This window comes from Lactuca saligna, chromosome 4, assembly GCF_052625555.1.
Source record: "Lactuca saligna cultivar CGN05327 chromosome 4, ASM5262555v1, whole genome shotgun sequence".
NCBI lineage: Eukaryota > Viridiplantae > Streptophyta > Magnoliopsida > Asterales > Asteraceae > Lactuca > Lactuca saligna.
The window spans coordinates 173,694,293-173,766,381 of record NC_136420.1 but is presented as its reverse complement, the minus strand read 5'-3'; the positions used below and the strand labels follow the sequence as shown (position 1 = coordinate 173,766,381).

At 36.3% G+C, this 72,089-nt stretch overlaps 1 long non-coding RNA gene and 1 other non-coding gene across 2 annotated transcripts; both read left to right on the top strand.

Moving 5' to 3' along the window:
• The first annotated feature begins 42,825 nt into the window (after positions 1 to 42,825).
• On the top strand, positions 42,826 to 43,853 carry LOC145038930 (uncharacterized). Its single transcript, XR_013679643.1, has 2 exons — positions 42,826 to 43,176; positions 43,531 to 43,853. It is a non-coding gene; the product is annotated as an uncharacterized LOC145038930 (long non-coding RNA).
• A 25,872-nt stretch (positions 43,854 to 69,725) lies between these two features.
• On the top strand, positions 69,726 to 69,832 carry LOC145044517 (small nucleolar RNA R71). Its single transcript, XR_013681464.1, has one exon. It is a non-coding gene; the product is annotated as a small nucleolar RNA R71 (small nucleolar RNA).
• Positions 69,833 to 72,089: the final 2,257 nt, after the last annotated feature.

Below are 72,089 nucleotides of genomic sequence, written 5' to 3'. Positions count from 1 at the left end.
TCAAACCCAAAAACTAACTGAGAATCGATCAATGACAGGAAAGGCTTCAATCGCCACCCTCGCACTGCCTAACGATGTTTTTGCCGAGATCTTAGGTAACTTCGTCGGGGCCTCGCCGGGAACCTCTATAGTTTTTTTTCTTCTTCCTACATAACGATTGCAGCAACTCCTCAAATAGGGCATCAGTTTCACTAGGTGGGTCACCGGTAGTTCGATCGTACGAATAAATCAGCCAGTTACACTCGTATTTGAAGTGGAACGAAAGATGAGTCCGATTACATTCATGTTGGGCTTTTAATGTACAAGTTACGGATCTAGTCCCTAGAATTTGATCCACATTCCCTAACAGTCCCTGCACCTTTTTCTTTAAGGGTTTTAGCTTCTAGAATTTCTAAAATGTACGCCTATGTTTCACAAATTTTAATTTCCTTCGTTTCATTTTAATTAGTTAACTTATATTTTTGTTTTCTTTTTGACGTTTAACACCTTAGAATTATTTATACTTTACTTGATTATATTTATATAGAAATTTCATAGCTCAATTTAATTGAATCTTTACAATTTAATTTTTAGTTAATCTTTTCAAACATCATTTAAATTATTTCATTATATAATCGTGAAACCAAAATTATCCTATGAAAATAAATATTTGTTTGACGGAAGATAACATCATTGATGGAAACAAATTCGGATCGTTACAGAGCCGATGGAGGCTAAGGGTGTACAAACCCTAGCCTCCTACTTCTCTTAAATAGGGAGCAAAAAAAGGGATTAAGGGTTTGCCTAATCTCACTCTGTGAGACTCTAACTCTCATGTCGTGAGCCTTAAAATAGCCACGTGTTTCAGACGAAAGTCACTTCATGAGACCCTGTCTCTCACGTCGTGACCTTCGAATTTTGCGTTTTTACATTCTTATTTAGCTAAAAACATTGAAAGATCGAGTACTTGCATTAGATGTTACATCCCACATGAACAAAACTCTCAAAAAGTAAGAGTCCGTGCTCCCGTATCCCATAGTATAAAAAATATAAGTACGGAAAGATCTCATACGCTCATCCAGCAACTCCATGATCCCCTCCTTGTTGGTACCAAATATCACATGAGTCACATTCAAAATACCGCGAGTGATCTCTAACATAATGAACTTGCATATCCTTTCGTCAATAAACTCAACATCAGAGCCTGAACAAGAACCTCCTCCTCGAGTGCTCATCACCACACCTAAAGGAGAACATATAAATTACCAGATCATACACAAGGGATCTTTCATATTACAAGCTCCTTAGGATCTCCGCTACTTTCCTTGGTTCGAGTACGGATCATGTGCTTTCAATAGTACGGGCCAATAATACTTTCTGTACATATCCGTAATTTTCTCAAGAATCAACTTGAATCCTCTAAGTTGCTCCATTATGGCAACTCACATGAGCCCAATACTAAACAACATACATATCTCACTACAGCAATGATAAGGCTCTCCTAGGAATCCTCATCTCACTTGCTTCTGCGAGACTAGTAACCTCTACCAACACTACTGGTATCCTTATGCATGAAAATTATACACAATACAAGATCAAATAGACTATACCGAATAAATGATTCTACCCTAAGCCTACAACCAGACAAGAAATAAGAAATAAGGCTAAATCAACCATTCTAAGGCAATGTGATCCTAATCATATATAATTATTAAACACACACTTAGCAATTAACTATGCCAATATAGACTGCAAGTAATACATAACATCCAATTCCATCTAGGCTAAAAGGCATCACAGAAATCATGCAATTCTATAATGCAATTCCTGAGGGGTATTTTAGGTATGACTTACTTGAGCTCGACTGATTGCACGCATCACACCCATTTCTTTGTAAAGATCTTTTTTTAATTTCTTATAAAAAGATTTATCAATTCCTCAGTTTTAGTACAGACATACCTAAGGGTGTGCTTGAATCCTTTAAACTAAGGCTCTGATACCAACATATAACATCCTAAAATCGCTAGTAAAATTTTCATTTCCAAACAAAAAAAGCATGCAATCATTTGTTCAAATGCTAATCAAAGTTTAAATGTATTCCCAAATATCATAGGACATCAAACCAAATAATGCTGAAATAAACTATAGGGGATGCAGTGCAATCACGTTGGGCCCTCCCTTTGGAACCAAAAGTACCTGAAATGTTTAAACCACACGTCGGGCCCTTATTTTTGGAACCAGAAGTACATGTGTCACACCCCAAAACCGAGAACGGCAGAAACGTTCTGGGGCGGAGGACGTCATGTAATGTATCACAATAATGTAAAGTAATAAACAAGAAACAACATCATCCATTGCATTAATAGTATAATTTTAATTACAAGTGTGTTCTTTCATAGTATAAGACAACATAATGAATAATCAAAATAAAAGAGGAGTTTGGATTGCTCCGTCTTCACAAAACCTGGTCGTCGTACCTATCTATTTGTGACATAAGAATACAAGTTATTTGAAAGCGAGTATCAGCAATAAAGCTGATGAATTCATAAGTATTAATATGTCTTTGATTTGTAAAACTGTGAACTAAAGACTTGAAACATTTGGAGAAAAGTTTGTATAAGTATGAAAATGTTTGTAAGTAATTGTAATCGTTTGAAAACCCTAGAAAATCCCTATGATTCCTACTAGTATAAAAGTAGTCTTCTACCAAGAACTAACTATTTTGAAAGTAGCCTTCTACCAAAATCCGACTGTTTTGAAAGTAGCCTTCTACCAAGACCCGACTGTACGACCATTATTATTATTATGTAATCTACCTCATCGACTATGTGAATATGACACATGGTAAAGGTATTAATAATTTATTAACTAGAGTTTTATCCTTTTGTAATTGTCGTATAAGTACTGTAGTATTTGTAATAAGTGACTACTTTTGTACTAATTTGCCTTAATTGAGGGTTAAGGCATAATGTGATGGCTAGATCCCATACTAAACACTCCTTGTCAAGAGATTTTGGGAACCAAACGCGACTCCTGATGATTGCAAGCCGTGAACATCCACATTACTATCATCATGTATACCCAATATAACTATCACAAAGTATTAGTGATTCGTTGGTATAGTTAGATCCTGAACTTATTCCATGCTACAGTACCTTGTTATGTCTGTTCTGTTATCGAGTATTGTAAGTGTATTTATGTAAGCGTATCTATGTAAACGTATTTATGTAAGCGTATCTATGTAAACGTATTCATGTAAGCATATTCATGTAACATGTAATGTATTAGTATAGACTCACGAATGAACTGACTCTTGTGTGATTCCTTATCCTAGGAATGGTAAGTAGTATCTCCTAATTATGCCTATTATAGTTACTAGTAATGTACGAGTATAACCGGAAGTATACCTTTGCTAACCAAAGGTACTGAACTGACTAAAGGTACCTTTATACCTATATATGTATACATGATATATAACTAATATTTAGACGACATTTGGACGAGCAACCGATGCCCTAAAACCACATCCCAACGAGGAAAAGGAAATAAAGCGAGCTAGTCGTCCTATGTCCTTTAAACATTATTTATATAACTATACATATCTAGGCATGCATTTTACAATATAAAAGCATAAAAGAAGTTTTGTAAAACCTTTGAAAAGTTTAATACTAAGAAATGATGACTTGATGTCAGTTTATAAAACGATTTGAAAGTATTTTGTTTGATAAGACAGTTTAATTATAAGGAAAACCTTTGTTTGAAAACACATTTGTAACAGAGTTTGAAAGGAAACTTACAATATGTAAGACAATTTGATAAATAGTTTTAAACATGTAAAAATGTTTAAGAAAGTCATTTGAATAAATCTGTTTGGTAAAACCGTTAACATATAGTAAATCCATTTGCATGCTAGTTATTAATCACATGTGATTGATATAATAACTAAACATGATTCAACATGTATCCCCCCCCCCCATAAAGCATTTATAAACATTTAGAAACATTTAAAAGGTTAATTAAGGGGTATGAACTCACCTGCAGTGAGTGGTTTGTTCGGAAGTGTCAGACAAGGTGCTAGATGTCAAGTGAGGACTTGAACACACACAATGGTCCTAGTTATCATATAATAAACATATATGTAATATAATTAGTCAATTAATAACTAATTAATCAAGTTAAGACATCCTAGGTCATGGAAACACTTTGATTCAAGTGCTATAGGTACCAAAGGGTTGTATGACATGGCATTGGAGTTTATGGCCCATGAACCACCCCTTTATGGAGTTTACAGCCCATGATCATTTCCCCATGATTTTAGGGCCTTAAACTCATGGTACTAAGTGCCAAATTGTGTTTTGAGGTCTTATAAGTCATGATTGGGCATCAAATGATCAAGTCCAAGCCGTAGGAAAGCATTAAGGGCATAATAAGACCACTTTGTGGAGTTTACGGCAAAATGGCCATATTCTTATGTGTTCACGGCTGTAAACTCTCTTAGGGACATGTTTTGATTGTTGTTTAAGGTCTTAAACACTTCTAGGAAGGTTCAAGGTTGGCATCCAAGGCTTTGGAAGGGACTAATGTCCATTTTACCACTTAAAAAAGGGTTTACGGCCCAAGAACATCCTTGGCTGTAAAATCCATTTTTCTTGTGTTATTTGATGATTTTCAAGTGTTATCAAGTTCATATTAAGCACACAAGAAGCTAGGGAAAGTGTACTTACAAGATAGAAGTTTGATTTGGTGTTTAAGGTCCTAAAACACTAGTGTGTGTTCTTGGTGTTTTGAAGATCTAAGTAAAAGACAAAATTGAATGGATGAAATGATGTATAAACACTAGGTGTTCTGTTATACCAACAAATCAAGTCGAGAAACACTTACATTTTCGGGAGATCGGGTGAAATACGGGATGATAGTTGAGAGAGAATGGGGAGTAAACTTGAGGGTGGAAGTTGGAAATGGAGAGTTTGGGGAGTAAAATCCTATTTAAGCCAATGAGATTTCAATCCTAAGGGAGTTCACGGCCCAAACTCACTTAGTTTGGCCGTGAACACTAATCCAAGGCGTTGATTATTCCATTGTTACCCCGATGTCCTAGAATTTAATTCCTTTATAACCGTTCGTTTCGAGAATAATTATTAAAAATACTCAAACGGACTTTTAAATTGGCTAACAATTATTAGAAGGGTAATTGAATTTTAATTAAAGTGATTGACTGAACTTGATGGAAAATTTTGGGTTGTCACAACATGAAATGTTTAAAACATAAAAACGTAAGCATAAAGCTTAACGAGTTCCCCAAAACTCCACATAGCATACATAACATCGGGCCCCACCCATACATTTGTTCCCTCCCACTTAACATGACCAAGCTAATGCAACGAGCCCCATCCTAACATACAAACGAGCCCTACTCAACACACAATGCAAGTTCCACAAAGACAACTAGCATGCTACATAGTATAGTGAGAAACTCACCTCTCTCATGAAGTCAGATAAACCATATCTCAACATCATAAAATAGATGCTACAACCCACCTATCAAATCACACAAAGTTACAACTTAGTTTACACTTTAAAACTAGCAATTTGAAAAAAAGTCAACAAGATCAAAAGTCAATGGTCAAAGTCAACTCTAGATAGCCTCCACATTATGGCAAACTAATGGCCACAATGTGTCTGCCCAATTCGGTCAAAACCAGAAACTATCTCCACGATATGTCAGACTGGATGTCATGATGTGGAAACATCCAGATGAAGTGATCATGAAATCCCACCCTTCTACAACATGTTATCCAACTGGCTACATGGTGGTTATTAAACTTGGACAACTTAATACATTAAGCTCTTAAATATCAATGCTTTATGCTCAAACTCTTCATAGAGCTACTTAAGGTCTGATACGACATAAAGGTTGATGATTTTCTATCTTTCATGTCCAATGCAAGTCTAGCATAAAAAATAGGTCAAAAGTGGAGAAGTAATAATAGGATCTTATGCATGGTGCTCATTACATCAACAAACTTTAGATTTGAAACATATATCCACCACAGGACCTCAATAATCCATTAAGTTGCTAACTTTATGGAATCCATACTCTCCACGCAACCCAACATGGAGAAAATTGATTGGGAACCTAGTTCTAGCATGACACCATGAGAAAGGTGAAGAGTTTATAACTCTAAAAGATCAGAAACAAAGTGAAGATGCAAGATCTAAGTTAGAACCAAGCATATAACCACCAAGATGATCTCTTTCTTCCTTCAACCTTTACAAAGATGGTTTCACACACTTAAAAACCACATATAGTGGTTGGGGTTTGGATGGAATAAGATTTAAGAGGGTGGAGGCTGCCAAATGACACAACCCTAAGAGTTAGTCCCCTTAAATATGGCACTAATTCTAAAAATTGGACCCAAAAGTTCCTTTTTCGTGGCCTAGCTGAATTTGTAAAGAATAGACAACTTAACTCTAGTGAAGAATACCATAGGAATGGATTTTACAATGGAAAAAAAGGTAAACATGGTGTTTGAGAAGAATATGTCATGTACAGATTCAGACTTGGAGTCTAAGGAGTAAAAAAAGATAGAAGTGACAATAGTGCATAAGCACTAAGATATTATGAGAAAAGAGTTGTACCTTAATCCAAGAAGTTTAGAATGAAAGTGAAGTAAGTAAATGTAATACTTCATTAAGAATTTGGAAATGAATTATAAATATGGTGGGTAGTCACCTATTCTAGAGTGAGAATGACACGGTGGAGGTACCTAGAAAATGGTAAGTTACCTAAAAGTAGATGGCTAATAATTGTATTGGTACACTTGTGAGAGAAAGAATGAAAGATGGTAAGTTTATGCACATGGTTGTGAAAAATGGCAGAAAAAGATGAGAAATCATGATAAATATGCAATGTAGTTGCATAAGAGTAGATAGGGTAGTAGATGCCCCTTAACAACAATTTAGAATAAAGAAATGAAGAGTGTTTGGCCATTACATTGAAAATGCAAAGAAAAGGAAAGTAGATAGCTATTTCGGGTTATGAGGTTAAAGAAGAGAATAACCTTAGAAATGGATCATCAAGTAAGAAAATAACCAAGAGAGTAAGAAAAAGTTCTGAGGGTGAAATATCTTTAAGGGGGTAGACTGTAAGAACCTAAAATTTCGAGAGAGTTGACTTTTAGTCAAATATTGTCCTAAATGGAAAATGGTTAATTATGAGAAAAATAAGAGAATATGAAGTTATTACTTCATGAAAATGGAAAATATAAGTTCAAAAATACCTATAAGAGGTTAGATAAGTATGTTTAAGAGAAAGAATGCATGGGACCATGCGCTTTCGGTCAAAAGGATAAGATGGGAATTTTATGCTTTTTGGGAAAATTTTCTGATTTAATAGATTGCGAAACATATATAAGTTAGTGAGAAATGACTGAACATAGTTGTAGAGTATGTTCCAACCTTTACATTGATATGAAGATAATAGAAAACGGGTTAGAAGCGAATAAGTTATGCGCGTTAAAAGTGTTGGGTTTTTATTCAAAACTAGTTTTATTCCCACCAAAAGATCTACTTGAGAAACTCACCTCTCTCATGAAGTCAGATAAACCATATCTCAACGTCACAAAATAGATGCTATAACCTACCTATCAAATCACACAAAGTTAAAACTTAGTATACACTTTAAAACTAACAATTTGAAAAAAAAAAGTCAACAAGATCAAAAGTCAATGGTCAAAGTCAACTCTAGATGACCTCCACATTATGGCAAACTAATGGCCACAATGTGTCTGCCCGATTCGGTCAAAACCAGAAACTGTCTCCACGATATGGCAGGTCGGATGTCATGATGTGGAAACGTCCAGATGAAGTGATCATGAAATCCCACCCTTCCACACCATGTCATCCAACTGGCCAAATGGTGGTTATACAAGGTGAAAGGACTAACACATGGAGAATTGACGTGTCGATTAACCACACGAGCTCCATCAACAAGTTATAAAGAGAATGTGCAACTTTTATGGATAACATAACATTCAATTTAAATATATTGTGAATTAACCATGCAAAATCACATCGTCCCCGACTCAAACTACACTTGAGATTCACGAGGTCTGCATCATTCTGAACTATACTCTAAATTGATGTGTCTGTTAACCATATGATTTCCATCAACAAAATATAAAGAGAATGTGCAATTTTCATGGATAATATAAGATTCACATTCCATTAATAAAACATGAATTTGTTTTATACTTCTATTTAGAATACTTTTAGATTGACCATTATCACTATCAAACACCTTTCGGTAACTCCATTCTCAAAATGAAATAAGGTGGTGAGGGTGGTAAGCGCACAGCGTATTAATAACCGATCTAATTAGGAATCATAGAGACCTCCTTAAACCCTTATATCAAAATGGATGAGCCTAGTCATGGAAAGAGTGACAATGTCAATATTTAAAACATACGAAGAACGTGTCGTAACATTCTTATACATATATTAGACACAATTCTATTATATAATGGTTAAATTTAAAACTCTTCAATTTAGTTGTTTATTATTAATTCTAATTAACTGTGAGGACGCAGTGTAATGGTTAATAAATCACGAGGGGTTAATATTCAAATATATAAATCTTTATTATAAATAATATTAAATATTTAAATTTACTATTTAAATAATAAATAAATATTGAAATTTAAATAATCATATTCAAATAATATATATCAATTTTCTATATTTAAAACATTATAAATTTTGTATTTATCCATATTAAATAAATCTTCAAATTTGAAAAATAAAAGGAAATAGGAAACTTTAAAATCGGCAGCCCCACGTCGTGGGCATAGACTCTCACACCGTGGTCTGCGATTAAAAGGTTTTAACAATTATGAATTTTTCAGTCATTCTTCTTTCATTTGATTTTGAACAATCATTTATAGAAAATATGGATCTAGGGTGAATGTAATCATCAACCAATGACTCTGATACCCCTATTAGGTTTTTAACGCATCAAATACACTGTAACTAGGTAGCAAAAAAATCGAAACTACGATATACCAAAGTTTACATACAACCTATTGATCTATGGTTTCATGTTAATTATATCTACCCTAGAAAACATAAAAACAAAGAAGAAAAACTTACTTTTTATTTAGCCCCTGATGTCCATTCTTGAGATCCTGTCCTCCTTGATGTTGTTTGAATGAAATGACCCAAACCAAAATCCCTATAATGGTATCACACCCAATTACACCAAAGAGTGGAATAAAAATAACTTTGAAAATGGTTAGTTTCACAAACCCTAAAAGAGTAAGAAATCGTCCCTAATAGGGGGAGGAAGAATGGTTGGCGAAACTTCAAGTCAAGGTGCAAGGAGGAATGGAATCTCTAAGGCCCTATTTATAGCATTGAATCCCTTCCTAGGTTTTGTACTCTATCCCATATGGGATGAGAAGTCTAGAAAGAAATTCCCTCTTATCTAAGAGCAATTATGTCTAAAACCTAATCCAATAAGCGTTTTAAAGCATTCCTAATTAATCAACTATTGATTAATGAATATTCAACCCTTTAATTAATTAAACTGTTTAATTAATTCCCAAAATTTATTTCCAATTAGTTTCTAATTAATTAATAATCATAATAATTAATAAACGAATTTTACCGTTATTTATTCTACTCAATTTGGATCTCGCGGGCAACCTAGAAGGACCTTGTTATTATTAGAAATATTACCAATAGTTAACGACCTTGGATACTCTTCCAACACTTATCACTCCGAAAAGTTATATGTAAGTTCTAACATCGTAATTAAACGTTAAGAAACCCGAAAATATAAAATTTCCTAATTCTAGGTCGACAATAGACCTTAGATCTAATCATATAATAGCATTTTCAATAGGCAACCTAAGGCATGCTATAATTCAAACTATTGAGCACATAAAAGCAAATTAGGCATCTTATCCTAAAGTAAGCTAGTGCTTGTGTCAATTCATGTGTACTACCTAAAATATAATAGATGATCATCTCATGATCATCGCTTATCATTCTAAGTTTAAGTCTAGAAGTAAATCCTTACTCCTAGTTCGCTTAAACTAATGCTCTGATACCAACTATCACACCCTTATTTTTACGGCCGGAAAAGACCGATTTGTTTATGCTTATTAAATCAAAGTATTCTTTAAAAATATTATTTATGTTGAATTTGTCCCCAAAACCATGATAATAATTTTATTAAAGCATTTTTGAAGAAATATGTTTATCTATAAAACTTGGGATGTCATCATCAATACATAAACATAAGCATAAATGGAGAGTTACAATGTCTCGTTATACTAAAGATCTACGTTTCATTGAATCTCTCAGTAGAATGTATATTTTATATTGCTACATCTGATACAGTAAACTGAGTGGTGGGATTGGGAAACCTGGTGAGTACATAGGGCTTTCAACACATAATAATAATTATAATATTTCATGTCAAATAGTTAATGCGATTACCCATCCCCGTTTTCTTATTTATTCCTTCCTAAGGAATTATCCCAAGGTTCATCACCTACATCGCATTTACCTATCATCGCCTACATCGCATATCCTTATATAGTTGTTTCTAAGGACTTTTACTAAGGTTCATCGCCTACATCGCATAGACAATATTATTTTGTGGATTACTCCCCTAATATGTCCCCAATAAGGGTTAGAGTAACATCACATCAATACATATTTACTATTTCACTTGAACCTGTAATTCATCACCTTTAGGTTATGAGTCTGCCGGTGTTTTCACATGACGTATTTAGATTATTTAGTGGTTTCCATCTACACTATCGTAGATGAATACATCGAAACATCTTAAGTCAAGGTCAGGGTAACTCCTAGTCATCTCCTATTTATCATCTCCTATCTAACATCCCCTATCCTAACCTATACATATTTATGAGTGTAAAATATTTATATGATTAAATCAATCTAAATGTCATGTTATATTATTTTATATGACACATAATATTTTCGGCACAGATAATAAGCACATAAAGAATTTATTTAGATACTTCATATCTATGCGTAAGATGAAGGTAACTAACTAACTATGCACTCACTTGATGAAAATGAGTGACTGTCAATTTTGGCAGTGCTTTGCTTCGTACGTAGAAAAGACCTAGTTGCATAAAGTACAAAGACTTAGTCTAGTTTTGTACTCTTGGTGACTATAATTCTTATAGTCTAGATTCCTCCCTAATCCTAATGTCTACATCAAGATCTATCCAGTAATGACCAGTAAGGCATGATAATTGGGAGGCAGGATCATTTTGGCATAATAGCTTTTCAGAAATCCAACAACCAATCAAATGTGACAAATCTCCCGTAAGTATATCAATCAATATAAAGACATAGAGTTATTAATAAATCTTATTTATAGGTTCATAACAACGGCTTATGACTATAAATATAAATTATACTAAGATAACGTTGAGTGTAATTTAACTTATAGATATTTCCTAGACAGAAGTTTGGAAGTTGAATTGGTGGAACTTCGGCCTTCTAGCTACTAGATGTCGGGATCACAGGTACCTCAAGGCTTTGCCAAATACTTAAAACTAAGGGAAATTTGGGATAAATATAGAGGGATTCAAGGGATAGAGTGAGAGACTGTTTGGAGAGTGAATGAACTTTTGGGAGCTATTTGTAGGCGTTTTGGGGTGCACGATGTGCCTTTGGGGTGCATGTCATGCATTTTAAGGCTTTTTCTCCCCAACCATTTTTTCTATGTGTCAGGTTCTCCGTGGTCCGCATTTTGACCTTCTAAAAGCACATATCGCGGCGCACCGTAAGGGGCGCAAAATACAGATTTTCTAAATTCCATAACCACTTCATACAGACTCAGTTTTTTATGTTATTATATCATCGGAAAGCTCTCGATGAGATCTACAACCTTCCTTTAGACTCCTTCAGCAAATTTTGATTTATTTTTCATCCCCATTTTTATAAGATTAAATGATTTTGCTAAAATTATAACTCTCTCGTACGAACTTCGTTTTTAGCATTATTATTTTTTTCAAAATTCCTATCCTAAAGATTACTACAATTGTCCTTTTGGTCATTTTAGTTAAAAGTCAACGATTCTCTTTATAGCTTTTAACGTTACACATTCCTTGTGCGCGGCTAACTTTATATCTTATAAAAATCATATATAATTCATACGGAGTCAGATTTGTACGAAATTTGTATTTTCGGGATTGGGACGACGTGTACTTTCTAAGTATTATATATATATATATATATATATATATATATATATGTGTGTGTGTGTGTGTGTGTGTTAGCGCTCATATTTTTTCGATTTAAGGATGATTTGACTTATATAATATAGTCTGCAGTGCACACGATTGCAAATTATCCTATTCAAGGATTTCTGTAACACCCATAATCAAAAAGACCAAGAAAGTAAAGAAAAACCCTAAGTCAAAGGGGTCAACTCGTCGAGTCGAGGGTGGAACTCGACGAGTCCGAGCGAGATCTGGGTCGAAGAGTAAGTGAGCGACTCGACGATTCGGAGAGTGAACTATATAATCATCTCATTCTCTCCCTTAGGGTTCTCTATAGCCTCTATTATCCAGAACACAAAACCCTAAGTCTCCATTTTTACACATTCAAGCTTTTTTGCCATTTTGGGTGATTTGAAGGAAGAAGGAGGAAGGGAACCATTGGTGATTCAAGGATTGGCTTTGGATCCAAAGTTGATGTGACTTTTCAGATCCCTTGAGGTAATAAGCTAACCCTATTGCATTTAGATATATCTTATGGTTGAGTTTTGGGCATTTTTGAGTATGGAGGAGGTTTATTCTGAGTTTGGAGTAGATCTGCAGTTACTACCTCAGATCTAGGCTATTAAGGATCCAGAAGACCATAAAGTTTATGCCAATAAGTTGTTGGTGAAGCCCCTTGGTCACAAAACCTAGCCCTAGAGTGTTTTAAGCCCATATCTCTTTGGTTTCACGTAAAGTTTGCAACTTTACGTGAGGAATAGACTTAGGAAGGGTGGATATATGAGTTGGAGCCCCTGCATGGCTCGAAAAGCCATTGTATGGATTAAGAACTGAAGCGACTCAGCGACTCACATGGGTGAACTTGGCGAGTTGGATGAAAATTGGCATGGACTCGACGAGTTGGAAGAACAACTCGGCGAGTCTGTTGAAGATTGTCATGGACTCGGCGAGTCTGTTCTTGGACTCGGCGAGTCAGGTCGCGAAGCACTAACCTCTTCTGGTTAAGGCTTAGATCGGTGAGTTGAGTGGTGACTTAATGAGTTGGGCAGAAAGGGACTCAGAGACCGTTGAACTCGACAAGTCTTGGGGTGACTCGACGCGTTGAGTCGTTTCATGGGAGTTTCTGAATGCATGGACTCGACGAGTCTTGGGGAGACTTGGTGAGTAGAGTCAGTCAAGAAGGTTGACTTTGACCAGGAAATTGACTTTGGCAAGAGTGGACTTAGACGGCTTCTAAGAGTTCAGTTTGGGACTAAGTGTTATATGATATTGATATTAATAGCTAGTGGAGCAACGGTTTTTCTTTTCTTTTTTAAATGAAGACAATAAGTAACACTATTTTGCAGAATATTATCTACGCATGGTTTTATACGTTGAATCATTAACCACTTCCATTAGAAGAAAATTTACGAGAGTAGGTAGGTGCGTGTAATACATCATGATACATAATATACCCATCGACATAGATTTTTCGAGTTCTCATCAGTGTCTGGCATTTGACACTTAATCATACAGCTCTTAAAAAGAATTTAGGGGCAAGAAGGGATTCGTGTGTGTGATAGCCTACGGTACATAGACTAACCATCGACATAGAGTTTCAAACTTTCATCAGTATGTGGTATATCACAATGAATCGTTAAGTCCTATAAAGAAGAATTATAGGAAAGAAGTAGGATGTCTAAGTCACGTTGAGGTGAAATCAACATGAATCATTGACAGTGATAACCCATCAAGAAGAAGTCGTTTAATCCTTGCATCATAGGGTTAGTTGCAGTCTAGAATCAAAGATTCACCGTTAATTCATTTAATGGTACCATGTCATACCTCAGTCTAGGAGGTTAATGATGTGATAAAAAGATTGGCTAAGATAGGGGATAACATCCTTGCTATATAAGAATATTCATTTGTGCCCACGACAATATCTCTAAGTGAAGAATAGACGATGCTATCAGGTTCAATACAAGAGATGGATAGCTCATTTAGTCTTAACAGATAGGAACATGACCTATTAGGTTAAAAATTTCTGAAGTGAAATCTCAATAGGTCATTAGCTGCTAGAAGACATGACACTTAAGGCATATGGGGAAACATTTGTTGCAGGGACATTGATTTGTCAAAAGTTACATACTTGGCTTATGAAATGACACCGTTAAAACAAAAAAGGTACAATGATTTTGGCAGAAGAGATCAAACCAAGTGAAACAAATCTCTTAGCTACAAAAACTATTTCTACCTATTTGTCAATTTTTTTTTCTCATTTGCCTTTGTCGGACCTGAATGGTCCACCTAAAACTATGCTTCAAATGTTTGAGACACTTTGTAAACATGGTGTATGACCATCATGAAATTTATCAACAATTCCATTAAAGTGATGCAATGAATTATCAGATCATGAACCACATCTGTATTGACACATTAGGTAGACTATCACCAAGACCCACTTGAAACTATCTAAAAACTTCACATGATCAAGCATCCATGTTATCTCTTATTTAACTTCAAATCAGTGCCTGAAACCAAAGAACTTTAAACAGATAAAAAGATACAACTGGTAGGGCTTTAGGGGGTAAATAAGTTTTAATGTTCATAGATAATTTGAACATCAGACACAACATTAAATTTGTCCCCCGGAGTTGAATTATTGACTCCATTTTGATACTTGAGTGCATTCTCTCCTTTATATTTCTATCAAACTGATAAAATACATACACTTGAAACATTTTTTCAAAAAGACTTGCACAATATTTGTTTTTAGATTTATAGTATAACCAGAAAAATGAAATAAGTATAAAAGATAATACTGAAATGAACCAAAAAGAAATAAATTTAACACTTAGAAATGAAAATAAACAATTTAACCTAAAAGGAAAGACTAATCAGCTAAAACTAAATAAAATCAAAAAGAGTTTAACAATTAACTAATTATTGGAAAACTGATTTATTATATATGTTTTTTAATTAATTAACTAAAAGAATAATAAATAAAAAGTTTGAAAAAACTATACTTTTTTATAAGAATTGAAAAGGAAAATTAATTAAAACAAACAAAATAAACATTTTTTTTATCAACTTTATATGTATTTACTTATTATTATTATTATTATTTTTTTAACTCTTCAGCAAAACAAAAACCATTTGACAATAGCTTTCTTCATGTTCTATTTTGACTTTGTCTTAGTCTCAAATTCTTGCCTTTCAAATGCATTCTTGAGAACATAAAAGTTACTGTCATATATACCACATTTAATCCCATTTTGTTTTAAAATGCATAACCACAACCTATGTTTCTTTTTTGCTTTTTTTATTAATTAAAATTTTTTCCATATTATCTCTTATTTAACTTCAAATCATTATCTGAAACCAAAGAACTTTAAACAAATATAACATTTAGAAACGAAAATAAACAATTTAACCTAAAAGGAAAGACTAATCAGCTAAAACTATATGAAATCAAAAAGAGTGTAACAATTAACTAATAATTGGAAAACCGATCTACTATATATGTTTTTTTTTGTTTTTTGTTAATTAACTAAAAGAAAACTAATTAAAAAGTTGGGAAAATTACACTTTTTTATATGAAATGAAAATGAAAATTAATTAAAACAATCAAAACAAACATTTTTTTTATCAATTTTATATGTATTTACTTATTATTTTTAATTTTATTTAATTTTATTTTTTTTAACTCTTCAGCAAAACAAGAACCCTTTGATAATAGCTTTCTTCCTGTAGCTTATATTTTGACTTGTCTTAGTCTGCCATTCTTGCCTTTCAAACGCTTCTCGAAAACATATAAATTCCATTCATATAAACCACATTTAGTCTCATTTTGTTTTAAAAATGCTTAACGATAGCCTCTGTTTCTTTTTTCTTTTTTTATTAATTACTTTTTGTTCATGTTATGTTTTCTTAACTTCAAATCAGTGTCTGAAAACAAAGAACTTTAAACAAACAAAAAAATACAAGTGTTAGGACTTTAGGGGGTAAATAAGTTCTAATGTTCATAGATAATTTGAACATTAGACACAATGTTAAATTTGTCCTCCGGAGTTGAATTATTGACTCAATTTCGATACTTGAATGCATTCTCCCTTTTATATTTCTATCAAATTGATAGAATATATACATTTGAAACATTTTGGCAAAAAGACTTGCACAACACTTGTTTTGAGATTCAAAGTATAACCAGAAAAACGAAATAAATATAAAAGATAAAACTGAAATGAACCAAGAAGAAATAAATTTGACACTTAGAAATGAAAATAAACAATTTAACGTGAAAGGAAAGAGTAATAGCTAAAACTAAAAAAAATCAAAAAGAGTTTAACAATTAACTAATAATTGGAAAACCAAATTATTATATATGTTTCTTTGTTTTTTATTAATTAACTAAAAGAAAAGTAGAAAACTAATTAAAAATCTATAATTTTTTATATGAAATGAAAAGGAAAATTAATTAAAACAAAGAAAAGATACATTTTTTTTATCAATTTTATATGTATTTACTTATTATTTTTATTTTTATCTTTATTATGTTTTTTTAATTCTTCATCAAAACAAGAACCCTTTGACAATAGCTTTCTTCCTGTAGCTTGTGTTTTGACTTGTCTTGGTGTGCCATTCTTGCCTTTTAAATGCTTTCTTGAAAACAAAAAAAAAAAGAATTCTAGTCATATAAACCACATTCAATCCCATTTTGTTTTAAAAATGCCTAACCACATCCTATGTTTCTTTTTTGTTTTTTTTTTATTAATTAACTTTTGTCCATGTTATCTCTTTTTAACTTCCAATTAGTGCCTGAAACTAAAAAACCTTAAACAAATAAAAAACGCAACTGTTAGGACTTTAGGATGTAAATAAGTTCTAATATTCATACGTAATTTGAACATCAAATACAACTTAAAAATTTTCCCCTAGAGTTGAATTATTAACTCCATTTCGATAATTGAGTGTATTCTCCCTCTTATATTTCTATAAAGCTGATAGAATATATACAGTTTAAGCATTTTGCCAAAAAGATTTACACAACACTTGTTTTTATATTTAAAGTACAACCAGAAAAACGGAATAAGAATAAAAGATAAATTTGAAATGAACCAAGAAAAAATAAATTTAACACTTAGAAACGAAAATAAACTATTTAACCTAAAAGGAAAGAGTAATCAACTAAAACTAAAAAAATCAAAATCAAAAAGAGTTGAACAATTGATTAATAATTAGAAAACCGAATTATTATATATGTTTCTTTGTTTTTTTTATTAAGTAACTAAAAGAAAACTAATTAAAAAGTTTGGAAAAACTATACTTTTTTATATGAACTGAAAAGGAAAATTAATTAAAACAAACAAAACAAACATTTTTTTATATAAGTCTTTAAAAACTTGCACAACCATGAAGGAAAAAGAAACATAGGCTGTGGTTATGCATTTTTAAAACAAAATGGGACTGAATGTGCTTTATAAATTATATGACTGGAATTTTTATGTTCTCTAGAAAGAATTTGAAAGGCAAGAATGGTAGACAAAGACAAGTCAAAAAAAATTAATAAAAATACTAAGTAAATACACCAAGCGAACTTTTGTACTTTTGCAGGAAAAATGCATTTTGATCTTCAAAGATTATCTTTAACTCATGCTGAACGTCCATTTCCAGCACCTTTGACTTTATATACCCATTCTGGAAAAAAAAAAATGCCCTTCAGAACCAACATTATCCTCAAATGTGACAAAGAAATCCACCATTGTAGAGTAAGTACTTTCCTTGATTGAAAGATTTCAACCTTTCTAATAGAGAGTGAATTGTTGATGGTTTCTCCAATCACTTAATCCCATGTTCTTATCATTTTTTCTTATTGGATTACTCTCAAATCAAGGTTTCTAATGCTTCTTCCTCTTCCTTGTGCTTACCTCTTGAATGTAATTTTGAAGGCCTTCATGAAATCCTCGCACTATTTTTCACAACGGTGCTTATATAATTGATAGAGTAATCAATTTACATATTAATCGACACTCTCCTTCTCAGATTTGTCTCATTTGATGCTTCCACGTGACTTATCTTATTTCTCCAATTGGATGGTCCCACATTTGAGACTGTCATAGCAGGTGAAAGAGACGTTGACTTTGAACATGTATTGTCTCTTTCTTTAACACAGAATGGCACATACTAACCTAAAAGTCATGGACTTTGTACTGCTGCCTTAATGAGAATCAAATTAGAACCACTTGAAAGGAATTCCAACAGGGTAAGTCCAAAAAAAAAGTCCTAGTTCATGCTTTTCGAGTGTTTGTTGTTCATCATAAAAAAAAAAAAAAAAAAAAAAACAATTTTAGTTTTGAGTGTTAGCACAAAGTGTTAGTGATTAGGGTTTAGGGTTTATGTGACATCTCTAATTTTACGGTCAGAAAAAACCGATTTAGTTTATGCTTTTCTAATAAAGTCAAAGTAATCCTTTGATTAAAAGTGTTGCAGATTTTTGTTTCCAAAATAAAAATATGATAAAGATTTATCAAAGCATTTCCGTAAAAATGTATTTCATTAAAAAGACTCGGAATGTCATGTTCGATACAGATCAAAAGCATAAACAGTGCATTATAATCCTTACAATAGTTATTTACAACTACTGACCTGTAATCCAAAAATCCCTCATCATCATCCAAATTATCCTTTGGGTCCATTACCTGTGAAACAGAAAGTTGAGTGGGTCAAGCTTGGGAGTCTGGTGAGCATATAGGATTTTCAACCCACAAATAATAATAAATTTATTAATTTCATCGACCAACAATAAAATTATTAATTTCATCAACCAACAATAATCTTGATTACCCATTCCCGTTATCCGCACTTTACGTCCCTAAACACCTATACAATGGACCTAGTCTATGGATTTTTATCATCGAGATGGACTTTGCTGCTAAGGGGATTCCTCAGCCATATATCTCTGTAAGGCAACCATGAGGGGGATGGAGTACACCAGTGAACATTAAGCACATAAACACCTACAGGTTGTGAGCCTGCCAACATTCTACTGGACTATCTAGAAGATTCTATGGTGGTCATCCATACTCCGCTAGATGACTGGAATACCAACAACATCGAGTCCTCTCATTATTTTATCACACACCAACTATTTCATCTACCCATGTTATACCCAACATATTTTTAGATATATATATATATATATATATATATATATATATATATACAGTTTAAAACTTGTATAAAACATCCATTCAACATCCATCTCAAATAAACAAACAATATATATACACATAGCACGTATTTTATAGAAAATACTTCATATTTATGTGTAAAATGAAAGTGACTATACACTCACTTGATAAAACGATAATGGGGCAGCACTTCGTTTCTTAAAATGATCGTTTCTGATAAAATCGGGGGTTTAAATAAAATATCGGGCTCTGCAAGGTTGGAGCTTCAAAACCAAAAAGATAAATTTTTCGGGTCTTCGAGTACTTCGGGGCATGTCTCGGGTGTTGGAAATGATACCGGGGTTTCGGGGGAGATCAAAATGATAAAAATATTGATAAAGGGGTGAATAATGGCAATTTTCCAAAGTTACTCGGGAAGGCTCGCAGCCTTCTATTTATAGGAGGAGAGATCCGGAGATTCGGCCGAGAAAGGACGTGCGGCAGCGAAGAGGCGAAGCGCGTGGCAGCAGCGGGGGCAGGTGGCAGCAAGTGTGAAGGCCACGCGGCAGCTGCGAGGCTCGGAGGTGGCTCGGATGCGAAGGGCGCGTCGGAAGCTTGTAGGCAAGACGTGGCTCGCTTCGGACACCTCCATGTATGTGACACGCGTCGAACTTCTACCGGACAATGCTTCGGACGAATCAGTAGAGGACATGGGGAGACACAGGGTGGTCTCGCATGCGAGGCGACGTGGCCGGACCTGCACCATGCGAATTTTCCCGATTCTCAAGGATTTTCTCGATTTTTGTGTCCCAACTTCTAAAATCCATAACTTTCACATACAGCCTCCGTTTTTGACGTTCTTTATATGCACGTGTAGGTGAAGTTATGCTCTACAACTTTTGTATAGATACCGTCGGCTAATTTTGACTTTATTTTTTAATATTATTATTTTTAACAGTCTGTGACAGGAAAATCCATTAAAAATTTATAACTTCTTCATCCGAAGTCCGTTTTCATGAGTCTTTTTACCGTTGTACTACTATTGACAAGACCTTCGATTCTCGTTTAGGTTGTGTTGGCTGAAAATCCCTCGATCTAAAATTTGAGTTTTTTAGCTGTCAACTGCTAAGTTGAAACTTAGAAAAATCATAACTTCCTCACACAAAGTCAGATTTGGGCGTTCTTTTTACAGGCGCTCTCGGTTTAACGAACACTACGACTTTCATTTATATTGCTAAGGCTAAAAAGCACTTTACCATAAATTCACTTTTTACGCGTCCTGGTGTCGTGCATGTTCCGTCGCGAAACTTCAATATGTCATAACTTCTTCGTTATAACTCGGATTTCGGCCGGATTTCAGCGTTCTTTATATCTCCGGAATCCTTGTTTCGGCCACTACAATTTTCTTAAAATGTATCGGCTTTATCTAATATTTATTTTCAACGCTTATTTTTATTATTAATGAATTAAATCATAATAATTAAGCAAATAAGCACATAATTCACATAATATTCACATAATTCCTCTTTATTACTTCAAAATGAGTTACAAAGGTGGACCTAGACTATTACACCATCATTAATGCTTTAGCCCAAAAACACGGGCGTTACAATTCCCCCCCCCCCTAGGATGATTCCTTCCCCGGAATCACACATCAGCAAACAATTGCGGATAGCGACTCATCATGTCACTCTTCGTTTCCCAAATGAGATTTGGCCCATTCGTATGTTTCCATTGCACAAGAACTAAATCGGTCATCTTGTGTCGCAACTTTTTAGTCTTACGGTTAACGATTTCCTCTGGTTCTTCGATTAACCTCTTGCTTTCATCCAGTCTTAACTCAGAAATTGGAATTATGTCGGGAGCATCTCCCGTGAACTTCCTCAAATAACACACATGGAAAGTGTTATGATTACTATCTAGTTCTTCTGGTAGTTCTAGCTTGTTAGCTTGATTCCCAATCCTCTGAAGAACTTTAAACGGTCCAATAAACCTTGGACTCAACTTTCCCCTTTTACCAAATCTTATAAGTTCCTTCCATGGTGAGACTTTAAGCAAAACCGAATCACCAACTTCGAATGTTATCGGTTTTCTTTTCTTGTTAACATAGCTATTTTGATGATCCTGAGCCGCTAGCATCCTTTCCCTAATCACTTTCAACTTTTCAGCAGTCTGATGGACTATCTCAGGTCCCATAAACTGATTTTCTCCAGCTTCAAGCCAACATGACGGTGTTCGACACTTCTGTCCATATAAAGCGTGATAAGGTGCCATCTTGATGCTCGAGTGGAAACTGTTATTGTAGGAAAATTCTACCAAAGGTTAATGTTTATCCCCATTACCTTGGAATTCCAGGGTACATGCTCTCATCATATCCTCCTGTGTTTGAATCGTTCATTCGATCTGACCATCGGTTTGCGGATGGTAAGTTGTACTCAGACACATTTTCGTATCCAATTCCTCTTGTATACTTTTCCAAAACCTTGACGTGAAACGACTATCACGATATGATACAATAGTTAATGGCACACCGTGAAGTCTTACTATCTCCTTCACGTAAGTATTAGCAAGTTTATCCATAGACCATTTCTCATTGGCTGCTATGAACTGTGCACTTTTTGTAAATCGATCAACGACCACCCAAATGATGTCGTGAACGCTCTTCGTTCTGGGTAGTTTAGTCACAAAATACATGGTGATGTCTTCACATTTACCCATTGGTATAGGTAAAGGTTCTAAACTCCCATACGGTTTCTGATGTTGTGCCTTGACTCTTGCACATGTCACACACTTGGCCACATACATTGCAACATCGAGCTTCATCGTCGTCCACCAATAGTAGGGTTTCAGATCCCTATACATATTCGTGCTACCTGGATGAATTGAGTACATGGTTTTGTGAGCTTCTTCCATCAAAAGATCTCTTATTCCACCTGTCCTAGGTACCCAAATTCGATCTTGGAATACCTTCAGTTCTTGATTGTTTATATTGAACACTAACGTTTTGCCCAAACGTTCTTCTTTTCGGTTATTTTTCTCTGAAGCTTCTTCCTGAGCTTTCCTTATACTCTCCATAATTGTTGAGACAACTTCAATTCTCAATGCTCTTGGCCTTTTATTTTCAAGGTTTACCTTCTGACTAAGAACATCAGCGACAACATTAGCTTTACCGAGGTGGTATAGTATCTCACAGTCGTAGTCCTTAAGCAATTCCAGTCAGCGTCGTTGCCTCATATTCAATTCTTTCTGATTAAAGAGATAATGGAGACTCTTATGATCAGTGAAAATTTTGCACTTTGTGCCATAAAGATAATGCCTCCATATCTTTAGGGTGAACACTACCGCTGCCAACTCCAAATCATGAGTGGGGTAGTTCTTTTTGTGCTCTTTCAGTTGTCTCGATGCATATGCTATCACCTTATCCCTCTGGGTCAGAACACAACCTAACCCAACTCCAGATGCATCACTATAAACTACAAAGTCTTCAACTCCTTCTAGAAAAGAAAGAATTGGTGTTTCACATAATTTCTTCTTTAGCAACTCAAATGTTTCTTTATGCTTATCACTCCAAGTATAAGTAGTTCCTTTGTGGGTCAAAGCTATCAATGGAGTAGCAATCGAAGAAAAGCCTTGGATAAACCTTCGGTAATATCCAACTAATCCTAAAAAGCTTTGGATCTCTATGGGACTTTTCAGTTGTTAGCACTTCATTACAGCTTCAATCTTTGCTGGATCAACCATTATTCCATCTTGGTTGACCACATGACCCAAGAATTGGACTTCCTGAATCCAAAAATCACATTTGGAGAACTTAGCATGTAACACCCCGTTCTTCAAGTGTTTAATTATGAGTCCCTGAGAATTAAGAGAAAGGTAATTCTAGTCCCTTTCGAGAAATGGGTTTCATCCGAGAAGGTATCGGACGGGTGTATGTGTTACAAGTTTCGGACTTCTCGTCACCCTCGTTTGAATGTAAAGTTATTTGAGAGTGGGTTTAGATTAGAGGAGTTGTGGTGCCTCAAAGTTGATCACTGTTTATAGTTCTTTGTGGAATAAGAAGGAGATGGTCCCATGCATGCATGCTTTTGATGTTTGAAAGGCGGCTGGGTACGCCCAACATAAGCTGGACGTACGCCCAGCGTAATGGGACGAAAGGTTGCGGGTGGCTGGGTGAGTACGCCCAACGTACCAGGGAGGTACGCCCAGCGTACTCTTAGAAACCCCAAACCCTATTTTTAGGGTCAGCCACTATATAAGGAACATCTTGATTCACCCCTCAGCCCCCTTATGCTCATCTTCAACCTCAGAGAAACCCTAGATCTCGTATTCTCTCATTTTTGGGTGTCGAAAGCTCTTGTTGGCTTAAGAAGGGCTTGAAGGAGAAAAGGGAAGTTGTCAAATAAGAAGAAGAACGTGTGGAACTTGTGGATCTGAAGAAATACCACCCTTTGGAGCTGGTTTAAGGTATAAAGCTTCTTGCTTGACCTTCATATTGCATAGATCTATGTATTTTGAAGCTTTGTTATCATTCTTGTCCCAAAAGTCCTCTCCTTGTTGTATAGTTCGATTTGGTCAAGATTATCTGTCCTTTCAGACCTTTAGAGAGGTCTTGAGGGATAAAGATGAGGTCCCAAGGGCTGTAGTTATTCCATGTATGAGTTATATGGGTCTTAATGGATCAAGACGTTGGATTAAGAGCTTAAGGACGTCCCAAGTGATAAAGTCTGAGACTTTATGATTTCTAATCATATTTGGCCTATGGATCTAAAGTTTGGGCTTAAGAGCTTAAGCCATTAAGATGTTAAAAGGACTTATTGGATCTCGTAGTTACGCCCCGCGTAACGGGCCAGTGCCCCGTTTCATTTTAGCGATCATTGCAGTACGCCCAGCGTACCAAGGAGAGTTCGCCCAACGTACTCCTCCTGTGGACTTTCTTTTGGGCTTTTGTGTTGGGTCATTTGTGGGTTGTTGGTGTTTGGGCCAAGTCTGGAAATTATGAATAGAGTATTTTGGGCCGAATTAATATCATGGATATTGGATCTAGGCCCTTTTGGTGAGGTGGGCCGAATTTGGTAAATTGGGCCAATGTTGGACTTTGTGTAAGATTAGGACTTTGGTCTTGGCCCAATAAGTGGAAGTATGTTTGACCTAATGCTTATGCTTGTTATGTTGGTTAGTTTGGGATTTGCGGTGAGTTGGTGGTTCGAGAGTCTGCTTCTTCCGTTCAGAGTATCGGCATTCGTGAGGTGAGTTATCCTCACTATATCGACAGGGTCTAAGGCGCCAAGGCCGGCCCTTTATTGGATTGTGATTCGGATATGGTTGTTAGGTTATTTCTTGATATGTCTGCATCCTGGTAGCTAGGATGGTATATGCTAGAGACCTGATTAAGGTCGGTTTCCCGATATGTAGAGTGATGCTATGCTAGTGACCGGTTAGGTCGGTAACCTGGTTAGGGTAATGATATGTTATGTGATCTGCTTGATCGGTTTGTTGACTATGAATGTTATATGATTGTATGTTATACATGGATTGGAGATGGGTTGAGGCGGGTCCTGCTTTGTGCTGTAGGCCAAGATACCCAGGGCAGACCGGTGGTTCCGAAGACCCAGCGAACGGTCCGGATAGGCTGTAGGGCCCACGAGGGCGGACCAGACGTGCCGAGGCTCGGAGAGTGGACCAGGCCGACTGAAGGCCCGATGCGGGCAGACCAGTCATACTGTAGACTCAGAGAGTGGACCAAGTGGGTTGAAGGCCCGGTGCGGGCGGACCAACCACACTGTAGACTCGAAGGACATGACTAGACTCGGAGGGTGGATCCGGTGGACTGAAGGCCCGATACGACGGACCAGTCACACAGTAAACCCGATATGCATGAGTGTTCTATGTTCTGTTATGTTATGTATGCTTTTTATGCTATGGGCCGGAAGGCAATATGTTATGGGTCGGAAGGCAATATGTTTTGGATCGGAAGGTCGTAGCTTGGAAGGGCGTATATGTGGTTGGTATTTTGGGGGTATCTCACTAAGCTTTCGGGCTTACAGTTGTGGTTTAATGTTTTTCAGGTTCTTCAGGAGACTGTGGCAAGGCAAAGGCGTGATCGTACCGTTCCTCGCGTTTATGTTTTATGAAATGGACCTAGGAATACTCTGATAAATAATGTATTGGAAACCTTTTTGTAATAATGTTATTAAAATGAATTGTTTTGAAAAGTTTAAATTATGTTGAAATTTTTGGTCGTTACATAGCATACAACATCTCCTTTTTTTAATACTTCTAACACTTCTCTCAAGTGCTTACCATGCTCCTCCTGGCTTTTCAAGTAAATCAGAATGTTATCTATGAACACTATCACAGATTTATCGAGGAATGGTTTACAAACCCTATTCATCAAATCCATGAATGTTGTTGGAGCATTGGTTAGTCCAAATGACATAACCAAAAACTCGTAGTGTCCATATCTTGTTCTGAATGCAGTCTTCTCAATATCCTGCTCTCTCACCTTTAGTTGATGATATCCTGACCTAAGATCGATCTTCGAGAAATAACTTGAACCTTGCAACTGATCAAACAGGTCATCAATCCTTGGCAACGGGTACTGGTTCTTTATTGTTGCCTTGTTCAGCTCTCTGTAATCAATGCACATTCTCATGCTCCCATCCTTCTTCTTTACGAATACCACCTGAGCTCCCCAGGGTGATGAACTAGGTCTAATGAAACCATTATCCAATAACTCCTGAAGTTGCGTCATAAGCTTCTTCATCTATTTCGGTGCTAATCGATATGGTGCTTTTGCTATTAGTGTTGTTCCTGGTAACAAGTCTATTCTAAACTCTACTTGTCTATCAAGGGGTAATCCGGGAAGATCTTCGGGAAAGACTTTCGGAAAGTCACACACCACTGGTATCTCTTGCACCTCCTTCTTTTCTTTCTTAGCATTGATCACAAATGCTAGATATGATGTACATCCCTTGGCCAAACACTTTCTGGCTTTCATTGTGGAGATGATTCCGAAACTCACTCTAGGTTTGTCCCCATACACCATAAATGAATCTTTTAATATCTTTTTCCTCCACAATATTTCGGCATCATCGGCGCTAAGCCAATCCATTCCCAGCACGATATCGAAACCATTTAACTCAATAGGCAATAATTCCTCGTGGAACTTATTCCCATTCAAGTTGATGAAGATTGTTGGGTCAAAATATGGTTTACAATTTACTTTTCTGGGCAATTGTATTTTTCTGTAATAATTATGAGTTTGTGGTCATGTTTACGGCTGAATTTACGGCCATGAACTCATTTACGGCCCATTTGTTTTCGGCCCATGTTCCCTTAGTATAAATATAGGTATTAGGGTGTGAGGAATAGATTGATGAACACGAAGGAGTTTACGGCCAGAGAGAAAGGAACGTTTGTGTGGGTGAATGTTGTGTAAGGAACTTAATTCATATTATCAATTCATTCAAGATTCATATTATTCTGCTTCTCCTTCTCTTCTATTTTATCTGACATCATCCGTTTGATTGGGATTCCGCACCATCAAACGGATTTGATTGATACACAAGCAGATTAGGGACTTACAATTGGTATCAAAGCCAAGTTGTATCAGTCAATTTTGTCAGATTTGGGGCATTATTTGATCTTATTTTCGAAATATTTTTGCGTTTTTGGATAAATCTCGCAAAAATAAGGGGGGTTGTTCTTCGTATTTTTCATAAAAAATGGTTTTTGTTCGAGTTTTGGAGCTTCAAAGTCGAAAAAACGTTGTTTTCACGTAATCGTTGAAGGGTTTTCGGCCGGAGCTTACTGCCGGAAATAGTTCACGGCCGGCGGCGGCGTTTGCGTTTACGGCTAGGGTTCACCGGATTTTAAGGCCGATCGGAGTTCTCGGTCGGAAATAGCTTACGGCGGTAGTTTTCGGAGTTTGCGGCTCGGTTGGGAGTATACGGCTCGGAATTTGCGGCTCGGCTAAACAGCAGCTCGCATCAGCGCCTTCATAAAAAAGCGGAAAAGGGGGGGTGCCGAGATTCGAAACCGGGTCTCCCATTCTTCATTCCTCAACGCCTTACCAGTTGAACCAACCTGAATCTTGTTTCATTACTCACGATTTTAATTGATACAAACTGACTTTCGCACCTACTTTCGAAATTTTGACACTTTTAACCCAAAAACTCATTTTCTTTTTAACTTTAAATTCCTTTTTTCATCCAAAAATAAAATAATAAGAATAAATAATAATAATAATAATAATAATAATAATAATAATAAATTGTTTTTATTTTTTACTTTTTATTTCAAATTTTGATTTTGACTTTCAGGTTTGACCTTTGATTTTAAACTTTGACTTTTTCGTTTAACTTTTAAAATTTCAAATTTAACTTTTCGGTTTGACTTTTAAGTTTGACTTTTGAGTTTAATTTTTTTTAATTTGACTTTTAAGGTTGATTTTAAAAAAAAGGCATTTTAAATTTGACGTTTAATTTTATCTTAGCTTCTAGTTGTGCTTTTTAATTGATTTTAAGGTCAACGGGGGAGTTGAAAACATGAAAGAGAGTCATCAGGATATCTTAAGACAAAATTTCAACATGTTCGATTATATCCCTGGAGAAACCCTGGAAGCTCAATTGCAGCAATTTACCACACTCACTACTGAGATGAATATTGTTGGGATCTTTTTGACCAAATCTGAGATAAACAAAAGGCTATTGAATTCACTTCCAAAATCGTGGGATATGAATGTAGCTGTCATCAAGAAGACAAAAGATCTCAATCGTCTTAGTATTGCTGAAATAATTGAAGAGCTTGACGCTTTAAAGAGTTCTGTAAACCTTCCGGTCAATGAAGTGTCATGCTCTCATTCATGTGAAGTTTCATGTTCTCAATCATGTGAAGATACGATTAAATTTCTTCGGGATCAAATTGATTTATTTAAAAGAGAAGTTGAAGACCTGAGATATGAAGGATATCAACTCAGGAAAGGACAGAAACCCCTGAAGGCTGAGTTGGAAGCAAAAACCAAGGACTTTAGGAAACTTCAGGAAGAGTACAGCAACAAGTGTGAAAATTATGATTATGTTAAGAGACAACTTGCTGCTGTAACTGAAGAATTTGACGCTTTAAAAATTAAGTGTGGAAAAACTTATGTCAGTTTCAAAAATTATACTACGTCAAGTCAGACAGTCGAGTCCTTATATGAAACCCAATTAAAATTCAAAGAAAATCAAAACAAGGGTCTAGGGTATGATAGTGTACCTCCTCCTTATAATCATAACTACACATCCATTCCTATGACACAGGACGAAACTGGCAGGGAGCCACATCTTCAATATGGCAAACAAGCTGGATTTGTGTTAGGAGATGTTATTAATATTGAAGATAGTAATGTTGCTACTTCTTGTGCAGGCAAAGTAACAGAGGATGAGGACAAGGAGAGTTCTTCTGAACAAACAAACATCTCCTTGAACTCTGAATCTGTTGCTTCGAACTCAACTGCTTCTGATCAACCTGTCGTTGAGAAATACAGGCCACCAATTCCAACGCAATAGAGTTCTTGTGGCAAGTGTGCATGTGGGAACAACAAGAGACAAGGCAAGGATACGCCACCAGGGGCAGGAAGAAACAATTTCCCAGTGAAGAAAAAGACTTGTTTTCACTATGGAACACCTGGTCACATTGCCCGAAATTATCCAAATCGCGCATATGTTCCCTACTATGCATAAGGATGGCAGAACGCGCCAAGAGGAAGATACTCCAAAAGAAACCCCTCAAGGTCACGTTCAGACAATGGTGACTGGAATGCGCAGAAGACCAAGAATCAGTCTTCCAAGGCCAAGAATCAATCTTCCAAGGCAAAGAATCTGAATCCCAATGGCAAGAAGGAAATGCCTGCCAAGAAGCCCAATCCAAGAGATGCTCCAGTGAAGCCAAGACTGGTTAGGTCAAAGTTATCTCGAAGATCAGCTTCAAGTTCCAAAGCAAGTGACAAGGCACCCATCGGACCGAACAAGAAATGGGTTAAACCCGAATATAGATGGGTACCAAAGGTGAAAACTCCCAAATCTTCTAATGACTCTAATATTTCATTGTCTTCTGTTTGTGATAAGCAGGATATGTAATGGGAGAAAGTATTGTTTGTTGATGACAAAGGTCGACCCAGTTTCAAAATGGACTGGGTTCCAAAGACCAACTGATCCCGCTCTGTGTCGGAGTAGCTATGGAGGTATATCATCAGACTTCGGTTTTGTTTGTAGTGGTTGTCCCAGGCACATGATAGGAGACATCTCTCAACTGTACAACATTCAGACCATTGTTGAGAGTAGGTGTCCTTTTGCGAGAAAGGAAGAAAGGAAGAGATCACAAACGGGGTTAGTGCTTGATGACATGAAGAATTTTCGGATATATTCTGAGATTACGCATGCTGTTCTCAGACCTTCTGAATGCAGATTCAATCGGTGAATTACGGTTTGCGTTTTATTCTCTATACTCCTGATTTTATCTTATTCTGATTCGCTTTAAAGACAAATTTTTGTTTTAGGATAGTTTAAATTTGCGCATTTACTTTCGTTTCTCTCCTATGCACAAATTTAGGGGGATAAATAAAAACAAAACAAAAACATAAAAAAAAATCAGAAAATCAGAAAATCAAAAATATGTTGGTTGTGAAATGTGCTTGAGGGAGATGTTTTGGGAAGTGATATTATCAAATGATAACAGGCAACCTGATTCTGCGTAACGTACCCAAAGTTGAAGGGTCTATGCTCTGACTTGATGCATCGGTAGGCACTAAAAATTCTAAATGGACTTGACTAGGCAGAGTTGAACTTAGGAAATTTATAGACTTGACAAATTTTGACCTAGTTAGATCCGTTCAGCCTGACAATACGATGCTCGGATAGGTTGAGCATGGAGATATATATGGGAATCTACTCATCACATTAATTGAACCCGTACTTGGAATCGTGGTGTAACTTTTCCTCGATGTGTGGATTCTGTCCTTAATTCCAATTGGATGGGGCGACTGGTAAATTCCGATAAATTAGGTCTGTAGAAAATTGTTTTCTTTCTTTCTATCTGTTAGTCATATGTTGCACCCTTTGCGTGATTGGAAGAGATCCGACCTGGATTGAAACATATGCAACTCTATTTCTCTACATGTTATATCTATGAAATTCCTCCTATCTGTTAGCAATATGTTGTCTCCTTTGCGTGACCTCAAATCCGACCTGGTACACAGCATATGCAACTTTCTACTTCTCAGCCCCTCTAAAGTGATAAGTTATTAAATTCTGAATCTATCTTCTCTTTGAATGGTTGTCTGCTCACCCGGTGTAAGGAGTACTCTGGAAGTTCTTGATGGCTGGGGCATATCAGGAAGCGGGAAATACGTTCCAGTACACTTAAAATTGAATTCATACAGATTGTCTATAGATCTCGCTGCTCAATTTAGGTGGACAACAATATCCCTGGTCATCGTCAGATGAATGGTCCTTAAGATATAGTATTTAAGGAATTAGGATCAGATATAATTACTAGGAACATAAGTTCACCTTGTCTTGTAACAAATAGTATGTCCTAAATTTTTCACAATTTTTCGTGTTTAAGTGGACAACAATACCGACGATCGACCAGACAAAGATGTGAATATGAAAGGTACCGACAAGTGGATAAAGGCTGTATAAAAACTTTGATCCTAAATCACTCTTAAAGTTAGATATTATTTTTGTTTTTGTTAAATTTGTCATAGTTTCTTCCAATTTAAATATTAGGGGAGAATTAAAAAAAAATCCAAAAATATTTTTGTTTCTGTTTTAATTTGTGTGCTAAGTTTTCTTTTAGTTTTGTTTTGTCTTAAAAATTGATTTCAGGTATAGATAAGACTCATGGAGTTTGTGTTGAAGATTCATGAGCCAAAGCCTCGTCCGTGAGCATCGAAGAATTCACATTCGAAGGATCAAGAAATGAAGATTATTCTTTCGACATTCAATTCTTCAACCCCAGAAACAAGGCGAAGTTGCAATTGAAGATTATGTGATAGATTGCATTGGATCCTCCTCAATCAGTCTGCTGCTATTGTTGTACCTGTTGAAGTGATCCAGAAAATTATTTCTCTCTGATGTTCTCTCTGAAGATTCTCAAGCTGAAAGCACTATCTTTCAAGAATCAGTACGTAAAACCTCCTCACCCGATGTGCGTTCAATTCCAAATTCTGAAGAAAAGCTCAAGTGCTCAAGATGAAGTCATTCACTGAAGATTAATATGTTCATCCTGATGCTGTGAAGAAATCGAAGGTTAAAGCTGAAGCCAAGCTCCCATTGAAGATTGACAAGAAGAGCTAGCTACCTTTTAGGGGGAGCTTGTTGGGTCATTAAGAAAAGAAAGCTATAAACCAAGGGGGAGATTGTTTGGGTCAAAATATGGTTTATACTTTACTTTTCTGGGCAATTGTATTTTTCTATAATAATTATGAGTTTGTGGTCATGTTTACGACTAAGTTTACGGCCGTAAACTCATTTACGACCCATTTGTTTCCGGCCCATGTTCCCTTAGTATAAATATAGGTATTAGGGTGTGAGGAATATATTGATGAACACGAAGGAGTTTACGGCCAAAGAGAAAGGAACATTTGTGTGGGTGAATCTTGTGTAAGGAACTTAATTGATATTATCAATACATTCAAGATTCATATTATTCTTCTTCTCATTCTCTTCTATTTTATCTGACATCATCCGTTTGATTGGGATTCCGCACCATCAAACGGATCTGATTAATACACAGGCATATTAGGGACTTACAAAGATGTTTTTCATGAGGTGGCTAATAGGTATAAACTTGCCACTAGCAACCTCGAGTATTATAGCATTATCTAGTCTATCAACAGGCAAAGCTAGTTTTCTACCAAATTCATGCGAAATAAAGGAGTAGTTGGCTCCATAATCAAACAAAATTTGGGCAGGAAATTCGTTTACAAGAAAGGCACCTGAAGCAACATCAACTTTTTCTTTCGCAACTTCAAGTGTCATTTGGAAGGCTCTGGCTTTTGGCTTTGGTGGGAGATTGGGCCTTGCTTCCCTTTTCTTCTTCGGGCAGTCCCTCGAGACGTGCCCTTCCTTACCATACCCATAGCAAACTTTCTTGATGAGGGTGCATTCATTGGCATAGTTCCTAGGCTTTTCACATTTAAAACATGTGACCTCTTCTCCATATTTCCCATGATGCTTCTTCTTACATTTGTCACACCATTTGGCTTCTCCTCCTCCTCCTCTCGAACCAGACTTCGAGAATTTACTTTTCTTGTTGGACCTTGAAGGTCCTTCGAACTTCCTTTTCTCACCAACATTTGTCCTCTCGAAAATCTGCTGGTAAACCATGTGCAAACTTATTAACCTTAGAGAGTTCAGTTGGAACTAAGTATGGAATAAGCTTCATCTTTTCTGTGAAACTAGCAGCGTATTCAGTAACTCTCATTTTTCCTTTCTTCAAATTCTGAAACTCATTATTGATTTCCAGAAGATCCTGCTCAGAAGTATTACAATTTCAGTTGTACCATAAAGTCTTCCCAAGACATCTTGTTAGCTTCTCCCTTGGGCATCGAATCAGCTAGTAACTTCCATCAGCTCAATACACCAGATTTTAACAGAGGAATTGCAAGTACGGTCTTCTGTTTGTTGCTGCACTCACAAATTTCAAACATTGTCTCCATTTCGGAGATCCAATTTATAACTTCCACCGGTGTCGTACTTCCGGATAGACACGGTGGTTTGGATGCCATCACCTCCTCCATCCTGGTTGTTTCGTCTAACTATCAGTGGGTTGGCTTGACCAATAGTCCCACTGTAGTTCCCTCCTTCTGATTGCCCTTCATTCAAATCAAGTTGTTCAAAAAAGATGTAGTTTCTTCCATATTCTGTTGCAGTAATCGCTTTGTCTCCTCCATTTGGAGATCTAACATCATCTGCATCATTTCTTTTACCCCATTCATCGTCATTTGCTCAGGTGCAACACCTTTAACAGGTACTTACACAAGTATTGGGGATTGCGGCTGTTGATTCGTGTTTCTGTTTCCGTTTCCAACTCCACTTCTAGTTCTTGCCATTCTTGATCTATACATCGAATAAGGTGAATTTAGAGCTTTATTCACGATAGGCTTCGAAACATTTATATGCTAGTTCTAATATCGTAGTCATACGCTTAGAATGCTACACACATAAGGTTTCCAGATTCGGTCGGCAACAGACCATAGATCCGAAAAAATAATATCATATAAGGCAAACATATAGCATTTATCACATAAAAGCATTTTAGGCATTTTCCTAAAATATTCTAGTGCTCGTATCTAAACTATGATAGACACTTATCTCGCAATCATCACTTATCATTCAAAGTTTAAGTCTAGAAATCCTACAAATTCCTAGTTCGCTTAAACTAATGCTCTGATACCAACTGTGACATCCCCAATTTCACAGCCATAAAAGACTGATTCAGTTTATGCTTTTATAATAAAATCAGAGTAATACTTTGATTTAAAGTGTTGCGGAATTTATTCCCAAAATAAAAATATGATAAAGATTTATCAAAGCATATCCGTAGAAATGTATTTCATTAAAAAGACTCGGGATGTCATGTTCGATACAGATCAAAAGCATAAAAAGTACATTATAATTCTTACAACAGTTATTTACAACTACTGTCCAATAATCCAAAAATCCCTTATAATCATCCAAATTATGCTCTGGGTCCACTATCTGTAAAACAGAAAGTTGAGTGGGTTAGGCTTGGGAGCCGGGTGAGCATATAGGGTTTTCAACCCACAAATAATAATAAATTTATTAATTTCATCGACCAACAATAAATTTATTAATTTCATCAACAAACAATAACCCTGATTACCTATTCCCGTTATCCTCACTTTACGTCCCTGAACACCTATACAAGGGACCTAGTCTAAGGATTTTATCATCGGGATGGACTTTACTGCTAAAGGGATTACTTAGCCATATATGTCTATAAAGCAACCATGAGGGGGATGGAGTACACTGGTGAACATCAAGCCCACAAACACCTACAGGTTGCGAGCCTGCCAGCGTTCCACTGGACTGTCTAGAAGAGTACGTGGTTGTCATCCATACTCCGCTAGATGACTGGAACACCAACAACATCGAGCCCTCTCATTATTTTATCACACACCAACTATTTCATCTACCCATGTTATCCCCAACATATTTTTAGATATATATATATATATATATATATATATATATATATATATATATATATATAATTTAAAACTTGTATAAAACATTCATTCAACATCCATCTCAAATAAACAAACAATATATATACACATAGCGTGTATTTTATAGAAAATACTTCGTATTTATGTGTAAGATGAAAGTGACTATACACTCACTTGATAAGACGATAATCGGGCAGCACTTCGTTTCTTAAAATGATCGTTTCTGATAAAATCGAGGGTTTTAATAAAATACCGGGCTCTGCAAGGTTGGAGCTTCAAAACCAAAAAGATAAATTTTTCCAGGTCTTCGAGTACTTCGGGGCATGTTTCGGGTGTTGGAAATGATACCGGGGTTTCGGGGGGAGGTCAAAATGATAAAAATTTGATAAAGGGGTGAATAATGGCAATTTTCCAAAGTTACTCGGGAAGGCTCGCAGCCTTCTATTTATAGGAGGAGAGATCCGGAGATTCGGCCGAGAAAGGACACGCGACAGCGAAGAGGCAAAGCACGTGGCGGCAGTGAGGGCAGGTGGCAGCAAGTGCGAAGGCCACGTGGCAGCTGCGAGGCTCAGAGGTGGCTCGAATGCGAAGGGCACGTCGGAAGCTTGTAGGCGAGATGTGGCTCGCTTCGGACACCTCCACATATGCGACACGCATCGAACTTCTACCGGACAATGCTTCGGACGAATCAGCAGAGGACACGGGGAGACACAGGGCGGTCTCGCATGCGAGGCGACGTGGCCGGATCTGCACCATGCGAATTTTCCCGGTTCTCAAGGAGTTTCTCGATTTTTGTGTCCCAACTTCTAAAATCCATAACTTTTACATACGGCCTCTATTTTTGACGTTCTTTATATGCACACGTAGGTGAAATTATGCTCTACAACTTTTGTTTAGGCACCATCGGCTAATTTTGACTTTATTTTTTAATACTGTTATTTTTAACAGTCCGGGATAGGAAAATCCATTAAAAATTCATAATTTCTTCATCCGAAGTCTGTTTTCGTGAGTCTTTTTACCGTTGTACAACTATTGACAAGACCTTCGATTCTCGTTTAGGTTGTGTCGGCTAAAAATCCCTCGATCTAAAATTCGAGTTTTTTAGCTATCTACTGCTAAGCTGAAACTTAGAAAAATCTTAACTTCCTCACATGAAGTCAGATTTGGGCGTTCTTTTTACATGCGCTCTCGGTTTATCGAACACTACGACTTTCGTTTAGATTGCTAAGGCTAAAAAGCATTTTATCATAAATTCACTTTTTACGCTTCCCGGTGTCGTGCATGTTCCGTCCCGAAACTTCAATAGGTGATAACTTCTTCGTTATAACTTGGATTTCGGCGTTCTTTATATCTCCGGAATCCTTGTTTCGGCCACTACAATTTTCTTAAAAGATATCGGCTTTATCTAATTTTTATTTTCAATGCTTATTTTTATTATTAATTAATTAAATCATAATAATTAAGCAAATAAGCACATAATTCACATAATATTCACATAATTCCTCTTTATTACTTCAAAATGAGTTACAAAGGTTGACCTAGACTATTACACAATCATTAATGCTTTAGCCCATAAACAAAGGCATTACAGTTTAGGCCCAAACTCGGTTTAGATTAGGTCTCTCATGTAACCTTATTTATATGAGGTTTAACCTCACTATTTAGTTAGTACAAAGTGTTAGTGATTAGGGTTTAGTCATATTCACTTAGTAGTTGACTCTCATCATCAAGAGTTCCACAAAGCACAAAGCAAGCAACATCCGTGCATCAAATAATCTCCACCAGCACGTAAAACCACTCTATGTTACAACTCTATTTACTTTATTCACACCCAAAAGGTATCATTGAACTCAAGAAACCTACCCATCACAGGTATCTAACTACTCCCTCAGTAGGCTCCTCCAATGCTCATCTAGGTATCTCTCCTAGATTACTCCTCTACTTAAATATCCCTCTAAAAGATTCATGTTGGATACTCTTACTCCGCACATACTCAAAGCATATCATTGACAGCAACAATTCCTAGGCTAAGGCATCACAATTTAGGTAACTCTAGCCCTAACATATGAAATACTTAGCCTATCATCTAGCATGCATCCCTAATATCTCAATAATAACTCACAACATAAATAAGTAAGGGTATTTTGGAAAATCACCGTCCAGGCTTTGGCTGATTGTACACACTGCTCCTTATCGTTTTTATCTTAGAAACTCTTACTCGTTTTATAAAAATCTTTTATTTTTGAAAACTTTTCTCAAATCCTCAGTTTGAGTCCTGACTTACCCGAAGGTGCATCTGAATCCCTCAAACCAAGGCTCTGATACCAAATTGTAACACCGTAAATTTTCAAACCAAAATTTTCAATTTAAAACCACATTTGTCCATTTCATAAAATCTCATTTAATTAATTTACAATTGAATCTCCATAACTGTTTGATTAAAATCCAGGATCCTCAAAACATAACTCTTTTGCTGTTGTGTACAATCAAGTCGGTGCCTTCCCGTGATCCTGAGAAAAACATAAAACACATAACACATAACACGGTAAGCATGAAGCTTAGTAAGTTCACCAAAATAGCACACACAGCTTTGTAGCCACTCGAGGCTATAACACAGTAAGACCCTCCGATTAATGTGTCTCAATGGAACCCTTCGGTTCGACGACTCTGATGGACCATTTGGTCCTAACTTTGTAAGCTCTGAAATAATACACAACATATTTATGAAGAAATAATGCAGGATATAACAATATACAATGTAGCACAAAAGGCATCTCAATCACACAAAGATACCACTCTAGGTAAAGTATAGTGAGAAGATTCACATTGAAACAAGCAAGCGATTGCACCTCGTACTCGATTCTCGAACTAGTTTCCGCCTAACACAAAGGATGAATATCTCTAATTAATACTCTTTTCACGACTCTAATAACCGAAGGTTATTCTTTCTCTCTCTAACTCTTGAATTGGATAAAAGCCATTTTACCCCTTCACGGTCTCCATTACTCATGATTGACCCAACCCTGAAGTCAATAGAAGTCAAACTCGAGTCAGCAGTCCATGTTTGACCTGACTCGTCGAGTGCACCCATGTGACTCGTTGAGTCCACTCGTTTATTCAGAAGTCTCGTGAAGGTCCAGCTCAAATCGTCGAGTTGACCCCCAACTCGCCAAGTTATCGCATGATCAAGCTCATCGGTACAAACCATCACTGACTCGTTGAGTCGACTCATTGACTCGGTGTGTCCATTCAAACTCAATCCTCATTCAGACGATTCTAAGCAGATCTACAACCCCACACTCCAAATCTATCCTCCTAAGGCTCGAATATCATCTAAAACGGCAAGCTTTATGTTCATACATGGCATATAAGGCTCATAATGCCAATACATGCACCAACAAGGGCTAGATGCACAAGAGATTGCCTCCAGCTCAATAAAGCTCGAGTCTATGGACTCACAAGGCCACTTATAGTCCAGATCTGAGGTTCCAAACTCAAGCCATCAAAAATCACTCTATGACACAAGATAGATGGAAGATAACCCTAAAAATTACCTAAAACAAGATGTCACAAGGAAATTATCAAGCTAGAATCTTTTTGCCTCAAACTGATGCAAAACTCTGAAGAATGTGTGGATGCAAAAGCCTCCTCTTGATCCAAGATTTGATGCTCTCCACTTCTTCCTCCAAAAGGTCACAACATGCCCAAAATTATGTCTCTTCTCTCTATTTTATCTCTCTCTAAGCGATTAGGGTTTCTCTCTAGAAGTAATGAGGCTGATGAGGCGGCTTAAGGTCCTTTAAATAGGACCCAACCCCAAGAAATCAGGGTTTCTCTGCCAGCACCTATTCGGAAAGTCGACTCTTTGACTCGTCGAATCCATTCATGAATGGCACACAGATAACTTGACTCTACTCGACGAGTTGGACTCACAACTCGCCGAGTCACTCCAAAAATCTCAAAGTTAAACACCTTAATGCACCTAAAAGTCTGGATGTTACACAAATGCTAAATTTTGATGAATGTGGGTCCAATTAGATCCTAAATGGGGTTCTTTGGCCCAAAATCATCAAATGAAAGGTTTACTAGCCCATTAGACCCAATAAGAGGATCCTGGTCCATACTGAGTTTGAACCGGAGCATTAGGGTTTCAAACTGACAATTAAGTATCTAAGGTGTATTAAATTAGGTATTGGACTTCACTCGGGAGTTTTGATTCAAATTGATGTTTTTGATTGAGCATAGAACATGATATCCACTTAGATTACGAGTTTTACAAGAGTTGATGTTTGCATGAGACCAAAATTTCCTAGCTAAAATGCTAGTTGTGACAAAAAGGAATTAACAATTAAGACATATTACCACATTATCAAGAGCTTTAGTATATGTGACGATAATAAATTACTTACATTTCACCCAATGAAGTTAATGTCATTCCACCTGATTCAAGGAATAGTAGAAATGTAGCAACCATATCACTTGCCTTCATGAAATTCACCCTTGTTACATCCCAGATTTTGTATGCCTACACCCAAAATTTCTGGAGATATATACCTTGCTAGGATTTAAAGATATCAAGAACCCTAATTTAAACATAGAAAATAATTGGATTAACAAATACGATGAAGATACTGGTGAGGAGTTAAGTTATCAAAAGCTTTATCCATCTTTAAGAGACTTAGTGATAAAAAAAACACACATATATGAGAAGAACTTCTCTAATGCCCCCATAAAGTGATTTGAATCCCATCTTTCAACCGCAAATAATCGTGGAAAATACTTACAAAATAGTTAACCATGAAATACACTCTGACCCCCATTGAAGACTGGAGGAAAAACCAATAAGTTCCCAACAATTAAATAAATTTTGAATTACAAAGAACATAGGTTTTCGACGATGTGTCAGCATTCGTTAAGCCACAAGAATTCATGGAATCGTGAAATAAATCTAACCCCCATTAAAGAGTGGGTTAAAACTCAATCACCCCAAAGAATTAAAAAAAAAAAAAAACTACATTACAAAGAACTTAATGGAGACAAAACATGCAAATATTATTATTATTTATTGACAATTACATAACTACACCAAGGTAAGACCTTTATTTGATTATGTGTTTTGTAATAATTTCTTTGAAAAAAAAATCACTTGCCCAATTTAAAACACATGAAAGCAATTTCCCTGTAAGAAATTAAAACTCCAAGCATCAATGAGAAGAAAACAAAAAACAAATATTAGAGACGTGGAAAACAAAAACATAGTAGACTAGGAAGCAGTGGGACAAACCTGGCGAGGAGAACCGATAAACGCCAATGCCAACTGAGTGAAGAACAAGGAATTACTTTGATTCTTCCTCAATCTCAACAGGGTCAGTTTTGCCAATCTTCGCATTTGGGAATTATAAGAGACATTCCATTTTGGGACGGTGCCTAGAAGATCGATTATGAAAAAACCCAAATCACTTCTAAAAGGTGATCACGATCTTAGAAACGCAAATCGTTCCATTGGGTGTACCCTATAAATACATTCCCCAAATGACAACAATAAACCAAGAAAAAATCCTTTACACAAACGGAATACGATGAAAATGAAGAACATATGAGTGTAGTTTTAGTAACAAAAAGCCCTAATTTTAGAAACTAAAAAAATACTCCTCCGGGATCGATACCTATCGATGAGTGAAGGCAATCCCATAAGAAGAAGATGAAGATGTTTGGCAAGGATTGATATATATATATATATATATATATATATATATATATATATATATATATATATATATATATATATATATATGAGATACTTCAAATAAAAAGAGTAAATAGTGTGAGAATGTAAGAACTATTTTTATGTTATTATTCTGCAATTAATTTTATATGCACATCTTTATGTCATTACTCAGCAATGAATATATATATATATATATATATATATATATATATATATATATATATATATATATATATATATATATATATATGTTCAAGATCATTTGAAACCATTCTAATTTTGTGAAACCGTGAGAACAAATCTAAAAATATTTTTAAAATGCAATATTAAATGAAAAATCCGAAAATTCTTTTTTTAATTATTATTTTGGTCACTTTAATTACCTAAAAAAATAATAAAATAAAAATAACAATAAATAATAATAAATAAAAAATTACCATTTTTTTTGAAATATACGTGAAATATTCTAATATAATATTACACTAAAATTATTCTAATATGATTTTTAGATTGTTAGAATATTCTTACAAAATTAGGTCGTCTCACATGAACCTAACCCTATATCTTTACTATCTTATAAAATAAATCTCACTATTTCTAAAAATAGATTGAATAAAATAATAATATTTTTTAAGACGTCCAAATCATTAAGCTAATTGTACAACTAATCACTAATAAAATAATATTAAAATTTAAACAAACTCATATAAATCTTCTCTTCCAAGGTTTTAACCAAATCTTTTTTCATCCAAATAAATACTCAACACCCTATAATTTGGTCATTTCATGAATTTTCTTTATTTTTAATATGACATGTTTCCTAAAACAAACTAATAAATGAATTGAAAATAATCATTCTCCATCGAAAAGAAATTAATTGTCGAAACAAACTATTTTTCGTCCACCGTTTTGCGCGGGTAAACGACTAATATATATATATATATATATATATATATATATATATATATATATATATATATATATATAACGATTCACTTGAGATTTAAAAAAAAAAAAGTAGAGATCTTGAGATTTAACATCAACCACATATTTCTTATTTGTCACTCTAACGCTGCAGCGTACCGACAGCAACAATGTATGTCTAATAAAAAATGATTATATGGCAGAGATGTATAATCATATATGATTATGCGTGTTTATACGTATATGCTTAATTATAAATAATTATACATATATGTGTGTTCACAGACTGAGTAATCATAAATGATTATGACAGTTAGTGGAAAAAGAGGTGGTGGTGATAGAGGTGGCAGTGGTATAAGTGATGGAGGTGACAGTGATGGGGTTAGCTGGTCTCAGAGGTGGTGGTAATGGTGGTGGCGGAGGAGAAAAGAATGGGCGACGCTATATATTCATTTATGATTATAACTGGTATATATATATATATATACACACACACACACAGAGAGAGACAGAGACAGAGAGAGAGTCAAGATCAAATAAGAAGGAAAATTTTGGTAGGAAGGTAAGAAGTTTTTTTCTACATATTTTTTTAGCGAACATACAAAATGAATCATAAGATTATTCAATGGTAAGATGATTCACAAGAAAAATTTCCCAAAAAAACATCTCCATGATTCATTTTTAAGTAAATTAAGAAAAAATTCACTTTTATGACAATTTTAGTGAATAACAACGAAATCTTTGTATAAATGAATCATCGGTTTGTTTTTTTGAGATTTTTTTTGGTGAATCATGTTATTTTTTATTGGTGAATCATGTTATTTTTTATTTATCTAGTGATTCATTTCTTTTGTTCGTCAAAAAAGTATGTAGAAAAAAAAACTTCTTACCTCCTAGCAAAAAAATTTCTTACCGGATATATATATATATATATATATATATATATATATATATATATATATATATATATATATATATATATATATATATATATATATATATATATAGAGAGAGAGAGAGAGAGAGAGTAAATTACAAGAATGATCCCTATGGTTTGGGGTAATTTGTTCGTTTGGTACCTAACTTATTTTTTTTAACTCGAAATGTCTCTACTATCTGTTTTTGTTATGTGTGTAGTCTATGTCTTACCTAAAAATATTATTATTTAAATAATAAAAAATAGTGGAGTAAGTAAGGTAAATGATGAGAGTGTGGTTGGAGGTGTATTTATTTAAATAAATTAAAAATCAATAACAAAATAGTTGTGACAAAGATCAATCGTGTAACGAAACAAACAGTAAGATATTCCGAATTAAAAAAATAAATTAGAAACTAAACGTATAAATTATCATAATCCGTAAGCACCGTTTGTATAATTTACTCATAAGTGCACTCATCATAACCATTTTAGACGATATGGCCAGTATTTATCTAATAATTTTCATTAAATGAAAAGTAAATACATTGGTTGGTTACTTCGGCCCCACGCTAAATCAAATTATATATTTCCAATTTTAAGAGTAAAATATCACAAGAATCCATAAATCAGTCTTCGTCTCAAAACTCCTTCCATAAATACTGTAAATTTGATTCAACAACTTTAAAGCTTGTAGCAATCTTTCCCTGCAAAACCCTTAAACCCCTGATTCTAAACCTAAAATGTTGAAAGAACAGCAGACATCTTCATCTTCGTTCTTCTTGTTTCCAAACCCTTACCCTCTGCTGCGCTCTTTTGACATTCCTGCACCTGTAATTCATCCTCCAGGAATCGATCCCAATTCGCTCTTGAACCCCAATCCGCATGGCAATGATGGATTAGAGCCGATGACCCCTTTAGATGTCGACCCTTGTGCAGAAATCATCACAAAATCAACTGATTTAACTGCGTCTGAACCTGTAAGTAGTCACCCCCATTCCTTTTTAGTCCATTAATCTGTATATTGATTTGTTATTATTGTTAAAGTTGTTTTCATCAATGGATGAAGTTCTTAAATCCGAAGAGATCCGGTTCATAGGTCGATTTTTTTCTTAATATGTATTTTTTTTTTCAATTGATAATTAATGCATTAAGGATGAACAGTTACTAACATATTGATACAACTATTCTTGAATCTTTTGACCCAATTGTTTTGTAATTTCTTTTTTACTCGATGAAACTTTGAATGAATTTTTGGGAATTGTTGCAATTCCTATCGGAATTTAGTAAAGAAACACTAAAGGAATTTGAAGAAAACTGAAAAATGGTTACAGGAACCGATGAATGAAGATGGCAAAGTTGTGATTATGGAGAGGTGTAAAAGGAAAATTAACAGGGTTAGCGAAGAAGACGCAGACACAAAGAGGAGAAGATAATGAAAGAAGATGGAGTATCTGGTGCTTCAGATACTTGTAAAGTCTGCAATATGTCTTGTAATATAATCAGCATGAGCATTCTGCCATCAATCTAAAAGTCAAAGCTGTTGCACATGAGGAAGGTGGCTTCTAAAAGAATTAAATAAATACAAAATAACCTGTACTTTTATAACCTATTTTTATTTATCTAAATTCTAAATATTTATCCTTTTTTTTTTTAAGTTTTATAGTTATAACTAAATTATAATATTGTGAAATATCATAAAACATAAAATAAAAAAAAATAAAAAATGTTTTAAAGTCGTCTCATATCAAAAAGTTCAGTTCACCTATCATTGTGTTCCCCACTGTAGGTTATCATAATGTCTTATAGGTCTTATCTTGTTAATTAAATAATACTTAAAAATTATTCAAAGAGTGAATACAAAGATAATCATTTTAATCATTTTATTATACTCATGATTATAACGGCAATTAAAAGGTATTGCACTTGTGTAAAAAAAATCTTGCGATTTGTTTGAAAACTCTTTTCTATTTTGTAAATTAAATGCAATGTGTTTTAAACTTTCCATTCTTTGTAAATTTTTTTTGCATATTTCCTCTTTTGTCCTTCCAACAAATTAGCAAATTCAAGTACTAGTGTAACAGTTTTTGGGACCTTTCAACAAGGTGCAATATTGTTAATTACTTGTTCATGATATATGATGTTTTAATTAATGATCCAACTGTTATATGTTGAATTACAATGTTTATATGTCGATGGTGTGTAGAAATAGTTGAAGTTGTTGACCCATAAGAACTATTTATGAATTATGATAGATGTTAAAAACAATAAGAAAATATATAAGGAAAAAAAAAATAATAATAATGATTACAATGAGATCAAAACATTTGCAAAAAAGGTGTAATCTTCATATCAATCAACATAGTGGCTATAATCTGATCAAAACATTTACAAAAATGGATATTAGCTAAAATTTGATTACAATCCTCTTATACTAAAATATCAATCAACATAATGGCTTTAATCTCATCAAAACATTTGCAAAAAGGCGTAATGGCTACAATATGATTACAATCGTCTTATATTAAACTATCAATCAATATAGTGGCTAAATATACTAGTCAACATAATTGCTACAATCAGATCAAAACATTTTCAGAAAAGGCATAAAGAAAAACTTGTGTCTAAAAGCAACACACAATCATCATTATGACACCCGGCGCCTATTTCAAACAACTATGATTCTTATTATACAAACAAATGACATTTAGTCAACGTTTTAAACCCGGTTTTTTAGTTGAACAGGTATGACGATCCGTTCCAGTGCAACCAGTTTGACCGTCGGGTTAACTGGTATCTATAATTTTTTTTTCTTATTTTTCTAAAGATGCATACATACATAAATAATTAATTTCACATCTACAAGTTCAAACAATAAAAATAAACATAAAAATAAGTTATAGATCAATCTAAATACATTAAAACAATACATAACTATAAGTTTTACATCAATTCACATACGTCAAAAAGAAAATAAAATATAATACAAAAACAAAATATAGTTTTAAATGAATACAAGTGCATAAAAAAAACATCATAACATTTAACATATGTTTTTATTTAGAGAAATCTAAATAGATGTGAAAAAGTCCACCAAAGTTTATCATTGAAAATTGTTTTTTCCATGTATTTTTATTTAGTTTAACCTGTTCAACCGGTTTATTTTGACCGGTTCAACCAGTTTTTTCTAAAAACCAGCCGGTTTAATCCGGTTCAAAAATTGGTGTAAAACCGATGATAGTTGAACCGCTTCTTTCACCGGTTTCCGATCCAACTGGTTCGATCGACCGGTTCAAACCGGTTTTTAAAACACTGCATTTAGTTACTTTTTCAATAAAATCGTTCTCAAATGACATTATATACAATTTGATTACAAGTAATGTATAAAAGCAAAAAGACTTGAAGTTTAAATACGAGAGACAAACCTATGTTTTCAAAATTTTAAGGCATATAAGCCAAGGAGATTGATACTCATATTTGGGCAAAATTAATATTATTTTTTATATATGTGATATATATTATAAATGAATATCTAACCATAACAATAATTTCAAGAAGTGAATCAACCAAGGTCAAGAATGAGATTGATTTAATCAGAGATCGATGAACCCTATTGTAGTTAGCGCCTCAGAGTTGTCGATTTTTCCTTCGACCACACAGGTTCGTGTTTGTTCTTACTGTCTGTATTCGTCTTTCTCTGTCTGCTTTCATTCATGTTTTTTTCCTTGCTGTCGATTTGTGCTTCTGTCGATATTCATTTTTTCCCTGTTTTTTGTACCTGTTAGATTAATTTTTTGGTTCTCTGAATTTTCAATCGATATTTATACTGAATTGAATTGGAACTCAAAAAATCGTATACTGAATTGATTCCATATGTAAAATGTAGAGATTAAAATCTAATATGTTAAGATTTGTATTTCATGTTTCTCTTTTTTTGACAAAGGAGTTGTCGATTATTTGGTATCTGTTTTTTGGTTCATGATATGAATTTTCCTTGTTGTCGATTTTTTTGATTTGAAGTTGAATGTGAAATGAGAAATGATTTTGAATGAAATACCTTTGAATGTGTAGTTTACCTTTGAATGTGAAATGAAAACTGATTACAAAGGCCAATTGTGTATGTGTTTGTTCTTCAATTTTCCATTGAACCTAGATGTTATTCTTAAGATGCTTATATGATAACTGGAACAATATAGTTATAGTTATATTCTATTTGTAGAAATTATAGTTATATAGATGTATTCAGTTAAAATGTTTGAGAATAATTGTCAACAATAAGAAATTATAGTTTATATAGATGTATTATGTTAGAATGTTTGAGAATAATTGTCAACAATAAGTACATTCTGTCAGAATTTATAGTTTTTATTCTCTTAGAATGTATTGAATTTTTTAATTTTTGAAACTTGATTATGTTTTCTTTGTGGATTTAGGTTTTGAAGAGGCTAACATTAATGTGGAGAAGGAAGAAAACATAGAGAACGAGAGTGTATTATACTAGAATTTGTTATGGTACAATGTATAAAGTTTTGCTAAAAAATAATATTCTATTAGAATATATTAGTGTTTTTGTTAGATTGTGATGTTTTTTTTTTCTTTTTTCTTTTAGAATGTTGTTATTATTTAATTAATCATAATCATACAAATGTAATTATTTGGATATTATTAGTTCAAAAATTGATTTTGTATATTTTTTTTAGAATGTATTTACTAGTTTATGATTGACATTCTATCATTCTGACAGAATATAATCGACGAATATATTTACTAGTTTATGGTTAACATTCTACCATTCTGATAGAATAAAATTGAATTTCTAATTTTGAATTAATTTAAAATATTCAGATTTTTAAAAATAAAGGAATTAATTATCCCTAAAAATCCAAAAATTTCCTTTTTTAATATAGCTTAATTGACTAAAATGCCCTTATGCTGAAATTTGTGTGATTATATGGTATATGTTATTACCTTGGATTATATTCCATCCGATGGTCCAGATCTATGCATTCTGTCAAACAATAGTTACTAGAAACAAAATAACCTAACCATATATATATATATATATATATATATATATATATATATATATATATATATATATATATATATATATATATATATATATATATATATATATATATTATAGGTTCCAACCGGTGGAAACTACGGGTAAAAAAATATTAATGATTAAAAATGATAAAAGAAAATCAAATATTTATAAAACTTTATTAAAGTAGTTTTATTTTAAAAAATGATATTAAAAAGTTATTTTGTAAATAATAATGTATTTATAAATTAATTGTAAATTTTTAACTAATTATTTTGAGAAAAACTATGAAACATGGACTATTTAAGACAATTAAGATATTAAAACAAGGATTATATATGTAAATTCTATCAACCGTTCAAATATTCATTCACGTTAAATAAGTTCAATAAAAAAAGAGGATTGACAATTAATAATATCCCAATAACTAGCCATGATTAAAAAGTGTAACCCATAGGTACAAAAAGAGACCACATATATGGTTCTTATTATAATATTTTTAGGAAAAAGAAGTGAAACCAAATGATGAGTATGAAAATGCAATTAACATTAATCCTTTAGGAAAAAAGAAGTTGCTTGGCTACATTTGGCCAAAACAAATATACATTATATAAAAGCAATTTATGTAAGGAATAGACTCAAAACGGTTGGTAGGCACAATATGATGCATGTACACATATGTGCACCAACACGAGTTAAAATCCAGTTATATAAAGGATTAACAAAGGGAAAAAGAAAGTTAAGTTAACGTTACCTGGAGACCAACTACTGAAGTATGAGGGAGAGACAAAGAAAGAATAAGAGGGAAGGCAAAGGTGAGGGTAGGATTTCATTATGCAAACACCACAAGACAATTGAATAAACAGAAACAACAAATGCTTACTTTCCAGATGAATAAAACACACTTTAATCATAAGAAATAAGCCACTACATAACTTTCTAACTTAATAAAATATACCTCATTTGTGACAACATTGTAAAAGTTCTATTTCTTACCCCAAAACTTTCATACCAAGGGCCTTTTCTAGTTTGGTGATAATATGTTGATTTGGTATAGCTTTTCTAAATTCAAACTCTTGTATAATTTGGGGCTAGTCATTAATCAGCTACAAAATCATAAAATAAACATCAAAATAAGCGAAAATCTAGTGAGGGTTAAAAAAAAGAAACGTAAACCTACATCCAATTGAGCCAGTGTAAGCTTTTTATCGGTACAACCTTGCTATAACCTTCCATGTCTATTATCATTCTTCCAGTAGCTAGTAAACTTAAGATCGAGATCCATTTCCATTATCCCAACCGTTGAACACATAAGATCAAACATCAGTATTTATAAACTAAGAGAACAAAAAAAGGACCTAAAGAGAGTAAAATGTAAAAAGATGTGCCAAATCAATAATATCTTGTTCTAAACAACTAATTAAATCCATATCAACAATAAGAATACTTATAGGAGCAAAAGTCCTTTACCACAAATTGGATTGTCTGATGTGATCACCCAATTTTGACAAGCAAATAATATTGATGGAAAGTTCGATCTACATTATTATTCACAGGGTTGACATGATAAATTTGCTTGGAAGGAGATGGGAGAAGGAATTATAACAAAAAATTCAAATATTAACCTTGTGTATTTGGAGTTTCGGACTTTTCTGGGTACAAAAAAACCCATATAACAAATGAAAACATTTTGTTGATTCTTCCAACCCCACTTTTTTCACTATCTGTGAATTCTACACCAGATAAAGAATTAGTGTAAAAAGGGATTTAAAAGAAAATGAACTCAAAAAACAAAAGGATTTTAGTGAGGCTAATTAAAGAGGGAACTTCATGTTCTGATCACAAACCCTATATTTCAGAAAATCCATATCATACCTACAATTGATGTTAAAACCTAAATCAGAAAGAGATAAGTCGAAGAAATGAAAATAAAAAAACTAAATCAGAAAGATAGAGGGTGACAAATGTGTGTGTATGCGAACATAAAACAAAAAGACAAATATCTATCTGAGGGGTGTCTGTGTACGTATCTCTTATCGCATCCTACCCAATTCTACAATAGATAGAAAGAAACAGATGGAAAAAGAAGACAGATATATTAAGGTTTTAAACAACAAAAAGAATGAAGAAGAAACATTGACACTAATGCGTCTTAAGATCAAGACCATAAACGAAGTACTTACCTTTTTTTGCTCAATCGTTTGGCAGTGACCGGAAACAAAGACGAAGGTCCCAATGCCTAGGTTTTGGTTTTTCCGAAGAGGGGGAGAGAAGTTGATTTTTAAGAGAGAGTTTGCATTTCAAATTCTGAATTCAGATTCAAATAATAATAATAATAAAAAAAGCCGAATTGAATATTGAATGAAGGAGGGGTATAACTGGAAATTCACTTTGATGAAAAATGCTTTGTGGAAGTGACACGTGGCATATTAGTTTCGTTTATTAGATAAGGATATATATATATATATATATATATATATATATATATATATTGTAAATAATTTGTGGTGTTGCAAATAATTGGTGGATGACATAATAATTGTTGCATTGTAAATTTGTCAACATTTTTAACTAGTTATGATTATATGTTAGTAAAATTTGTAATATAAATACACATTCATTGTAAAGATTGAGACACACCTAAAGTTACACTTTCGTGAGTGATATAACTTTCATATTCTCTCTAAATATTCTTCTTCTCAATAAAAGTTCTTATCAATGTTACTAGTTTGGTTTGGTTTAAAGTTATATAAATTACGCTAAATTGATAACATGTTATCAGTATGAAAGCTCAAATCAATGTTATTTAACAAGTGGAAATCACATTTATCTTAATCAATGTATGTGTTTTTTAGTAAAAATATTATTAATTATAAAAAACCTCCATCATATTAAAATAATAAAAATAATGAAGAACTAATAAAACTAATACATTATAGACTACTAACGATTTTTATTTATTATTGATGTGTGTGAATTCAACTAGTTTTATCCCTACTTTTTATTAATAATTTGAGCACACAAAGGCAGTGAACCTGTCTTTAAGTGGTATAGATTGATAAGTAAGGTATCGAACTCAGGGAACGGAAATTAAACTAATAGCTATTTTTAACTAAAACAAATAATAAAAGTAAATGGTTTTTCTCTAGTTTTGCAAGACTAGAAACTTAAACAAACTAAATTTAACTAATTAACTAAAGCAACAACTATTCACCAAATTTGATAAAGATGTTTCTATTTAGGTTCAACCAATTCACTCCTATGGTTATTTAAGTTAAGGTAGATTAATTGCTATTGGTTACCAATGATAGTAGTTAGGTTCACGTTCATTACTCCTAACCCTTAGACAATTAACTAATTTAAGCGTTGATCAAGTGTTTAAACTAATTAATTCCCTAGATTAATTATTTGGATTAAATAAGATTTGTAATGGTCAATTAAGTTATTAATTCAATTAACCTCTTGTTGATGGTTTCTCAAACAAGCTCACACATTAATCTTCCTATTTTCTTATTAATCTTAGTTTCATACTCATTACTTCCAAGCATATGTTTTAGTATTCACATAGACATATGAGGTTAACAATTAAGTGATGTTCATGCAACCTAATTGCCTTCCAATTAACAGAAAATAGTAGTGATTAACACATAAGGTTCTTTAACAAACTTAATTTAATAAATCACCAATAGACAATTAAGCAAAATTCAATAATTAAACCATAGGAGTTCTTTGGTATTCCCCAAACAGAAACAAAAACGAGTTTAGCTCATAGTTGCAGTAGAAACAAGCATAAAAACAAAGTTTATGAAAGCAAACATGTTTAATTCCTAAGTCTAAGTGGTAGAATCAACCTAATTACTTGAATTCTTCCAACTCTTGAAGCCTAGGGTTCTCCAGCGCCTTCTGAACCTTTTAGTCGCAGCTAATCCTCCAAAATTCGCCAGGGGTTCTGTCCCATGTGATAAGGATTCGTATTTTAAAGATATCCCAAAACAGAGGGTACTCGGCGAGTAGCAGAATCAACTCGCCGAGTAAGTCAATACTTATCCGTCTCTAGATCAGCAGTCGTACATATCTCCTGGCATCTCATCGCGTACTCGCCGAGTAATGCCGACCTACTCGCCGAGTAAGCGTCTCTTTCCATTCTTTAACCTTCACTTGCTTTCCCTTTTCTCCTTTTTGCCTCCAAGCATATCTTTTGGACTGAAAACACAATTCAAAGCATTTTAAGTACCTTTTGTCCATATTATTCTCATAACTAACCAAAAATAACCAAGAATATATGTTAAATAATTAACTAATTATGCACATATCAAAATACCCCACACTTGACTTTTGCTTGCCCCCAAGCAAAACTAAATTTTAAACACATTAAAATCACATTAATAACTCCAATCCTTCCCAGCCATTATGCCAAGACCGCTGTAACGCCCGGGTTTTCAGGGCTAAGCATTTTTGTCAATGTAATAGTCTAGGTCAACTATTGTAACTCTTTTTGAAGTAATAAATATGAAATATTTGAGTATTATGTGAATTATGTGTGTTTATGTGTTTATTATTTAATTATAAATGTATAATTAATAAAGAATAAAAATGAGCGTCAAAATTAAAGTGTGAGATAATCCCGATATCTCTACATAAAGTTGTAGAATATGTCTCAAGGTTTCCGTGCATATAAAGAATGCCGAAATCCGAGCTATAAAGAAGAAGTTATGGCCCGCCGAAGTTTTACGACAAAACCGGCACGACACCGGGAAACGTAAATAGTGAATTTACGATAGAAGACTTTTTAGCCTTAGCAATCTAAACAAAAGTCGTAGAATATGTTAAACTAAGAACATCGATAAAAAGAACGCCCAAATCTGACTTCGTATGAAGAAGTTATGATTTTTCTAAGATTCGGCTTAGCAGTGCACGGCCTGAAACTCGAATTTTAGTTCGAGCGGTTTTTGGCTTACGCAACATAAATGAGAGTTGAAGATCTCATTAATAGGAAATCAACGGTAAAAAGACAGACAAAAACAGAGTCCGTATGTAGAAGTTATTAATTTTACGCAGACGTTTAACAGTATACTCTCCTTGTACTGTTAAATTTAAGATCGGTCGAGAATTAGCTGACGGTGTCAAAATGAAAGTTGTAGATCTTATTATTACCTACGCGTGGATATAAAGAACGTCAAAAACGGAGGTCGTATGTGAAAGTTACGGATTTTAGAAGTCGGAAGTGTGCTGTGCGAAAATGGGTGATGTGGCACAATCTTGGCCATTGCTTTCTCCCCAAGGCTTGCCACCAGATGGTGACATGTGGCACCAAGTTCATCCACATTTCACCCTATAAATACCACCTCTCCCACCCTCATTTTCTTCACACCTTTCCCATTCTTTCTTCTCTTTACTCTCTCTCTCTCTCTCTCTAGAACCTCTCTCTAGCCCCGAAATCCCCCGAAAAGCCTAGGGAACCTCCCTAGCACGAGGCGGAAGCCCCGGAGTGCTCGAAGGCTCTGAGAAGAAGAGCTTTTCGGCTCAGGAACGCTGCTCCAAGCAAAGCCCGGTTTTCTATAAAACCCGCTGTAAGTGAGCTACACCTACACTATTTTTAATATAACTTTTATTTAATTATAGTAACGTTATTAGTAACTTATAATAAATACTTGGGCTATTATTATGGGTTATATAAGTATTTTTTTGACGCTTATATAATAATAATAATAATAGCTAGACTATTAATTAGTCTCGACGAATAATAAACTAAACTCTAGTGGTAATAATACTAGGTTTCGTCGAAGAAAAAAATTCTTTTTAAGAAGCGAAGCGCTGTCTGAGTTCGGAATCACCAACTTTTCCGGTGAGTGCATAGTTACCTTCAACTTACACATAGATATGAAGTATTTTATATAAATTACGTGCTATGTGTGCATATTATCTGAATACTTGCTATCTATGCTAGATGAACGTTGTTATACATGTTTTCAATGATTTAAACTGTATATGTATTTTATATCTACGAAAATGTTGGGGTAAAACATGGGTAGATGTAATAGGTGATGTGTGATAAAATGATGAGAGGCCTCGATGTTGTTGTTGTTGATCCAGTCATCTAGCGGAGTATAGATGACGACCACGGACTCTTCTAGACAGTCCAGTGGAACACTAGCAGGTTCGCAACCTGTAGGTGTTGTGAACGATGTGTTCACCGGTGTACTCCATCCCCCACATGGTTGCCTATTAGGACATTTATTGCTGAGGAATCCCCTTAGCAGTAGTGTCCGTCCCGATGATGATCCTTAGGCTAGGTCCCTTATGATAGGTGTTTAGGGACGTAAAGTGAGGATAACGGGAACGGGTAATCGGGTTATTGTTGATTGATGAAATTAATAAACTTATTGTGGGTTGAAAACCCTATGTGCTCACCAGGCTCCCAAGCCTGACCCACTCAGTTTTATGCATTACAGGTAGTGGCGCATGAGCATAGGTGTGATGTTTTGGACGAGGGATTACGGATATAGGCCTGTAGATATGAAATAATGTAGTAAGGCTTATATTGTACTGTTTATACTTTTGATCTGTACGAACATGACATCCCGAGTCTTTTAATGAAATACATTTCTATGGAAATGCTTTTGATAAATCTTTATCATATTATTGTTTTGGGACAAATTCCGCAACCCTTTTATTAAAAGATAACTCTGATTTTGAAATAAAGTATAAACAAAACCGGTCTTTTCTGGCCGTGATTTTGGGGATGTCACAGTTGGTATCAGAGCATTAGTTTAAGCGAACTAGGAATTTGTAGGATTTCTAGACTTAAACTTAGAATGCTAAGCGATGATTGTGAGGTGTGTGCACTAGCTTATTTTAGGAATTGTGCCTAAAATGCTTTTATGTGCTAAATGTTTTATGCATGATATGCTGTTATTTTGTTCGGGATCTATGGTCTGTTGCCGACCGGATCTGGAACCTTATGTGTTTAGGATTCTAAACGTACGACTACGATATTAGAACTAGCATGTAAACGTTTTGGAGTGATAAGGACGATTTAAAACGTCTCTCCTAAATAAAGATCTAAATCCACCTTATTCGGTATATAGATCAAGATGGTAAGGACCCGTAGCGGAAACGTAAACGCAAATGGGAACGGACACCAACCCCCCGTGATCGAGCAAATACCAGTTGTGGAAGCCGCTGCCGGACCAATAACGATGGCCGGAGTGCAAGCGATGATCCAGGCAATGTTGGATCGTCAAATGGAGGAAACCAGGCGTTTGCTCCAGCAAAATCGAGAGGAAGCAACTATTCAGCTCGAACAGCCCGAGTTGAACGAAGGGCAGACTGAAGAAGGAAACTACAGTGGGACTATTGGTCAAGCCAACCCACCGATAGTTAGGCAAAACCACCAGGATGGAGGAAATGATGGACGTGGATGCAAATACAAGGATTTCATGGCATCCAAGCCACCGAGTCTATCCGGAAGCCCGACGCCGGTGGAAGTCATGAACTGGATCTCTGAGATGGAGACAATGTTTGAGAGTTGCGAGTGTAGCAATAGGCAGAAGACTGCTCTTGCAGTTCCTCTATTGAAATCTGGAGTACTAAGCTGGTGGAAGCTATTAGCTGATTCAATGCCCAAAGGTGAAGCAAGCAAAATGTCGTGGGAGGATTTTCTGGTACAGTTGAAGATGCAATACTGCTCTGAGCAGGATCTTCTGGAGATCAGCAACGAATTCCAGAATCTGAAGAAGGGGAGGATGAGCGTTACTGAATACGCTGCAAGCTTTACTGAGAAAATGAAGCTTGTTCCTCACCTCGTCCCAACTGAACTCTCCAAGGTTAACAAATTTGCCCTCGGATTACCAGCGGACTTCGGTCCAATGGTCAAGCAAACTACCACTCTGAAAGCTGCCATCTGGGCTGCTAAGAATGTGGAGACCCAGATACGAGAAAAGGGTCTGGAGAGAGCGGAAGTGGGAGAGAAACGGAAATTTGACGGATCCTCGAGGTCCGGTAAGAAAGGTAGATTCTCGAAGTCTAGTTCGAGAGGAGGAGGATCAGAAGCAAAGTGGTGTGACAAGTGCAAGAAGAAGCACTCTGGGAAGTGTGATGGAGGGGTCACTTGTTACAAATGCGGAAAGCCTGGGCACTATGCCAACGAATGCACTCTTAACCAGAAGGCCTGTTATGGGTGTAATGAAGAAGGGCACATTTTGAAGGACTGCCCGAAGAAGAAGGAGGCAGGAAGACCCAACATACCACCAAAGCCGAAGGCGAGAGCCTTCCAGATGACGCTCGAGGCTGCAAAGGAGGCAGCAGACGTCGCTTCAGGTACCTTTCTTGTAAATGGTTTACCTGCAAATATACTATTTGATTCCGGAGCCAATTACTCCTTTGTATCGCATAAATTTGGTGGAAGATTAGCATTGCCTGTAGAAAAACTAGATAATGCCCTGATTGTAGAAGTTGCCAGTGGCAAATTCGTACCTGTTAGTAATCGTATTAGGAACATCGTCATTAACCTAAACGGAAACGAATTCCATGAGGAACTATTACCCATAGAGTTAAACGGTTTCGACATCGTTTTGGGTATGGATTGGCTTAGCGCCAACGATGCCGAGATATTATGCCGAAAGAAGATAGTTAGGATAAACCCACCCGGAAAGGAATCATTTATGGTGTACGGGGACAAACGCAGAGTGAATTCTGGAATCATCTCCTTGATGAAAGCCAGAAAATGTTTGTCCAAAGGATGTGCATCATACTTGGCATTCGTAATCGATGCTAAGAAGGAAAAGAAAGAGGTGCAGAATATACCGGTTGTGTGCGATTATCCGGAAGTCTTTCCCGAAGATCTTCCCGGATTACCACCTGATAGGCAAGTAGAATTTCGTATAGACTTATTACCAGGAACAACACCGATAGCAAAGGCACCTTACCGATTAGCACCGACGGAGATGAAGGAGCTCATGACGCAACTTCAGGAGCTGTTGGACAGCGGTTTCATTCGACCTAGTTCATCACCCTGGGGAGCTCCGGTGTTATTCGTGAAGAAGAAGGACGGAAGCATGAGGATGTGCATAGACTACCGAGAGCTGAATAAGGCAACGGTGAAGAACAAGTATCCATTGCCGAGGATTGATGACCTATTCGATCAGCTGCAAGGTTCAAGCTACTTCTCAAAGATCGATCTTAGGTCAGGATATCATCAGCTGAAAGTGAGAGAGCAGGATATTGAGAAGACTGCATTCAGAACAAGATATGGACACTACGAGTTCTTGGTTATGTCATTCGGACTAACCAATGCTCCCGCAGCATTCATGGATTTGATGAACAGGGTTTGTAAACCATTCCTCGATAAATCCGTGATAGTGTTCATCGACGACATTCTCATATACTCGAAAAGCCAGGAGGAGCACGACAAGCATCTACGAGAAGTGTTGGAGGTGTTAAAGAAGGAGAAGCTTTTTGCAAAGTTCTCCAAATGCGACTTTTGGATACGGGAAGTCCAATTCTTGGGTCATGTTGTTAACCAAGAGGGAATAATGGTTGATCCCGCCAAGATCGAGGCTGTAATGAAGTGGGAACGTCCGAAGAATCCCACGGAGATTCGAAGCTTTCTAGGATTAGCCGGATATTACCGACGATTTATCCAAGGCTTTTCTTTGATAGCTGCTCCATTAACAGCTTTTACCCATAAAGGAGCTACGTATACATGGAGTGAGAAACACGATGAGGCGTTCGAGAAGCTAAAGAAGAAGTTATGTGAAGCGCCGATACTTTCTCTACCCGATGGAGTCGAAGATTTCGCAGTTTATAGTGATGCATCTGGAGTCGGGTTAGGTTGTGTTCTGACCCAAAGAGAAAAGGTGATAGCATATGCATCTCGACAATTGAAAGAGCACGAAAAGAACTACCCCACTCATGATCTGGAGTTGGCAGCGGTAGTATTCGCCTTAAAGATATGGAGGCATTACCTCTACGGCACGAAGTGCAAGCTCTTCACTGATCATAAGAGTCTCCAGTATCTCTTTAATCAGAAGGAGTTGAACATGAGGCAACGACGCTGGCTAGAACTTCTCAAGGACTACGACTGTGAGATACTTTACCACCCAGGTAAAGCAAATATTGTTGCTGATGCTCTCAGTCGGAAAGTCAATCTTGAAAGAAGAAGGCCAAGAGCGTTAAGAATTGAAGTCGTCTCGACGATTGTGGAAAGTATCAGGAAAGCTCAAGAAGAAGCCTTAGAAAAGAATGACCGAAAGGAAGAACGTTTGGGAAAAACGTTAGTGTTCGGTACGAACAGTCGAGGACTGAAGGTATTCCAAGATCGAATTTGGGTACCTAAGACGGGAGGAATAAGAGATCTTCTAATGGAAGAAGCACACAAGACCATGTACTCGATTCATCCCGGTAGCACTAAAATGTATAGGGACCTAAAACCCTACTACTGGTGGCCGACGATGAAGCTCGATGTTGCGAAGTATGTGGCTGAGTGCGTAACATGTGCGAGGGTTAAGGCACAACATCAAAAACCGTATGGGAGTTTAGAACCCTTACCTATACCCATGGGTAAATGGGAAGACATCACCATGGATTTTGTGACTAAACTGCCCAGAACGAAGAATGGTCACGACATGATTTGGGTAGTCGTGGATCGTTTCACCAAGAGTGCACACTTCATAGCAGCCAACGAGAAGTGGTCTATGGATAAGCTCGCAAATGCTTACGTGAAGGAAATTGTAAGACTTCACGGTGTCCCTCTTACTATTGTGTCAGATCGTGATAGTCGTTTCACATCGAGGTTTTGGAGGAGTCTACAAGAGGAGTTGGGTACAAAGTTGTGTTTGAGTACTGCTTACCATCCACAAACTGATGGTCAGAGTGAAAGAACGATTCAGACGTTGGAAGATATGCTGAGAGCATGTACCCTCGAATTCCAAGGGAATTGGGACGAGCACTTACCTCTGGTAGAATTTTCCTACAACAATAGTTTTCACTCGAGCATCAAGATGGCTCCTTATCAAGCCTTGTATGGGCAGAAGTGTCGTACGCCGTCTTGTTGGCTTGAAGCCGGAGAGAAGCAGTTTATGGGCCCCGAGATAGTCCATGAGACTGCTGAGAAATTGAAGGTGATTAGGGAAAGAATGTTAGCAGCTCAGGATCGTCAGAAGAGCTATGCCGACAAGAAAAGACGACCGATAACCTTCGAAGTTGGGGATTCCGTTTTACTTAAAGTCTCACCGTGGAAGGGACTTATACGATTTGGGAAACGAGGAAAGTTGAGTCCAAGGTTTATTGGACCATTCAAAGTTCTTCAGAGGATTGGGAACCAAGCTTACAAGCTGGAATTGCCCGAAGAACTCAATGGTATTCATAACACCTTCCATGTGTGTTATTTGAGGAAATTCATGGGAGATGTTCCCGACATAATTCCAATCTCGGAATTAAGGATGGATGAGAATAAAAGGCTGATCGAAGAGCCTGAGGCAATTATTGACCGTAAGACTAAGAAGTTACGACGCAAGATGGTCGACTTGGTGCTAGTCCGATGGAAACATTCGAATGGGCCGAATCTCACTTGGGAAACAGAGGATGACATGATGAGTCGCTATCCACATCTGTTTGCTGATGCATGATTCCGGGACGGAATCATCCTAAGGGGGTGAGAATTGTAACGCCCGGGTTTTCAGGGCTAAGCATTTTTGTCAATGTAATAGTCTAGGTCAACTATTGTAACTCTTTTTGAAGTAATAAATATGAAATATTTGAGTATTATGTGAATTATGTGTGTTTATGTGTTTATTATTTAATTATAAATGTATAATTAATAAAGAATAAAAATGAGCGTCAAAATTAAAGTGTGAGATAATCCCGATATCTCTACATAAAGTTGTAGAATATGTCTCAAGGTTTCCGTGCATATAAAGAATGCCGAAATCCGAGCTATAAAGAAGAAGTTATGGCCCGCCGAAGTTTTACGACAAAACCGGCACGACACCGGGAAACGTAAATAGTGAATTTACGATAGAAGACTTTTTAGCCTTAGCAATCTAAACAAAAGTCGTAGAATATGTTAAACTAAGAACATCGATAAAAAGAACGCCCAAATCTGACTTCGTATGAAGAAGTTATGATTTTTCTAAGATTCGGCTTAGCAGTGCACGGCCTGAAACTCGAATTTTAGTTCGAGCGGTTTTTGGCTTACGCAACATAAATGAGAGTTGAAGATCTCATTAATAGGAAATCAACGGTAAAAAGACAGACAAAAACAGAGTCCGTATGTAGAAGTTATTAATTTTACGCAGACGTTTAACAGTATACTCTCCTTGTACTGTTAAATTTAAGATCGGTCGAGAATTAGCTGACGGTGTCAAAATGAAAGTTGTAGATCTTATTATTACCTACGCGTAGATATAAAGAACGTCAAAAATGGAGGTCGTATGTGAAAGTTACGGATTTTAGAAGTCGGAAGTGTGCTGTGCGAAAATGGGTGATGTGGCACAATCTTGGCCATTGCTTTCTCCCCAAGGCTTGCCACCAGATGGTGACATGTGGCACCAAGTTCAGCCACATTTCACCCTATAAATACCACCTCTCCCACCCTCATTTTCTTCACACCTTTCCCATTCTTTCTTCTCTTTACTCTCTCTCTCTCTCTCTAGAACCTCTCTCTAGCCCCGAAATCCCCCGAAAAGCCTAGGGAACCTCCCTAGCACGAGGCGGAAGCCCCGGAGTGCTCGAAGGCTCTGAGAAGAAGAGCTTTTCGGCTCAGGAACGCTGCTCCAAGCAAAGCCCGGTTTTCTATAAAACCCGCTGTAAGTGAGCTACGCCTACACTATTTTTAATATAACTTTTATTTAATTATAGTAACGTTATTAGTAACTTATAATAAATACTTGGGCTATTATTATGGGTTATATAAGTATTTTTTTGACGCTTATATAATAATAATAATAATAGCTAGACTATTAATTAGTCTCGACGAATAATAAACTAAACTCTAGTGGTAATAATACTAGGTTTCGTCGAAGAAAAAAATTCTTTTTAAGAAGCGAAGCGCTGTCTGAGTTCGGAATCACCAACTTTTCCGGTGAGTGCATAGTTACCTTCAACTTACACATAGATATGAAGTATTTTATATAAATTACGTGCTATGTGTGCATATTATCTGAATACTTGCTATCTATGCTAGATGAACGTTGTTATACATGTTTTCAATGATTTAAACTGTATATGTATTTTATATCTACGAAAATGTTGGGGTAAAACATGGGTAGATGTAATAGGTGATGTGTGATAAAATGATGAGAGGCCTCGATGTTGTTGTTGTTGATCCAGTCATCTAGCGGAGTATAGATGACGACCACGGACTCTTCTAGACAGTCCAGTGGAACACTAGCAGGTTCGCAACCTGTAGGTGTTGTGAACGATGTGTTCACCGGTGTACTCCATCCCCCACATGGTTGCCTATTAGGACATTTATTGCTGAGGAATCCCCTTAGCAGTAGTGTCCGTCCCGATGATGATCCTTAGGCTAGGTCCCTTATGATAGGTGTTTAGGGACGTAAAGTGAGGATAACGGGAACGGGTAATCGGGTTATTGTTGATTGATGAAATTAATAAACTTATTGTGGGTTGAAAACCCTATGTGCTCACCAGGCTCCCAAGCCTGACCCACTCAGTTTTATGCATTACAGGTAGTGGCGCATGAGCATAGGTGTGATGTTTTGGACGAGGGATTACGGATATAGGCCTGTAGATATGAAATAATGTAGTAAGGCTTATATTGTACTGTTTATACTTTTGATCTGTACGAACATGACATCCCGAGTCTTTTAATGAAATACATTTCTATGGAAATGCTTTTGATAAATCTTTATCATATTATTGTTTTGGGACAAATTCCGCAACCCTTTTATTAAAAGATAACTCTGATTTTGAAATAAAGTATAAACAAAACCGGTCTTTTCTGGCCGTGATTTTGGGGATGTCACAACCGCAACGCATGCATTTGTGTCTAATTCCTAAAAACCCCCCCATACTTCAAATACTCACAATCCTCATAAACACTCGCCCACTCACCCCGAACTATGCTCATTTTATGCAACCCTCCGAATCCATCCTCAGAAAACCTCTTTACCCTCAAGGTATTTTTAATTGAGCAACCCAAGCATACATAATCTAGACAATTACAATTTATGATACCACATTGGAGCTCTTTGGAATTCTTCACTTCTTTGATAATTTGATCTTGGATAACTTTGAATTCACCACCTTTGTTGTTTGATTTTTGGTATCTTCAACTTTTGGAATTTTTGATCTTCATATTTGATCTTTACTTTAACTTCTCCAAAATTCCTACAACTTTTCTTGTAATTCTCTCTTTTTTTTTAACATGTAACTCACTTTTTTTTCACTCAAATCCTACATGCTTAAGCAGGGGCGCTCAACTTCAACCTTTATTGGTTAACGATAATAATTTTCCTGGATACATTTCTGGTACACGATGCTAAACATATTGCATCCTTCAAACTAAGTGAGATCGTGTTTTTGTCCCATGATTTCACTGGAATAAGGAAGCCACAAATGCACTAGAACGTATATAGGCTCAACTAAACATTTGGGTTTTCATGCAATTATCAACATAATTCTAACATGGAATCCTAATTTTTTACCAAAATTTTCTAATTTAAGACCTAAGCATTTTGAATATTCAACAAATTTAAAAATTAGCCTAAATTAAGATTCTAAGTGTTCTAAGATGTGACTAACCCCCTACCCCACACTTATTTTATGCAATGCCCTCATTGCATATTATACAACTAAAAAAAATGCAAATAGAGAGAAAGTTGGAACAAACTCCCCTGGGGTAGCAGTCGCTAGGTTGACACCCTCGTCTTCAACTCCTTCTTCTAATGACTTTAACCATGGGAACAGCTCATCCATGGCACGGGTGTCATAAGTCTCGTGTGGTTGATAGCTCGAAAACTCCAAGGAAAAAAAATGGTTGTTGCACAAGCCTTAGTAAAAGTGCATAAAGAATGTATGAATGGCGCATAAACAGTAGCCAGAACCAATCAATTAACTCCTCCTGCAGCAGGCTACTCGGCAAGTAGGCGAATAAACTCGCCGAGTAGAAGGTGTCGGACAAGCAGATCGTGCAGAAGCAGACGTACTCGCCGAGTAGTATTAGTGCACTCGGCGAGTAGAGCATATAATTCCAAAAATTTTCTAAACGCTGGCTCTCTTTATTCTAGTGTTGACATGCAAATATAAATGCACTCTCCAAGAAACTTTCTAAACAGCAACACTTTAATAAACTCTCGATTCGTACGGACTCGATCCTAGGAACAAAACTCCATAAGCACTCTTAAAGGCCCTCATTCCTCGCTTGACCATTCCTAAATAGCATGCATCCTAGCTTCAACACCTGAAAAGAAAACTAAAAGTAACACTAAAATTCAAACCACTTAACCAAGGTTACATGTCCACAATTGTCTTTAAAACAAACATCATAATCAAACAAAATAAAATCTTCATTCTTCCTCGTCCATCCCGGCTCCTCCAGCTCCACTACCTCCTTCTCCACCCCTTCTTCGCATCCTCTCATCCCAATCCATAATATACAGGTAGCCGGGTCCAGGCCTCGGGGTAATGTGCATTTGTTGGAAAAGATAATCGAAGGATTGATTGGTGTAATTAACCCCTCGGCCAATGTCATCCAAGTATTGTCGATACTCCACTTGGTTCCAACTCTCGTTATCCTCCACCGGAATAACCGGTGGGTCGTCCCGCACCCGCTCACTCCTTTGCCTAACCCGCCTTCCCGGCTCCTCGGGAACCGCCGGCTCATCCTCATTTGGGATAGTAAAGGAATCACCAAATTTCTCCACTATCCGAGCCCTCCTATAAAGTGCAGTGTTAAACGGAGGAGGGTGGATAATCGTCAACGCTTGAGCTTGCGGCAAATCCAAGATCCCAAACGATTTCGCAAGCCGAGTAATGAACATGCCCCCATTTATCTTCGAGTTTATTTTCTCCTTAACCGCCCCCTCCGCAAGAAATTTGGCAATGCAATACGGGAGGTTGCAGAAGACGTCGGGAGTGATGATACTCCACAAGTAAAAAATATCAAGGGTGGGAACTTTGTCCCCATCCTTCCGCATGTTGATCGTGCTTGCAATGAACCGGTGAAGGAGTCGGTGGATCGGAGAACGGATATGACCTTCTTAAGCAGTAGAAGGTATGTAGACTCGGTTAGCAATTGTACTCCACCATGTCGATGCCACCACTTCCTTGGGAAGTTCTTTGTAGGTATTCTCCAAGAAGGCTTCAAAGTAATCCGTCATCACCATATCTTGATCGTAGATGCCCAACCGCCAAGAGAACTCAACCATGCTGCATTAACGCAGCTCCCCACCCAAAGAAAACGAGATCGTGTTTGGATTGTAAAACTCACTACCACCTCGGAATGAGATGGTAGCGAAGAACTCCCAGCACAACTCTGCGTATACTGGCTCTTGAATCTTGAACAATTGCAACCAACCATCACAAGTGATGTTGGCATAACCCAAATTACAATCTTTCACTAAATATGGGGTGAGTTCCTCTTCCAAGCCGACATTGCCCAACCATCCCCAATCCACTGCATTCGGTAGGTGGATTTCTTTCTGTCGAAGTGCTTCCAACCTGTTTAGCGCTCGAGTTTTGGAAGATTTGGAGGTAATTTGTTGAAAGGATAACCATGGCATATCACCATGGCTTCCCCCGCGTGATGACTGACCTCTTCTTGCCATTCTAACTGCATGCACATATCAAAAACACAGCAACAAATATCACCCAACAATTAAAACAGAAAAATTTATAGTCTGGTTGTGACCTACTCACCGAGTACGCGAGCATACTCGCCGAGTACGATGAACACTCGGACAGATCGAAACCGGATCTGTGGAATTAGTGTAATAGTCCAATTTGTTCATAGGGTTTTGTGGTAATTGTGTATCTAACCGTATATCTTGAAGAATTTTTACCAAATAACATCTAATTCATGATTAAATCAAAGCCCTAAAAATTGGGGAAAAGTCTCCAAATCCGAAAATATATACCAAATATGGAGAGATATGTGATAAAGATTGGACCTTTCATAGAATTAAAGAGCAAAGATGTTACCTTGGTGGTTGAATTAAGAGAAAGAGAAAGGAAATTGACTAGATCTTGAAGAACTCTTGAGAGATGGCTGAGAGAAGATGCTCGGTGAGTGTGGGGGTTGAAATGTTGAATAAAAGTAGTTTTTACAGATTTGAATTTACTGAGTTTTAACCGTCTACTCGCCGAGTATAATGGGTCTACTCGCCGAGTAGACACGCGTGTCATGCATTTTTGACTGTACACGAACATTTACTCGCCGAGTATATTCGATGTACTCGCCGAGTAGATGTCTCAGGTTGAAAAATTTTATGTTTTTGCCAATGCTACTTTGTGAATTTCTTTATTTTAGCCTTTCCACCCCACACTTTCAGTAGAGCTTGTCCTCAAGCACTTAGAGAAGTAGAATGAATGAAGAGAAATGAAAAAAACAATACGAAAAATAAAGAAAGGGAAAGAAAATGCAAACGTGAAACTCGGGTTGCCTCCCGAGAAGCACTTCTTTTGATGGAGTCATTAGCTGGACTCCGCCCCTTCTATGTTTTTGCAATTCCGCACAGCAGGAGCTCCTCCATTCCTTCATTGCGGGGGACTCCTTCTTCATATTTCTTCACTCGATGGCCATTGACTTTAAATGGCGTGCCATCTCTTGAGATCAATTCAATAGCCCCATGAGGAAACACCGTCTTAACCACAAATGGACCATCCCACCTTGATTTGAGTTTGCCCGAGAAAAGTTTTAGACGGGAATTGAAGAGTAGTACTTTTTGGCCTTCATGGATGTCTTTGCTTTTGATTCTTTGGTCATGCCATCTCTTGGTCTTTTCTTTATAGAGCCACGAACTAGAATAGGCCTCATTTTGGAGTTCTTCAAGGGCATTCATTTGCATTAAACGGTTGGTCTTCAATTCTTCCATGTCAAAGTTGCATCTTTTTAGCGCCCGATATGCCTTGTGCTCGATTTCAACCGGTAAATGGCATTGCTTTCCATAAACTAACCTATATGGTGTAGTACCAATAGGTGTTTTGAAAGCGGTACGAAACGCCCATAGCGCGTCATCCAATTTATCCGACCATTCCTTGCGATTACTTCCCACCGACTTCTCCAAGATACGCTTCAAAGCTCGATTGGTAACTTCCGTTTGCCCACTCGTTTGCGGGTGGTATGACGTGGAGAACTTATGGGTCACCCCATATTTCTTTAGCACCTTGTCCAATTGATCATTGGCAAAGTGTGTGCCACGGTCACTAATTAGGGCCTTTGGAACACCAAACCGGGAGAATAGTCTTTTCAAGAACCGTACCACTACCCGTCCGTCATTTGTAGGTAAAGCCTGCGCCTCCGCCCATTTTGACACATAATCCACCGCCACGAGGATGTACTTGTTTCCTTTGGATGTGGGGAATGGCCCCATGAAGTCTATGCCCCACACGTCGAACACCTCGCACACTTGAATGCTATGTTGAGGCATTTCATTACGGGAGGAAATGTTTCCCACCCTTTGGCAAGCATCGCATTCTTTGACATATTGGGCTGCATCTTTGAAGATTGTAGGCCAATAGAACCCTATGTCAAAGATCTTCTTCGCGGTATAGTGTGCTCCATGATGTCCTCCCGTGGGCCCGCTATGGCAGTGCTCTAGTATTTTTCGACTCTCCTTTCCGAACACACATCTTCGTATAATTCCATCCGCGCAGCTTCGGAAGAGGTATGGATCGTCCCAAAAGTAATATTTGATCTCCGAAAAGAATTTCTTCTTTTGCTGACTACTATAATCCTTCAGGACGTACTTGGTAGCTAAATAGTTAGCTATATCCGCGAACCATGGCTCCTCTCCCACGGACACCATAATGTATTCATCCGGAAAGTCGTCTCCATCCTTATCTTCTTGCAATGTCGGGTTCTCGAGCCTAGATAAATGATCGGCCGCTACGTTCTCCATTCCTTTCTTATCTCGTATCTCTATATCGAATTCTTGAAGAAGCAGCACCCATCGTATTAGTCTTGGCTTGGCATCCTGTTTGGAAAACAAATACTTGATAGCCGAGTGGTCAGTAAAAACAGTGGTTTTAGATAAAACTAAATAAGGGCGAAATTTATCAAAAGCGTAAACTACGGCTAACAGTTCTTTTTCAGTAGTGGTATAATTCTCTTAGGCAGGATTCAAGGTCTTTCTTGCATAATAAATGGGTTGAAAATGCTTATCAACCCTTTGTCCAAGGACCGCTCCTAGTGCATAGTCACTAGCATCACACATGATTTCGAAGGGTAAATTCCAATTTGGTGCTATAATGATTGGGGCATTAGTTAATTTTTCTTTTAAAAAGTCGAATGCCTCTAAACACTCTTTAGTGAAATTAAAGGGTGCATCTTTTAATAATAATTGTGTTAGAGGTTTCGTAATTTTGGAAAAATCTTTAATAAAACGCCGGTAAAAACCTGCGTGTCCCAAAAAACTTCTAATGCCCTTCACATTAGTTGGTGGGGGTAATTTAGCAATGGTGTCTATCTTTGCCCGATCCACCTCAATTCCTTTTTTAGAGACTTTATGTCCCAATACTATACCCTCTTTGACCATGAAATGACACTTTTCCCAATTTAGGACCAAGTCGGTTTTCTCACATCTAGCAAGCATCGAGTCAAGATTTGTGAGGCAGTCATTGAAAGAAGATCCGAATACAGAAAAGTCATCCATAAAGACCTCCATGAATTTTTCCACCATATCATGGAATATGGCGGTCATGCACCTTTGAAATGTCGCAGGTGCATTGCATAGTCCAAATGGCATGCGTCTATAGGCGAAGGTCCCACTGGGGCATGTAAAGGTGGTCTTTTCTTGGTCCATTGGGTCTATGGGTATTTGGAAATACCCGGAAAACCCATCTAAGAAGCAATAGTAGCTATGGCCCGATAGTCTTTCTAACATTTGGTCTATGAAAGGAAGGGGAAAATGGTCTTTGCGAGTGGCATCGTTTAGCTTGCGATAATCGATGCACACTCGCCAACCGGTTACCGTTCGCGTTGGAATTAACTCGTTCTTCTCGTTGGTAATGACCGTCATTCCTCCTTTCTTGGGCACCACCTGGACCGGACTCACCCATGGGCTATCGGAGATGGAATAGATGATTCCTGCATCCAAAAGCTTGACCACCTCCTTCTTGACGACTTCTTGCATGTTCGGGTTTAATCTTCTTTGATGCTGCACCACCAGCCTGGCTCCTTCTTCTAAGTTGATTTTGTGAGAGCAGTAGGATGGACTTATTCCCTTTATGTCGGAGATGCTCCATGCGATGGCTCTTTTCCTTATCTTCAACACCCGTACAAGCTCTTCCTTTTCCGTCTTGGAGAGATCTGAGGCTATAATCACTGGCTTCTGATTTCCTTCTTCCAGGAAGGCGTATTCCAGATGGTCAGGCAGTGTTTTGAGCTCCAATTTATTCTGCATAGTGGCAGACTCGCCGAGTACAGGTGTGGTACTCGGCGAGTTGATGGCGGCATTCGCGACTGCTGACTTTTCTTCAGGTGAACTCGGTGAGTAGATCGGGTCTACTCGGCGAGTAGGGCTTTCAGCTTGGTTTTTTAGTTCTTCATACTCTGCTTCCTCCAACAGTCTTTCAATCTCTAATAAATCTTTTTCTGGATCAAATACTTCTTCCAAAGCTGCAAACTTGCTGGAATTTTCAGGTATGTCTTCTTCCAATAACTCGTCAAGCATGTCGATTGAGAACGCCGTGTCGTCACTACTCCTTGAGTACTTCATGGCTTGGTCTACCCCGAATGTTACTGAGTCGTCCCCAACTCGCAATGTGAGCTTTGAATCTCTCATATCTACGATGGCGCTAGCGGTGTTGAGGAAGGGTCTTCCAAGGATGATTGGTACTTGCGGATCCGCCTCCATGTCGAGAATGATGAAGTCAACCGGGAAGACAAATTTGTCTACTTTCACTAATAAATCTTCACATATGCCTCTTGGGAAAGTAACCGTCTTGTTTGCCAAATGAATTGCCATTTGAATTGGCCTTGGCTCCGGGAGGTCCAGCTTTTTGAAGAACGAGTACGGCATAAGGTTCACACTCGCTCCAGAATCAGCTAAAGCATGAATTGCTGCCAAGTTGCCAAATTGGCAAGGTAGAGTTAAGCTCCCCGGATCACCCTTCTTCTTTGGTAATTTGTTTAGCATGGCAGCGGAGCAATTCTCATTCAATACTACTTTCTGCACCTCTTCCATCTTTCTTCTATTAGTAAGGAGTTCCTTAAGGAATTTTGCATACTTGGGCATTTGCATAACGGCTTCAATGAAAGGAATGTTTATTTGAAGAGTTTTAATATGATCAAGGAACTTCTGATATTCCTCTTCCTGCTTCTCCTTCTTGGCTCGGGCTGGGTATGGCATTGGAGGCTGGTATGGTTTCAAGGGTGGCTGATCATTAGTTTTTTCAGATGTACTCGCCGAGTCCATCGGTCCTACTCGGCGAGTAGGGCTCTCAGATTGTGAATGTTGGTTTTCAACTTGTACTTCCGTTTCTTCCTTCTGTGAGTCCTTATTCGCTTCAGTTCGAATGGGGGCCAAGGGAGTAATAATCTTCCCACTTCTTGTGGTAACAATATTCACTTGCGCACCTCGTGGGTTGTTCTCGGTTTTGCTAGGAAGCTCTCCCGGTGACCTTTGGTTTAGTTGTTGAGCGAGTTGCCCAAGCTGAGTTTCTATATTATGGATGGATGCTTGCTGGTTCCTGAGCATTGTTCTTGTTTCTTGGATAGCAGCATCGTGGTCACTGTGTCTTTTCTCGGAAGCAGCCACAAATTTAGTTAGCATATCTTCCAAGCTTGGCTTCTTCTCTTGCACCGGCTCCTCCTTTTGGTAAAAGCCTCTCCCTTTTTGTCTATACTTCTCCTCCTTGGCCTTCTTGTACTCTTCGTAAGGCAGCCACTCCTTCTTTTGTTTTCGCCAGTCTTCATCATACCGGTCACCGCTCGAATAGCATACTTGTGCCTTTTTGTTGCCGTGCTCATCCAAATCACAATCCCTAGTGAGGTGAGGTCCATTGCAATTCTCGCAACCCACCCGTATGGCATGGATAGTTTGATCCATTTTGTCCATTCTTCTATCCATGGTTTTTAACATGGCCATAACTGCGGATAAATCTTCAGTAGCAGCGTATGCGGCTCCCCTCGTGACATCATTCCTAGGGTTGTGGTATTCTCTAGAGTGTTTAGAGAATTCTTCAATTAGTTCTTTGATCACCGGGGGTGGCTTCTTTGTAAGTGGGCCTTGTGAGTCTAGCAGCTGCCGGGTCTTGACATTGACTCCATCATAAAAGATGGAAACTTCTTGTTGGCTATTTAGATCATGGTGTGGGCAATTTCGTAGCAGACTTTTGTACCTCTCCCATGCCTCATATAACGACTCTCCAGCTTGTTGTTCAAAATTTGCAATGGCCTTCTTGAGCTTGGCTATCTTGGATGGTGGGCAAAAGTGATCAATAAAATCTTCCTTCATTCTGGCCCAAGTAGTGACTGACCCGGGAGGAAGTGATTTGAGCCAGTCTTTAGCAGCACCCTTGAAGGTTACCGGAAGCATCCGAAGCAGCTGAGTTTCGCGGGTGACATTTGGAATGTTGAAGTAATCAGCATCATTTACTTCATCCAAATGTTATTTAACAAGTGGAAATCACATTTATCTTAATCAATGTATGTGTTTTTTAGTAAAAACATTATTAATTATAAAAAACCTCCATCATATTAAAATAATAAAAATAATGAAGAACTAATAAAACTAATACATTATAGACTACTAACGATTTTTATTTATTATTGATGTGTGTGAATTCAACTAGTTTTATCCCTACTTTTTATTAATAATTTGAGCACACAAAGGCAGTGAACCTGTCTTTAAGTGGTATAGATTGATAAGTAAGGTATCGAACTCAGGGAACGGAAATTAAACTAATAGCTATTTTTAACTAAAACAAATAATAAAAGTAAATGGTTTTTCTCTAGTTTTGCAAGACTAGAAACTTAAACAAACTAAATTTAACTAATTAACTAAAGCAACAACTATTCACCAAATTTGATAAAGATGTTTCTATTTAGGTTCAACCAATTCACTCCTATGGTTATTTAAGTTAAGGTAGATTAATTGCTATTGGTTACCAATGATAGTAGTTAGGTTCACGTTCATTACTCCTAACCCTTAGACAATTAACTAATTTAAGCGTTGATCAAGTGTTTAAACTAATTAATTCCCTAGATTAATTATTTGGATTAAATAAGATTTGTAATGGTCAATTAAGTTATTAATTCAATTAACCTCTTGTTGATGGTTTCTCAAACAAGCTCACACATTAATCTTCCTATTTTCTTATTAATCTTAGTTTCATACTCATTACTTCCAAGCATATGTTTTAGTATTCACATAGACATATGAGGTTAACAATTAAGTGATGTTCATGCAACCTAATTGCCTTCCAATTAACAGAAAATAGTAGTGATTAACACATAAGGTTCTTTAACAAACTTAATTTAATAAATCACCAATAGACAATTAAGCAAAATTCAATAATTAAACCATAGGAGTTCTTTGGTATTCCCCAAACAGAAACAAAAACGAGTTTAGCTCATAGTTGCAGTAGAAACAAGCATAAAAACAAAGTTTATGAAAGCAAACATGTTTAATTCCTAAGTCTAAGTGGTAGAATCAACCTAATTACTTGAATTCTTCCAACTCTTGAAGCTTAGGGTTCTCCAGCGCCTTCTGAACCTTTTAGTCGCAGCTAATCCTCCAAAATTCGCCAGGGGTTCTGTCCCATGTGATAAGGATTCGTCTTTTAAAGATATCCCAAAACAGAGGGTACTCGGCGAGTAGCAGAATCAACTCGCCGAGTAAGTCAATACTTATCCGTCTCTAGATCAGCAGTCGTACATATCTCCTGGCATCTCATCGCGTACTCGCCGAGTAATGCCGACCTACTCGCCGAGTAAGCGTCTCTTTCCATTCTTTAACCTTCACTTGCTTTCCCTTTTCTCCTTTTTGCCTCCAAGCATATCTTTTGGACTGAAAACACAATTCAAAGCATTTTAAGTACCTTTTGTCCATATTATTCTCATAACTAACCAAAAATAACCAAGAATATATGTTAAATAATTAACTAATTATGCACATATCAATTATACTAACATTTCTTTATGTATTCTAATTTTAATGCATACTAACATTACATTATGAAACTAACTTTTATTTATACACACTAATATTTACATTATGCAACTAACTTTTATTTATGCATACTAACATTTAAATTATACTGTAACACCCCATTTCCAAGACAAACCCTAAAATCTGAAGATGTGTTTTAAGTATTATTTTGTTCCGATATATGTATATATTTAAATAGATTTTAGTGAAAAAATGTGTAATTGGCATTATAATTTGTTTTAGAGGTCTAAAGAGTGCTTTCGGGGTTCGTAGTGGAAAGAATATTTCAACATATGGCTAAAAGATAAACAATTGAGCTTGTTTTATAGTTTGTGGACTTATATTGAAAATATTTTGTAGAAGGAAAGGCTGAATATGTCATAATTAAGTTTTTGTGGGTTAAAAGGGTAATTTCTGGATTGGCTTTGCAATGAATCTCGAAAGCTAAGGGGTGTTTGGTAAAAGTTTAAATTGGAAGAATTATGGAATGTTGAGGGTTGAATGGTAACTTAGG